Raw genomic sequence first — 72,089 nt, 5'->3', positions numbered from 1 at the left:
ACAAAAAAGAGCCATAAGGATAATAACAAATAGCAACAACAGGGCCCACTGTCTAGAATTATTTAGAAAGCTAGGAATTCTAACTGTTTCTTGTGAGTATATCTTTCAGAACATAATGTTCATTAAGAAAAATCTTAACATGTACAACACAAACAGCCTAATACATGACCATGAAACAAGAGCTTGTCACCACATCCATCTAGATAGAAAGAACAAGGCAAAGACACAAAAAAGTATATTTTACAATGGGATAAAACTGTACAACAAATTACCACAAGAAATTAAAGAAATAAATGAGCCCCTCACTTTCAGACAAAAGCTTAAAACCTTTTTAGTAAGTAAAAGTTTTTATACTGTAAAAGAATATTTAACATAGATGTAGATTATTAGCAACATATGACATTATCACCAAAATATTATGTAATTATAAATATGTGTATGACTAGTTATAAAAACTACACAAAATATGAGAAACCTGTTTAATTGTAAATGTAAATGTGTGCTCATGTGTTGTAATCTGACGACACCCATACAATATTTATTGTTCCACGGATGAATAAATAAATAAATAAATAAATAAAAAATCTTTCATAGGCAATTTATAGGTTGCTACAGGCAATGTATTACATATATTAATTGTTGACTGTAAATTCACCATAAAAAGGATTGGTCCTATTCTGTTCATATATTTTCTTTTAATAATTTTATATGGATAACTGTATTCGTCTTTTAATGTATCACAATTGGTTTCTGTGATAGTTGTCAATTTTAAAAGTCTGCTACATGTATTTTACATAATGTGTTTTTACCAGATTATGTTTTTTGCGTAAATGATGACTACATCTAAGCCCACAGTAGTGACATCTAGGAAAAATGTAGGCAAACAAATTTCTGGTAGCTACTGTATTTCAGTAACCAGTTGCAATAATGACTGTGTGGACGATGTGGCCTATTCCACACCTTATTTTAAATATATGTGACAATGCTGTGCTGATTATATGTTTTGACAATGCCATTATGGCCTTATCACTTTAGGACATGATGTAAAAAAGGTATGTTTTATCATATTTTATCTGTACATTTCCCTGGTTGTATGACAGTTCATGTGATACGTATTGCTGTATTATGCTGAAAGACACACTGCTCACTAGGTATATATATTTGTATATTATAGATCTGAGAATGGTCATTATGGACTGAAATTGGTCATTGTCTAAAGAATTGATATTGTGATCAAAGACTGGAATAAAAAATTTTTGACAGTATTGGATCACTGTTGGTATATGCAACCATGTCACAGTTGGTGAAATAATTTGACGGTTCAGAGGCTTCCTTTACTAGGATACAGATTAGCTGGCTGTTTTTCAAGAAGTTCCTTATGGAGTGGGGGACTGGCCATGTATGTAAAAAACAGTATTCTGTTCAAGTCCATGGATCTATCACAGCACTGCACTGAACAGATATTTGAATGTTGTGCAGAGGCAGTTGAAATTAGTGAAACCAAACTTCTAATTGTTGTTGTTTATAGGTCCCCCAACTCTGACTTCTGAGCATTTCGGCTCAAGCTGAAAAGGGTTCTGGGTTCACTTTATGGGGAGCACCAAAAATTAATATATGTGGTGACTTCAGTATTAATTTTGTATATGATTATGTGAGAAAAAAGGATGTTGGTTGAACTCCTAAACTCATACGATTTGACACAGACTGTGTTTTTCCAATTATGGTGCAGGGGAAAAGCAGCATAGTAATAGACAATATTTTAATCGTTCTTCATTACTAGATGGGCATTCTGTTAGTAAAAGGGTGAATGGCCTTTCTGAGCATGATGCTCAAATTTTAACACTAAAAGGCTTTTGTACTCAAGCAAATGTCACATATAATTACAAACTATGTAGTAAAGCTAATCCAATGGCAACAGAGAGCTTTCTAAACTTTGTTAGGAAACAAGAGTGGCAGGATGTTTATATTGCCGATAATATAGATGACAAATATAATGCTTTCCTTAACATATTTCTCATGCTCTTAGAGAGCTGCTTTCCGTTAGAACATTCTAAATGTGGTGCAAGCAGTGAAAGGCAGCCTGGTGGCTGACTAGTGGGATAAGAATGTCAAGTAGAACAAAGCAGGAATTATATGAAAATCTTAGAAGTAGTCACAATCGAGCTTCAGTAGCCCATTACAAACAGTACTGCAAGGTGCTTAAAATGTCATTAGGAAGGCAAAGAGTATGTGGTATGCAAATAGAATAGCTAATTCACAGGATAAAATTAAAACCATATGATCAGTTGTGAAGGGAGTGTCTGGTCAGCAGCACAAGCTCAATGATATAAAGTCAGTTCGTGGTAAAAATATTTCTGTTACTGATAAGTCAGCTGTATGTACTTCCTGAGAATTGCTGGTGAATTAAATAAAATTTAGTTTCTGCACCGAATCATATAACTCTCTTGGAAAATGCCTTTCTGATACTCGATTTCTGAAATACTTCTCTATGATACTGACAAGGGGGAGTCTGAGTCAGTAATTAAATCACTGAAGACTAAGGACTCTTATGGAAATGATGGAGCGCCTAGCAAAATATTAAAATACTGTGCTCACATGTTAGCCCTGTACTTAACCATATTTGTGATTCTTCCTTTAATAATAGTAAGTTTCCTGAATGATTCAAGTACTAAGTAGTGAAGCTGCTTTACAAAAAGGGAGAAAGGGGTAATGTAGACAATTTTAGACTCATTTCTATGCGATTAGTGTTTGCTAAAGTTATTGAAAAGGCTGTGTATGTAAAGAAAATTGATCATTTTATATGTCATAATTTGCTATGAAATATACAATTTTGCTTTAGAAGTCTTTTAACAACTGAAAATGCTATTTTCTCTTTTCTCTGTGAGGTACTGGATGGATTAAACTCACAATTGTTTCACTTCTTACTTTAACAACAGGCAGCACAAGGTCATCATTCAACGTGCTGAGAATGGCTGTGCTGTGGGGTCTGAGTGGGGTACGGTCAAATGGGGGCTGCCCCAGGGATCAGTGTTGGTGCTACTCCTGTTCCTTATTTATATAAATGATATGCCCTCTAGTATTTTGGATAACTCTGAAATATTTCGTTTGCTGATGACAACAGCTTGGTAGCAAAGGATGTTGTGTGCAACTTTGACTCTGTTTCAAATAGTGCAGTTCATGACATAAGTTCATGGCTTTTAGAAAATAAACTAATGCTAACTTACAGTAAGACTCAGTTTTTATTGTTTCTAACACAACTAAAAAAAACAAAACAAAAAAAAACATTTCAGTTTCACAAAATGGGCAGATGACTAGTGAAACTGAACAGTTCAAATTTCTAGAAGGTGTTCAGGTAGATAACAAACTGTCATGGAAAGCTTACATTCAAGATCTTTCTCTGAAGTAAGTGACCATTTGACATGAAAATTAGTCTACTTTACTTCTTTTCATTTGCTTGCATCATTTGGTATTATATTTTGGTGTAACTCTTCCCATTCTAAAAGGATATTTTTGGCTCAGAAACGGGCAGTTTGGGTAGTAAGTGATGTAAGTTCATGAACCTCTTGTCAACCCCTGTACACTAGTCCGCATATCTGGACATTAACCTCTCAATATATATATATTTTCTACTGCCGTTTGTTGTTAACTATATCAGCTTATTCCCAAGATTTAGCAGCTTTCACTCAATTAATACTTGGCAAAAATCCAATCTCCATTTCCCTGATTCTTGTGCAGAAAGGTGTGAATTATACTGATGCATCCATGTTCAATAATCTAGCACAAGAATTCAAAAATCATAGCAGTAATCCATGTGCTTTCAAATCGAAACTGAAAAGTTTCCTCAGGGGTCACTCCTTCTATTCTGTTAAGGAGTTACTTGAAAAGTTAAGCTGATTCTTATGTTATATTGTTGACTGCTTTTACTTAAACTTAAGGCTTGACTTTTTTTTTTTTGGGTTCATAAACATTTTATTTTACCTGTCATTACTTCTATGTTGTAATTTCAAGTACTGACACGTTCCATGACCTTGGAGATTTTCTGCTCAATTTGGTCCTACAGAACTAGATCTGTAAATAAAATAAATAAATAAATAATGGGGTTTTACAACGTTTTGTCAGCAAGAAAAGCCATATTTGTAATAGGAACAGTGGAAGTTGACAATTATTTGCTTCTGTTAAGCTTTCAGAAGGGTAATACAGATTTTAATTAATGTACATGAATGTTAATTTTTTGTGTTTATACTCTTTTTATATTCTGTATTTAATAAAACAGCTGTTTACTATTAACCTTTTTGCTTTGCTGGTAAAATTTTGTTATACTTTCAAAAGTATCCATGAACAAAGGCTCAGAACAGTTGTTAATTTTAACAAGATCTGGTATATTATTGAAATAAATGATGTGTTTGTCCAATCTGTTCTATTTCAAATTCATGTTTGATCTCAGTGGAATTCTTTGCCTGATCCTCTCTGGACTGCTAAGATGTACACTCCATTCAAATGTCTGTTTTATATATATATATATATATATATATATATATATATATATATATATATATATATATGATTAGAAAACGCAGACTACAATTCTATGGACACCTATACAGAATGCCATCACACAGGCTGACCAAACAGATCTTTGACTGGGTAACCACTAGAAACAACAAATGGGTGGCAGAGGTAGAAAACGACCTGAACCAGCTCAACATAACAGCAGACTCAATAAACGACAGAATAAAGTTCAGAAACATCATTAAGAAAAGTAAACTACATGAGATACAATGCGACAAACGAACAGGCATAAAATTGACCGAAGAACGCAAGCAAGATCACAGCCAGAAGATGAAAGAAATATGGGCAACCAAAAAGGCAATCAAGATGAAGCCGAAGACACAAAGCCGACAAGAAGCATGGACAGAGGACCGGAAACAGAAACATAGCGAGCGAATGAGGGAAGTTTGGGCAGCAAGGAAGGCAGCAAAAGGAACTGACCATGTAGTTCAGTCCAAATGCGCTCTTTAAGGGCAAAACACCAATAATAATAATAATTATATATATATATATATATATATATATATATATATATATATATATATATATATATATATATATATCAGAGACATACTAGAAAACAACTTGATATTAATGAAGTAACTTGATCCTGTATCTCTGGAGACATGCATTTGTCCTTAGACTATTGATTTAGACTATTGATTTTGTTTGTCAGGTTGTACATATGCTGCTGTTCATTAAAATTTCAACATTGGTAAGGATATGTAATAATGTACTTTTACTTATAGTGCATATAAAGTACAGAAGGAGGAATACATGATTAAATTTTTGTGTGATTTGAGGAATACAGAGTACAAAATTCAGTGCCCAGAATGGCCACCTCTGGCAGCAATAATGGCTCTAACCCCGCTGACATCCAGTCAAACTGAGCCGGAATGACAGACAGGAGGACATCATTCCATCCTGCTTCAATTCTGTGCCAGAGCTCATCAGTGGTAATCAAGGACACATATACAGGAGGAAGGGGGAGGGGGCACCACCCCTCCCCCTGGAACGTTTTTATGACTACTTGCTAGTCATTATTTGTCTTTCAAAATATTAAAAATACTCCATACCCCCCACTCTCGACATCTGCCCTCCCCCCGCAAGAAACTATTGTAAGGGTGCCCTTGATTGTACTGGCTGGAGAGTGCTGACAAGCCAGTCTCCTGAGAACCCACACCCAGCTGTTTACAATCAGGGAGAGATATGGAGAAAGCAAACATCTGCTGTATAGAGATAGGTCATGACAAAGCAGGTGACATGGAGCCTTGTGACATATTCTTAAAAGATAATAGCACAAATTATGACTGTATAAGGAGCATTCCAAAAGAAATGAGCCATAAGCATAGTTTCAGAAACCAGTACCTGTATGTTAGAAGTATTGACCCTGGCTGTTGAGACACTTGTCCCACTGTGACACAAGATAGTGAATGGCTGTCATAAAATTCCCGGGGCTGCCATGTGAACCAGTTCCACATGCACAGCTGGACGTTGTCATCCACACAAGTGCAGGAAAGGTGATGCTGATGTTCTTCTTTGAGGCTCAGGACAACAGTGAATGCCCAGCATTACTTGCAAACCTTGAACACCCTTTGCCAAGTGATCAAATCAAAATGACCAGGCAATCTCACCCACAAAATCATTCTCCTCCAAAACAATGCAAAGCCTCATATGACCAACACAGTCGCAGCACTCCTGCACAAATTAAAATGGGAGGTTATAAGACACCCTCTGTACCGTCTGGATCTCTCTCCCTGTGATTACGACATTTTTGGTCTCCTTAAAAAGGCTCTGAGGGGAAAACGATTCAGCTTCGACAATGACGTCCAGCTGTATGTGCAGAACTGGTTCATCACAGCCCCAGGAATTTTATGAGGCAGCCATTCACCACCTTGTGTCACAGAGGGACAATTGTCTCAACAGGCAGGGTCAATACTTCTAACATACAGGTATTGGTTTCTGAAAGTATGCCTCCGTCTCAGTTCTTTTCGTACATCCCTTATATTTTGTACCTAATGGCACCACATATTGTTATGTCAGGCCCTGGGCCTGTATGTTGGTGATGTATGTAATCTGGCAATATTCGTTCTTCTCAGAGACTCCACTTGTGGGTACAGCCATTATGATGCCATATACAGAACCAAAACTTACATGAAAAGAGGGTGTGGCATCACTCCAGTGTTCAGTGTTGTTATTGTTGGGAGCCCCTCTGTTGGTGTGACTATCTGCTGACTCACTGAGGGAAATCATAACAAAGGTCACCATACTGACAGTGTATGGCCTTCCAGATGCCATCACACTGAGTAGATATTTGTCTTGCTGCAAATAAGTGTATTTTCTGACTCGGAATATGTAACAAGGCTGTGTGATCCTCCATGGCTAAGAGACCAGTATCTCTGTCACCTATGTCCTCTGTCCAGGTTAAATAAATCAATAAACAAAAAATTCACTTGGAGACATTCAGATACTACATAGTGATGATTACGATCCTTCTGGACATATGAATTCAATATTCATGTGACAGTCCGAGGATCATAACCAACAAGTGCAGCCATGTCACTGAATTACAAACTGCAGTCTCAATAGACCACAATTCTACTGAGTTCCACTATATGATGGTAAAAATTTCTCCTACTAACACAGGAAATAACATTATCTTCTCACAAACAACTAACATTGAAATGATTTCTGAATGAGAAAAACACTGCATAAGCTTTCATTTCTTACAGAATGTCAGTGATGATATTCCTATATACTTTGTGCAGTGGCACTAAGTTGCTGAGTAATGAATATTCAAGCATGTAGTGCACTTCATTCCAGGTTGATGTTTGATGAATACTCCCTTCACAGTGTTGCAATTTTCATGGCAGCAGTGCAATTTGTACCCTGCATCAGCTGATTACATATGTTATCACAATATTTATACAATAAACTAATTGACGAACAGAGTCTATCTGATGTGCATTAGGTTGTGGCTACAACTGTCAAGGCTTCTGAATCTCCCACAAATGATATCCTTCCATGCTGGAGTGTAAATAAGATACAGAATTGTTATCAATGTATTAGTCTCACAATTGTATTTAGCATCAGCTATGATTATTATTTGTCTTCTGTGACTATAATGCTGATGAAGGAACTCTTACAGAAATCAATCCATGTTCACAGTGAACTTTTTTACAAACTGAATTGCAGTTTTATTCATTCACTAAATTTAGATCTGGATTATTTCTAGATATTGGAGATTTCATTGATGGAACGCAGAAGTATGTGACTAACTACAATCACACACAATTCATAGAGAGAATGGCTCCAATGAATCCAAAATCAGAAAATGTATACAACACTGTACAAGAAATGTGCATGTGATTATTATTTCAGAAAGGAGGCATACATTTAAGACCATTTGTTCTGTGCTTGTGTTCCCAAAAGGTCCGTATTATATGAAGATGAGGTAGTGCAGAGCTTTTAAATGTAGTGGAGAAGTGAAAGCATTTACAAGGTGCCTCATTGATGTTAATGAGTGAAACATTGAGTTGGGATTGGACAGAATAATTAGTCTGTTGGTTACAGGTTTGTAAAAAATGGCATTTGGACTCATAATGGGCATTTTTCAGTGACATGGGTCTGTTTGTAGAGCCAATGGATAGAACAGGGTTGCATACAGTGATTCTCAATGTGATCACAATAGAGGGTGACTGCCATCTTATGTATATGGCCTATAATACAGTAGAAGAAGAATGGGTAGCTTTTCTTGTAATTGAGTGGAAACCATGAAGTGAATACAGTGTTGGATCAATACTGGAACACTGTAACAGGTGTGGACATTTCTATGCGGAAGGACCGATGCAATCTACTGAGGGCTGGACTGCTGGAAAACGTGCAGCTGTGTTGGCTCTCGCAGTCCAGAAATAAAAAATGCGTCAGACCGTAATGCCCATATAAATATCATCAATAACAAGCAGAGTGGCAAAATATAGAGTCCTTGATTTGACGAGCTGCAGTGATGAACACATACGCTTTATATGCTACCGTGAAGGTTGCAATCTGGCAGTTTGCATTGTTGAGTGATGCAACAGACTGACAGCAACTGTAAGGGTTGATGTGTACCCAAGTCCTACATCATGAGGGTAACTTAAGTAGCAATGGCTAGAAATGGAGGTTCTGGAGTCTGACGTGAGCTGCTTAGCCATGCAATGTCACATACCATATTTTAGCTGGCCTGTTTTTGGCAATGTGAGATGAGAGGTGGATGAGTCTTCTTCAAAGAATGATGAGTAGTACTGCTTCACTAGCCTGTACATTTCCCTGATTAATCATCCATCATAGATGTCTGGAATACAATTGCTCAGCAGTTTGTTCATTATGGTTCTCTGGTGATTAATATTCCTTTGCGTACACATGTACAGAGTTTTTCGGGGGATAATACACCAGAAATTTATCTAAACCGTCTTTGATTCCATGCCACAACATTTAGAGGCTCTGACTGCAGCATGAGTTCCCACTCTGGCATAGCAGGTGGATTCTTCCCTTCTCCCATCTGTTATGTTTTTCTTTTCCCATAAATAACTATTTTTTTGTTAAATCTTATTTTCAATATATTCAAAAAACAAAGAAGATGTGACTTACCAAACGAAAGTGCTGGCAGGTCGATAGACACACAAACAAACACAAACATACACACAAAATTCTAGCTTTCACAACCAATGGTTGCTTCGTCAGGAAAGAGGGAAAGAGAGGGAAAGACGAAAGGATGTGGGTTTTAAGGGAGAGGGTAAGGAGTCATTCAAATCCAGAGAGTGGAAAGACCTACCTTAGGGGGAAAAAAGGACAGGTATACACTCGCACACACACACATATCCATCCACACATATACAGACACAAGCAGACATATTCAAAGACTTTTATAAAAATCAAAATCATATTAATTTTTTTTGTTCATCAAAAACAATAAATTCCAACCTAGCCATTTTTCAATGTACAATGTAGTTTTCAAAATAACAGTTTATCTTATGCATGTCAGTAGTCAGGCATCACACAAATTGTCAGTTCCCAATTTGAATTCTGATGAGTACAACCTCTGTTTGAGTGTGCTCTCAATGATGGCTCCCACCCCAAATATATTTTCTTCTGTATGTGAAAATTTGTGCACTGGTCACTGTAAAACTCAAGAATACTAATTCTTAACAACTTTCAAGATAACTATTTAACTTAAATTAATGAATGTTTAAAATTGTTTGTGTGGAAGCTAATTCTCAATGAAGTGAACTATTGTTGGATCCAGCTAATTAACGTAGCTTTTCTTGTAATTGAGTGGAAACCATGAAGTGATGTTTTGTTGCCAAAGAATGATACTATAAATAGCCAGACATGAGCCAGAAATGGGGAGCCAGACTGTGAATTCTCAAGAGCAAGGACTATGTTAATAATTATCGTGGAAGTCCCAATGAATGTTAGTACTATCAGAACTTTAGGTCAGTGTAATTATAATGATAGATGAGCAGTTTAAGCACTGAAATTTCAAATGTGCACTGATGTGCAAACAAACCATGAACAATAATTATGGTGTATATATTTTGAGATTGTGCTAGTGATTAGTATCTGGCACAATGAAAATTATAATGTTGTGATGATAAACTGCTCATAAATTACAATGTTGTATGTCTGGTTTTTTTTTATTTTATTAAATGAAGATACATACAAATTCATATTACAATGCAACTTCATTATAGAGATTTTAGCTTTACTATTCACAGTGACAAATGGATGATGGAGAAGCTTGACTGGGTGAGGGATGGGCAACAAAAACATTTCAGTTGGTGCATTGGCCAGGACATGACTAATAAACATTTGCTCATTTATTATAATATGGATTGGGGCTAAGAAATGAAAGAGGAAGGCACCTGGTAGAATTTTGCACAGAGCATAACTTAATCATAGCTAACACTTGGTTTAAGAATCATGAAAGAAGGTTGTATACGTGGAAGAACCCTGGAGATACTAAAGGGTATCAGACAGATTATATAATGGTAAGACAGAGATTTAGGAACCAGGTCTTAAACTGTAAGACATTTCCAGGGGCAGATGTGGACTCTGACCACAATATATTGATTATGAACTGTAGATTAAAACTAAAGAAACTACAAAAATGTGGGAATTTAAGGAGATTGAACCTGGATAAACCAGAGGTTGTACAGAGCTTCAGGGAGAGCATAAGGTAACAATTGACGGGAATGGGAGAAAGAAATACAGTAGAAGAAGAATGGGTAGCTTTGACGGATGAAGTAGTGAAGGCAGCAGAGGCTCAAGTAGGTAAAAAGACGAGGGCTAGTAGAAACCCTTGGGAAACAGAAGAAATATTGAATTTAATTGATGAAAGGAGAAAATATAAAAATGCAGTAAATGAAGCAGGCAAAAAGGAATACAAACATCTCAAAAATGATAACGACAGGCAGTGCAAAATGGCTAAGCAGGGATGGCTAGAGGAAAAATGTAAGGATGTAGAGGCTTATCTCACTAGGGGTAAGATAGATACTGCCTACAGGAAAATTAAAGAGACCTTTGGAGAAAGGAGAACCACTTGCATGAATATCAAGAGCTCAGATGGAAACCCAGTTCTAAGCAAAGAAGGGAAAGCAGAAAGGTTGAAGGAGTATATAGAGGGTCTATACAAGGTCGATATACTTGAGGACAATACTATGGAAATGGAAGAGGATGTAGATGAAGATGAAATGGGAGATACGATACTGCGTGAAGAGTTTGACAGACCACTGAAAGACCTGAGTCAAAACACGGCCCCCCGGGTAGACAACATTTCATTAGAACTACTGACAGCCTTGGGAGAGCCAGTCCTGACAAAACTCTACCATCTGGTGAGCAAGATGTAGGAAACAGGCGAAATACACTCAGACTTCAAGAAGAATACAATAATTCCAATCCCAAAGAAAGCAGGTATTGACAGATGTGAAAATTACCGAACTATCAGTTTTATAAGTCACAGCTGCAAAATACTAATGCGAATTCTTTACAGACGAATGGAAAAACTGATAGAAGCTGTCCTCGAGGAAGATCAGTTTGGATTCCATAGAAATGTTGGAACACGTGAGGCAATACTGACCCTACGACTTATCTTAGAAGAAAGATTAAGGAAAGGCAAAACTATGTTTCTAGCATTTTTAGACTTAGACAATGTTGATTGGAATACTCTCTTTCAAATTCTGAAGGTGGTAGGGGTAAAACACAGGGAGCAAAAGGCTATTTACAATTTGTGCAGAAAGCAGTTGGCAGTTATAAGAGTCGAGGGGTATGAAAGGCAAACAATGGTTGGGAAGGGAGTGAGACAGGGTTGTAGCCTATCCCCGATGTTATTCAATCTGTATATTGAGCAAGCAATAAAGGAAACAAAAGAAAAGTTCGGAGTAGGTATTAAAATCCATGGAGAAGAAACAAAAACTTTAAGGTTCGCCAATGACATTGTAATTCTGTCAGAGACAGCAAAGGACTTGGAAGAGCAGTTGAATGGAATGGACAGTGTCTTGAAAGGAGGGTATAAGATGAACATCAACAAAAGCAAAATGAGGGTAATGGAATGTAGTCGAGTTAAGTCGGTTGATGCTGAGGGAATTAGATTAGGGAATGAGACACTTAAAGTAGTAAAGGAGTTTTGCTATTTGGGGAGCAAAATAACTGATGATGGTCGAAGTAAAGAGAATATAAAATGTGGACTGGCAACGGCAAGGAAAGTGTTTCTGAAGAAGAAAAATTTGTTGACATCAAGTATAGATTTAAGTGTCAGGAAGTCGTTTCTTGAAGTATTTGTATGGAAGTGAAACATGGACGGTAAATAGTTTAGACAAGAAGAGAATAGAAGCTTTCGAAATGTGCTGCTGCGGAAAGATGTTGAAGATTAGATGGGTAGATCACATAACTAATGAGGAGGTATTGAATAGAATTGGGGAGAAGAGGAGCTTGTGGCACAACTTGACTAGAAGAAGGGATCGGTTGGTAGGACATGTTCTGAGACATCGAGGGATCACCAATATAGTATTGGAGGGCAGTGTAGAGGGTAAAAATGGTAGAGGGAGACTAAGAGATGAATGCACTAAGCAGATTCAGAAGGATCTAGGCTGCTGTAGGTACTGGGAGATGAAGAAGCTTGCACAGGATAGAGTAGCATGGAGAGCTGCATCAAACCAGTCTCAGGACTGAAGACCACAACAACAACAACATTATAAACTTTGTTAGTCAAATGCAGTGAAAAGTGTCAAGTGAATAAGTGAATGATGATTAACAGTGGGATACACGTAACACAGAGTGCAGGGTGGCCAAACAATGAACTGGGGAACATGTTGTGAATATCAGTGAAGATCAGTGCCACCACAGGGCAGTGTGGACAAAAGGCAGAAGATGCGATGAAACACTGGAGAATCATCATGCATATCCACTAGCTGATAGTCATGAGCAGCACCTGCACAGCATGATAGCATCACAGTATGATAAGTTGACAACAAGGTCGTATACTACATTGCTTAATTTTCTGAGATTTTTTTTTCATGAACCATGGCCGATGTATGTGATGAAGTGGGTAACATAGTTTACTCATTTATGGAAAAGCCAATAAATGACTTGAGCTGTGGGTTGATAGTTTGGATCTGACTTTAGTGTTGGAACGAGCATAAATATGTAGTAAACCAAGGGTTAGATGAGAGTTAGCTCAACTATAACTAGTAACCTGGTTGAAGGAAAGAATTCTCAAGTGCTTAAGATGATGGTGAGAAGCCAGTAGTGAAGTGAGAAGTATTCTACTAACACAGATATACTTTAACAGTTATTTTAAAGTAATGTTAACTTGAGGACTGATATAATGAGCAAAATGGATCAATAAAGACTGATCTGAGTTCTGACTTAATTAGTATAATAAGTAGTATTAGACATTAGAAGTTCAAGGAAAAAATTTATGTGTTGAGAGGTAATCCTGAAAGTAAACTGGAAGAAAATACTTTAAATTTAAAACATGAAATAATAAATGTTGATAAAAAGTATTATATTAAGGTTCAAGAAATGAGCAATCAGTCTAAAGAAAGGAGTAATGCTACTGTTAATTGTTGCCAGGAAAATTTTCATGAAACAAAGAAAAGTAAGGAATATACGGAGAATTTTGTTGATCTGTAAACTTTTGACACTGTGCCTCATTGCAGGCTGTTAAAGGAGGTATGAACATGTGGAATAGATATGTGAATGGCTTGAAGACTTCTTAAGTTATGGGATCCAGTATGTTGTACTTGACAATGATTGTTCATCAGAGACAAGAGTATCATCAGAAGTGCCCTGGGGAAGTGTCATAGGGCTACTGTTATCCTCTGTATATATTAATGATTTGGCAGACTGGGTGGGCAGCAATCTGTGTTTTTTTTTTTTTTTTTTTTTTTGCAAATGATGCTGTCGTGTAAGATAAAATGTCAAAGTTGAGTTACTGTAGGAGGACTCAAGATGACTTCGACAGAATTTGTAGTTGGTGTGATAAATGGCAACAAGCTCTTAATGTAGAAAAATGTAAGTTAATGCAAATTAGTAGGAAAAACAAACCCACAATATTTGGTTGCAGGAGTACTAGTGTTCTGCTTGACACAGTCACATAGTTTAAATATTTCATTGTAATGTTGCAAGGCAATACAAAATGGAATGAACATGTGAGTATTGTGGGTGAATGGTCAACTTCAGTTTATTGGGCGAATTCTAGGAAAGTGTGGTTCCTCGGTAAAGGAAACTGCTTAAGGATGCTAATGTGACCTGTTCTTGAGTTCTACTAGAGTGTTTGGGATCCATAGAAGGTCAGATTAAAGGAAAGCACTGAAACAATTCAGAAATGGGCTGCTATATTTATTACTTGTAGGTTTGAACACTGAACAACTCACAAGCGTTACAGAGATGCTTCGAGAAACCAAATGGGAATCCAGGGAGTGAAGGCAATGTTCTTTTTGAGGAACACTATTGAAAAAATTTATAGAACCAGCATTTGAAGCTGACTGCAGAATGATACTCTTCACTCCAACATACATACTGCGTAATGACCATGGAGATAAGATACAAGAAATTAGGACTCATATAGAGGCATATAGGCAGTCATTTTCCCCCATTCTAGTTGCAAGTGGAACAGGAAAGGAAATGACCAAAGGAGAGAACACAGCCATCGAAAATTGTAGGCCCATCATAACACTATGTGCATTTTCAAAAATTTTTGAATACTGTGTTTCCTTAAGATTAGAAAGCTTTTTAAACTCCAACAATATTATAACATCTTCTCAATATAGCTTTACAAAAATAGGTCAACCATAAATATACTGTATAAGTTTTTACAGAAGTGCTGAAGTCTAATTGATCATAAAGAGCCTGCTGTTGGTATATTCCTTGACCAATCCAAAGCCTTTGATATGGTCAGCCATAAGGTGCTCTGCACAGAACTTGAGATGTTTGGAATCAGTGGCACTGCCCACAGCTGGTTCAGTAGCTACCCAAGTGAAAGGAGGAAACTCCTAGAATTCTATCTATTGCTGGTCAGATACCGTAAATATAACTTGTGGTGTCCCACAGGGGTCTGTTACTGGCCCAGTCCTTTTCATGTTGTTCATCAGTGACCTCCCAGAGAATATCCCTAATGCTGATTCTTTTTTTGTGTGAGGATGATACAAATATTTTAATTTCCAACAGAGAAGATGCACTTCAAGAAGCAGTCAGTCATACTGCCTGTCACATAAAATCTTGTTTCAGACAAAGAGACTGCTAATAAACAGTCAGAAAACTGTTATTTGCTTATATGTTTCTTTCTCTTAAATATGTGAACTTATGGAGAAATACTGCACAGTTCTGAATTTTTCACAAGGTATCCAACTATACTCCTTTCTGTTTTTTGGCATTACATATGCATTATACAAACATTTTTATCATTATGATATCACTATCGTAATCATTTTCACCATGTATCATCTCATCTTCACTGTTGACTTGTTCTATATCATCATGTGCTTCTCTGCACAAAACATATGATCTACAGGACAGTTAAAATAATTAAAATTAAAATTAATTAATAACTTGGATAAGGAGGTGAGCTTTTTTATTTATTTTTTATTTATTTACTTAGCATCCTTGTATCTCATCATTATAAAAATGATATATGATTTGTCATAGATTGCCTTACAAAGAAAATAGAACATGAAAAGATTTACAATTATACGTCCATATAACATGAAACCATACACATGACAACTTCCATAATATACTAAATTAGAATAATAAATTAATACAATTTGGTTTACAATGAGAATTTTGGGTCATTATGATGAAGGAAATAAACTACTATATATTGAATGCTGGTGATTCAAGTCTTCCTTGACACTATAAAAACTCTTGCTAATTAGCATTTTTAAGTTATTTTTTGAATATGTGGAATTTTGGTATACTTTTAATTTCCTTTGGTAGTGCAATAAATAAAATTGTTGGCTGATAAACAACATTTTTTTGATACATAACTTTTGTGTGACTTTCTCTCTGAAAGTCATCTCTATTTCTCATTTTGTAGTTATGCACTTGACTGTTAACAAAGAATGTTCCTGGTGTGCCTTCGTAAAATATATACTTTCATAAGAACAGATACATGGTAGAGTTTTGATTTGTAGTTCCTTGAAAACGTTTTTACATGATTCTCTGTGTCATACCTCTGATTATCCTTATTGCCCTCTTTTGAAGCACAAACGAGTGTTTGGCCAAACTGGTATTCCCCCAAAATATGATACCATATCTTAGTGTGCTATGTATGAGTGCAAAGTATGAACATAACACTGTATCAACACTACGGGATTTTTTTAGTATTCTAAGAACATAATACTGACTTAATTTTTTGTTTAACATTTTTATGTTTCTCCCACATTAAATTTTCATCTAGCCATAATCCTAAAAATTTAGTGTGAGGGGTTTGCTCTATCTTACTTTGCCCAAGATCTGCAGTCAGGTCAGATTTTACTTCGTTTGTTATATGTTTGAAGTTCATCCAAACTGGATTTTTGTCATTCACAATGAATTTGTTGTTTGTAAACTACATGTTTGCTTCTTCTGTGGCTACTATGACTCTCTCCATTAAGCCAGTTTCATTCATAGCTTTGACAAATATGCTGGTGTCATCGGCAAACAATATTGTATCTGCTGCTGATATATGGCTTGGCATACCATTTATAAATATTAAGAACAGCAATTGCCCCAGTATACAGCCCTGTGGCATGCCATACCTGACTCTTTGTTATGCCGAAGAGTAGACTTTACCCGCATGCTGTATCTCTACCTTCTGATACCTGTTAGAAAGATAAGGTTTGAACCAATCATGTGTTACTCCACAGACCCCATAGCAACATACTTTCCTGAGCAGTAAATTATGGTCAATGACATCAAATGCTTTAGACAGGTCCAAAAACAGGCCAGAATTTATGATCAGTTTTAAAAAATTGTAAATTGCTGTGTCAGTTGACCTATTTTCCTAAAACCGTTTTGCCTGTTAACTAGAATTTGATTTTTATTAAGAAAATGAGAAAGTCTTTCACGCATTACTCTTTCAATTACTTTTGAAAATACAGCTAACAATGATACAGGCTGGTTGGTTCAAACGGCTCTGAGCACTAGGGGACTTAACATCTGAGGTCATCAGTCCTCTAGAACTTAGAACTACTTAAACCTAACTAACCTACGGACATCACACACATTGATGCCCAAGGCAGGATTTGAACCTGCGACCATAGCAGTCGCGCAGTTCCGGACTGAAGCCCTATAACCACTCAGCCACAGTGGCTGGCGATACAGGTTTGTAATTGATAACATCACACTGGTCACCCTTCTTGTAAATAGGCATGACAATCGATTTCTTTAGTTTTTCTGGGAAGACTCTGGTGCTAAATGACATGTTAATCATGTCAGCTAGTGGGGAATCTATGTATGTTGCACTGTTTTTTATTACTTTGTCTGGAATCCAATCACAGCCACATGCCATTTTATTTTTTAACTGATTTAGGGCATTTTTGTATCTCTAATGCAGTAACAGGGTATAGAAACATGGTTTTGTCCTTCATTGGTAGTGGCACTGTGGTGCTGAAATCACATCTTCCTTGAATTAGTTTTGTTGTGATATTTGTGTAATGCGTGTTGAATATGTTGGCTATCTGTAGTGGGTCCTCAACTTCTTTTCCTTCCCTTTTAGTTACAAGAATGCTGTTTTTGCTTTTTTGTTTCAGTTCATAATGTGTCTTCTGGATGTTTCACACTGTATCTGCTACAGCTACTTTTATTAATTATAAGTAATTTACTAGTTTTAAGCCATATACAAATGGGTATGCTATTGATTTTATAAGAGAATTTAGCATTCTTTGATATAGTAGGACAGAATAAGATAAAATATCATTCACCAGTGAATACCTAATAAGAGATGCCTATAGGTCAGCATCTGAAGCAGTTCCAGTTGGAAGGAATTTAAACAGTCACTTTTACATGGCTAGTGGTCTAAAGATGATCAACATGGAACCCCCAGTAAATTTTGGTGTGAAGAAAAATATGACTCAATAAAGGCATTTTGCCAGTTCTGGGTAAACAAAGTAATGTATTTAAACAATTCTTTGATTGTAAAAAGCTGCCCAATAAGGATCCATCCTTCCTGACTTTTATAGCACTGGTATGTATTGCATAATTTGTCTTTTTTTCTGCAGTGTAGGATTGGTGTGTAGTATGATAGAATTAAGGGATAACATATTTATTTTGGTGGGAACAATGTTTGCCAATAATGCAGTTTGTTTGGTTTTTATGAACAGATAGAAGTCAAACAAATAAATAAAAAAAACTTTGTGGTACAGTGTGTGGTAACAAAGAACATGAATAACAAAACTAATTGTCACCTGTAATAAAAAAGAAAGGTAGAGCATTGGTAAATAAGAATAAGTAACATGAAATAGCTGATGTTGTTTGAGTTATAGTTCCTTTAAGGAAAGGCTTAAAGTGGTAACATTGACATGGGTAGATGCCTTCAAATAACTTATTTTTTGATATTAAGGGCGCATTATGAGATGTAATGAGGCATTATGAAAAGGCTGCAAGGCTATACGAAGCTGTTGTAGTGGTACTGCAGAAACGTGTGAATGCCAGAAGTGTAGTCACAGCCAACACATACATACAGTGCCCAGCATTCACTGGCCCATGTACATAGATTTATTGTTATGCCAAAATTTGGCAGTGGTGTGACGTGTGGTGACCTGCATGAGGCAAAGCAGGTAGTCAGTGCAAGCTGGACAATGCAATATGACACACACCTCTAATCTTTCTCACTGAGGACCATGTGGGTTGAGTTAACTTGACTCCTCACAAAAATGTACAAGAAGTTTTGCACATTCATTCATTTCACAGTATTTTTCATCCATTTGCAAAAAACACAATGCTTCATGGGTTGTACCGGAAACTGACCATTTGGAGACACGACCTTTGTTTTGCTTGGTTCACATGGTCATGCAGTGTGTTTATCACCAGAGTGTGTAGCTTCCAGGATCTGTGATCAAGCCACAACATCATTGCTATGTGACAGTATGGGCAGTGGAGATAAAAGTTTCTTTATAAAATCTAGTGAGGTATGGCAAAGTAAATGTATCACTGCTAAAACAACTCTCAACAGTTCTTGTCCTGTTCTTATCACAAATGCTCTCCTGGTCTTACTGCATGGGTGAGGCCATAAAACCAGTTCACTGCATATCTAGGAACATAAGTGGCAATAACATGACCCCACATCACTGGTGACTTCGATGTGATCTGAGGCTAACACGTGGTGACAAACATTCGCCAGTATGAGTGACGTGGAACTGTCATTGGAGGGGTGCATGTGTTCCCATGCCCAAATAGTGCTTTGTAGAGAGAAACTATCAATTTTTTTGGTTGAACTTATGAATAATTTTTTCTTTCTTTGTGTGTGTGCTTCTCTCACAAATCTTCTAGTATTTTTTAAGTGTTTTCGTTGTTATTTTTGTGTTTTGTGTTATTTCCACTACATGCTCTCCCTTGTACAAGGACTTGGCTCAAAGCCAAGATGGCAAATTTAGAAGAACTACAAAAGATTGGCCTGCTCAAGTTAGTTCACAACATGCCCGCACACATGGCAGCTCTCACCTTGCACATTGACCAGTTGGCACATTCATGGGCAGAGGGGAGTAGGCACCATAGTGTCAGCAGATCCAGCCACTATGAACCAGCTCGTGCAACTTGCAGCATAGTTCCAGCTGTTCTAATCATACTCCACTGACAGCAGAGCAGCTGCTCAATGATGCCTGCAGGTACCATGCACACTTTGGCAATGAAGTGACAAAGTGTTGTCCTCCCTGCAAACACCCGATCACCAGCTGCAAGCAAGCCTAGATCCAACTGGCTGCAGTTCAGTATCAAGGTATCTCTTCATAGCAGAATGGGTGGGCAGCATGAGTTAGCTTGTTGACATGGGTTTAGACCTCTTGATATTCCCCTGTTCTATGCTAAGGGACTGCAGGGAGGCCAAGGCACTCTATCTCACTGTGGCAAACAATTCAGCCATTAAAACATATGAAACACACAACTGCAATTTAAATGTTGGACTATGCTGCACATTCTCATGGACATTTACATTGGCTGATGTCAGTGAGTCCATCCTATATGTGGACTTTCTTGGCCCCTACAGGCTGCTAGCTGACAATCACAAATGGCCAGCTCATTGATGTAACAACAGATTTAAAGATAGTGGTACAATGCTGGCAGGTCACACTGTACAGTGTAAAATCTGTGAAGTACTCAGGATATTATGCCAACATTCTGAAAAAATTTCCTGAACTTACCTACACTTCACCAAAGGATATCAAGCATTCAACATTGCGCCACATAATAATTATGCCCCACCCACCCACAGTATGAAACACATGTCGATTCATCGTAACAAAGGCAAAGTTTGAGGCCATGCTGTGGCAAGGCATCATTCAGCCACTGAGCAGCCCATGGTTGTCTGCGTTGCATTCAGTTCTAAAACCATACAGTTCATGGCACTTGTGTTGGGACTAGCACACCCTTAATTCATTAACAGTGCCAGATCAATATCCAGTACTGCATCTTCAAGATTTTAGCCATGCCTTGGTGAGCTGCATTGCATTTAGCAAGACTGATTGCTCAAGGGCATACACACAAATTCAAGTGGTGCCTGAAAACATTCAGAAAATGGCTATCATCTAGCCCTTTGGGCTTTTCAAAAGTCTGTTTATAGCATTAGGTCTTTGGAATGCCCAGACATGGAAATGTTTCTGGACAGCATCTTGCAAGGCATACCATGTTGTTTTGCATACCTTGATGATGTCCTGGTGTTCTTGAAGTCACCCAAGCTCCACAGCCACCAACTAATGACTGTCTTTCAGCACCTGAATGAAGCCATCATCATTGTCATCCCTGTGAAGTGTGCATTTTATGTCACAGAAACTGAGCTCTTGGCCATTTAATCACCCTCACCACATTAGTGCCACTGCTGGAGAAGGTACAAGCAACAATTCTGGACATGCTGCATCCACAGATGCCATTACCTGAGCATGTCGAACTTTTAGTACTGCCATCTGCCCAATGCTCCTTTCATACACAAACCTATGACTAAGGTACTGTACTGTCACAACTTAAAAGTAAAGACGCCTGTGAAATGCATGGATGCACTAGAGAAGAGCTTCACAGAGTCAAAACAGAATCTTACAGAAGTGACACTGTTCACACAATTGTTACATGACACTGACTTAACCATACTGATAGATGTTAGTCAGATCACCATCGAATTGATGCTACAGCAACATGTTGGTGGAAGCTTGCAGCAGCTCGTTTTTTCACAAAGCAGCTATCAGAATCAGTTAGTTGGTTGGTTGAGGGGAATGTTGGTTGGGTTGTTTGGGGGAAGAGACCAAACAGCGAGGTCATCGGTCTCATCGGATTAGGGAAGGATGGGGAAGGAATTCGGTTGTGCCCTTTCATAGGAACCATCCTGGCATTTGCCTGGAGCGATTTAGGGAAATCACAGAAAACCTAAATCAGGATGGCTGGATGTGGGGTTGAACCGTCGTCCTCCCGAATGCGAGTCCAGTGTGCTAACCACTGTGCCACCTCGCTTGTTATGACCAGGTGTTGCTTGTGGTACATGCATTAGTGAAATACTTCCACCCATCAGTAGAAGCCTGACAATTTGTCATTTTAACTGACCATAAACAAATAACTCAAGCATTTTGGAACAATCACTCCAGCGATTAGAACGTGTGTCACAATTCATGACAGACATGCACCATATTACCAAGACAGACAATATAGTTGCTGATTGCTTGTCCCAAGCATGTGCCATTATCTTGTCCCCTGTGAAATTTAAGAACATCATCCAGGTACAGGAGAGTAATGAAGAATTGCACAGTTTGTGTCACAACACTTCCAGTGGCCTGCAGCTGAAGCTAGTGCCTGTTCCTGGGTCTACACAGAAGATTTTGCACAACATTTCCACTGGCACACACTGACTGTTCCTTGCAGAGAAATTGGGTGCAGTGCCTTTGACTGAGTCCATGGATGATCACTGCCCTGGCACCAATACCACTGTCATGTTTATAGCTGTGCATTTCATCTAAGTTTTAGAAGGACTACCATAAATGGGCATGCACTTGCACCACATGCCAGTGTGTTAATATCAGAACGTCCACCCACACTCACTTATGTGTTCTCTTTGGTGTCAAAATAAATACCCAGTAATTTTACAGAAGTTTTGCAATGATAGTCATTTAGGGAGAACATTACACTTTTAGTTTATTGTTGTTTAGCATTAAATTATTTGCATGAAACTATGAGGACACATCAGTTCATTTCTTGGGTCATAATGAACACATCATGTACACAATACCTACATACAACATACATAAAAAACATTAAAATCCTGTTAGTTGAGCTGCTACAAGAACGTCAAAATACTCGTCTTTCATCCATGATTTTGTTGACAGGAAATCTGGATTTTTAAACCTTTCAGATCAACTGGCTACAGTTGTGTACATTAATGATCGCTGTGTATTAGCTGAAACACAAATACTGTTCCGCAATGGAAACCTCACGTATACTTTTGTGACTGTTCAATATTTTCACCATGCTGCCACCTGTAGGGCATAACTATAAAAATATCAGCAAAGTGAACAACAGTATGCAGCAGCTTGTGGCTGCCATATTAGACATTAATGGTTGTTCAGTTTCATTCTACTGTATAACTGAATATTATTATTAATATAATAGAGGGAAACATTCCACGTGGGAAAAATTATATATAAAAACAAAGATGAGGTGACTTACCGAACGAAAGTGCTGGCAGGTCAATAGACACACAAACAAACACAAACATACACACAAAATTCAAGCTTTCGCAACAAACTGTTGCCTCATCAGGAAAGAGGGAAGGAGAGGGGAAGACGAAAGGAAGTGGGTTTTAAGGGAGAGGGTAAGGAGTCATTCCATTCCCGGGAGCGGAAAGACTTACCTTAGGGGGAAAAAAGGACAAGTATACACTCGCACTCACACACATATCTATCCACACATACAGACACAACAGACTCATATCTCACCTGTCATTCAACATCATCTTTGCCTCTGCACTTCCGCCTCGACTGACATCTCTGCCCAAACTCTTTGCCTTCGTGTCTGCTTGTGTCTGAATATGTGTGGATGGATATGTGTGTGTGTGCGAGTGTATACCCATCCTTTTTTCCCCCTGAGGTAAGTCTTTCCGCTCCCGGGAATGGAATGACTCCTTACCCTCTCCCTTAAAACCCACTTCCTTTCGTCTTCCCCTCTCCTTCCCTCTTTCCTGATGAGGCAACAGTTTGTTGCGAAAGCTTGAATTTTGTGTGTATGTTTGTGTTTGTTTGTGTGTCTATTGACCTGCCAGCACTTTCGTTCGGTAAGTCACCTCATCTTTGTTTTTATATATGAATATTATTATTGTTATTTTGCATGGTAATTATTAAATGATGAGTTTCTTCATTAAAGCAGTGAATAGTTCTGAACAAATTAGTTTAGACCTAAAAAATAAACCAAATGAAGAAAGTATATTTTGAAAATGGTTGCATGTATGTGTATAAATATAACATCTAAAATCAACAAAAAATCACTTATGATGTGTGACATTCTGTTGTCAACTGCACAGAGTCTTGCACTCAACCTGTGATGTATCACTGCCAGTTGACAAGAACGCAGCACCAAAGCTTACAGGAGGAAAGTGTAAGTGGAGATAGTTATGGACAGGTACGGGATGTAATGGTTTACAACCAAGCAGACTGCAGTGCTTTGTTGATACTGAGTTCACAGCAGGCATGAGATGGTGTGGTGTCAAAGCACAGTTTAAAACTTGTGGTAGCAGTGTGACATGTTGTTAAGCCATTTGGTATGGGCCTACATGTGGAGGCGGCACTCAGCATGTAGGAAGTTCCTAATACCAGCAGATTTGTTGGCCATTGTAACCATACTGGGCAGCGGCACTTTTGTGAGTCACTTATGTGGAGTAAGATAGGTGTCAAGTTACTGTCACACTGGGACAGTGGTGTGCACTGATGGAAAGGTTATTTTATGTGGGTGAACAGAAATGAGCTTTGCTTTGGCATGATGTTGGTGAACATCTGCAAGCAGGTAAAGCTTTATTCATTGCCTTTGTTTAATTGTTTATGGAGTTTTTTTCCCTTCCCCTAGTGGCACTAAGCTTTATTAGTTTTATGTGAATTTGGTACATTGGCGTCCTGGTTGGTTTTCAAAAATAGTGGTTTTATTTTCATATGAGTGTTAAAGTTCCTTTTAAAGCTTTTGTGTAGTTTCCATTTTACTAAGTTATCTTAAGTGGACCAAATTTATTGAAACACAGTCTTGCTAGGTAACATTAAATCTGCAATCATTGGCTCATTAGCTTATCACTGCAGCTGTTCACTAATTGCTTGTTATTGCATTGCATGGTGGTCACTATTCGCATAATGTGGGGTCTGGGGCATGTTGTGCCTGTTTGTAACAGCCTTTCTAAATAACAATGTTTTTTGGTTACAGCTATTAATTTGATGCAAGAGATTGTAATAAAGTGTTCTGAAAAAAAAGAAAAAAAAAAAATAGAGGGAAACATTCCACGCGGGAAAAATATATTTAAAAACAAAGATGATGTGACTTACCATACGAAAGTGCTGGCAGGTCGATAGAAACACAAACAGACACATACATACACACAAAATTCAAGCTTTCGCAACAAGCTGTTGCCTCATCAGGAAAGAGGGAAGGAGAGGGAAAAACAAAAGGATGTGGGTTTTAAGGGAGAGGGTAATGAGTCATTCCAAACCTGGGAGCGGAAAGACTTACCTTAGGGGGAAAAAAGGACGGGTATACACTCGCACACACACACACACATATCCATCCACACACATACAGACACAAGCAGACATATTTAAAGACAAAGATTTTGGACAGAGATGTCAATCAAGGCAAAAGTGCAAAGGCAAAGATGTTGTTGAAAGACAGGTGAGGTATGAGTGGCGGCAACTTGAAATTAGCGGAGGTTGAGGCCTGGCAGATAATGAGAAGAGAGGATATACTGAAGGGCAAGTTCCCATCTCCGGAGTTCTGACAGGTTGGTGTTAGTGGGAAGTATCCAGATAACCCGGATGGTGTAACACTGTGCCAAGATGTGCTGGCCGTGCACCAAGGCATGTTTAGCCACAGGGTGATCCTCATTACCAACAAACACTGTCTGCCTGTGTCCATTCATGAGAATTGACAGTTTGTTGCTGGTCATTCCCACATAGAAAGCTTCACAGTGTAGGCAGGTCAGTTGGTAAATCACGTGGGTGCTTTCACACGTGGCTCTGCCTTTGATCGTGTACACCTTCCGGGTTACAGGACTGGAGTAGGTGGTGGTGGGAGGGTGCATGGGACAGGTTTTACACCGGGGGCGGTTACAGGGTAGGAGCCAGAGGGTAGGGAACGTGGTTTGGGGATTTCATAGGGATGAACTAAGAGTTTATGAAGGTTAGGTGGACGGCGGAAAGACACTCTTGGTGGAGTGGGGAGGATTTCATGAAGGATAGATCTCATTTCAGGGCAGGATTTGAGGAAGTTGTATCCCTGCTGGAGAGCCACATTCAGAATTTGATCCAGTCCCGGAAACTATCCTGTCACAAGTCGGGCACTTTTGTGGTTCTTCTGTGGGAGGTTCTGGGTTTGAGAGGATGAGGAAGTGGCTCTGGTTATTTGCTTCTGTACCAGGTCAGGAGGGTAGTTGTGGGATGCGAAAGCTGTTGTCAGGTTGTTGGTGTAATGGTTCAGGGATTCCGGACTGGAGCAAATTCGTTTGCCACGAAGACCTAGGCTGTAGGGAAGGGACCGTTTGATGTGGAATGGGTGGCAGCTGTCGTAATGGAGGTACTGTTGCTTGTTGGTGGGTTTGATGTGGACGGACGTGTGAACCCGGCCATTGGACAGGTGGAGGTCAACATCAAGGAAAGTGGCATGGGATTTGGAGTAGGACCAGGTGAATCTGATGGAACCAAAGGAGTTGAGATTGGAGAGGAAATTCTGGAGTTCTTCTTAACTGTGAGTCCAGATCATGAAGATGTCATCAATAAATCTGTACCAAACTTTGGTTTGGCAGGCCTGGGTAACCAAGAAGGCTTCCTCTAAGCGACCCATGAGTAGGTTGGCGTACGAAGGGGCCATCCTGGTACCCACGGCTGTTCTCTTTAATTGTTGGTATGTCTGGCCTTCAAAAGTGAAGAAGTTGTGGGTCAGGATGAAGCTGGCTAAGGTAATGAGGAAAGAGGTTTTAGGTAGTGTGGCAGGTGATCAGTGTAAAAGGAAGTGCTCCATCGCAGCGAGGCCCTGGAGGTGCGGGATATTTGTGTATAAGGAAGTGGCATCAATGGTTACAAGGATGGTTTCTGGGGGTAACGGATTGGGTAAGTATTCCAGGCGTTTGAGAAAGTGGTTGGTGTCTTTGGTTAAGGATGGGAGACTGCACGTAATGGGTTGAAGGTGTTGATCTACGTAGGCAGAGATACGTTCTGTGGGGCCTTTTTTAACCAGCTACAATGGGGCGGACGGGATGATTGGGTTTGTGAATTTTAGGAAGAAGGTAGAAGGTAGGGGTGCGGGGTGTTGGTGGGATCAGGAGGTTGATGGAGTCAGGTGAAAGGTTTTGTGGGGGGCCTAAGGTTCTGAGGATTCCTTGAAGCTCCGCCTGGACATCAGGAATGGGATTACCTTGGCAAACTTTGTATGTGGTGTTGTCTGTCTGAAAGCTGACGCAGTCCCTCAGCCACATAATCCCGACGATCAAGTGTATATATATATATATATATATATATATATATATATATATATATATATATATATATATATATAAAAACAAAGATGATGTGACTTACCAAATGAAAGTGCTGGCAGGTCGACAGACACACAAACAAACACAAACATACACACAAAATTCAAGCTTTCGCAACAAACTGTTGCCTCATCAGGAAAGAGGGAAGGAGAGGGAAAGACGAAAGGATGTGGGTTTTAAGGGAGAGGGTAAGGAGTCATTCCAATCCCGGGAGCGGAATGACTTACCTTAGGGGGAAAAAAGGACGGGTATACACTCGCGCACACACACACATATCCATCCACACATATACAGACACAAGCAGACATATTATATATATATATATATATATATATATATATATATATATATATATATATAAAATAGAAATAAACATTCCACATGGGAAAAATATATTAAAAACAAAGATTCAATGACTTAACAAACGGGAAAGTGCTGGTAGATAGGCAAAATAAAAATACACACAAACACACACACAAAATTTCAAGCATTCGCAACCCACGGTTGCTTCATTAGGAAAGAGGGAAGGATGTGGGTTTTAAGAGAGAGGGAAAGGCGTCATTCCAATCCCGGGAGTGGAAAGACTTACCTTAGGGGGAAAAAAGGACAGGTATACACTCGCACACACACACATATCCATCCACACATATACAGACACAAGCAGACATGTTTAAAGGCAAAGAGTTTGGGCAGAGATGTCAGTTGAGGCAGAAGTGCAGAGGCAAAGATGATGTTGAATGACAGGTGAGATATGAGTGGTGGCAACCTGAAATTAGTGGAGATTGAGGCCTGGTGGATAATGGGACGAGAGGATATATTGAAGGGCAAGTTCCCATCTCTGAAGTTCTGACAGGTTGGTGTTAGTGGGAAGTATCCAGATAACCCGGACGGTGTAACACTGGGCCAAGATGTGCTGGCCGTGCACCAAGGCATGTTTGGCCACAGGGTGATCCTCATTACCAACAAACACTGTCTGCCTGTGTCCATTCATGAGAATTGACAGTTTGTTGCTGGTCATTCCCACATAGAAAGCTTCACAGTGTAGGCAGGTCAGTTGGTAAATCACGTGGGTGCTTTCACACGTGGCTCTGCCTTTGATCGTGTACACCTTCCGGGTTACAGGACTGGAGTAGGTGGTGGTGGGAGGGTGCATGGGACAGGTTTTACACCGGGGGCGGTTACAGGGTAGGAGCCAGAGGGTAGGGAACGTGGTTTGGGGATTTCATAGGGATGAACTAAGAGTTTATTAAGGTTAGGTGGACGGCGGAAAGACACTCTTGGTGGAGTGGGGAGGATTTCATGAAGGATAGATCTCATTTCAGGGCAGGATTTGAGGAAGTTGTATCCCTGCTGGAGAGCCACATTCAGAATTTGATCCAGTCCCGGAAACTATCCTGTCACAAGTCGGGCACTTTTGTGGTTCTTCTGTGGGAGGTTCTGGGTTTGAGAGGATGAGGAAGTGGCTCTGGTTATTTGCTTCTGTACCAGGTCAGGAGGGTAGTTGTGGGATGCGAAAGCTGTTGTCAGGTTGTTGGTGTAATGGTTCAGGGATTCCGGACTGGAGCAAATTCGTTTGCCACGAAGACCTAGGCTGTAGGGAAGGGACCGTTTGATGTGGAATGGGTGGCAGCTGTCGTAATGGAGGTACTGTTGCTTGTTGGTGGGTTTGATGTGGACGGACGTGTGAACCTGGCCATTGGACAGGTGGAGGTCAACATCAAGGAAAGTGGCATGGGATTTGGAGTAGGACCAGGTGAATCTGATGGAACCAAAGGAGTTGAGATTGGAGAGGAAATTCTGGAGTTCTTCTTAACTGTGAGTCCAGATCATGAAGATGTCATCAATAAATCTGTACCAAACTTTGGTTTGGCAGGCCTGGGTAACCAAGAAGGCTTCCTCTAAGCGACCCATGAGTAGGTTGGCGTACGAAGGGGCCATCCTGGTACCCATGGCTGTTCTCTTTAATTGTTGGTATGTCTGGCCTTCAAAAGTGAAGAAGTTGTGGGTCAGGATGAAGCTGGCTAAGGTAATGAGGAAAGAGGTTTTAGGTAGTGTGGCAGGTGATCGGTGTAAAAGGAAGTGCTCCATCGCAGCGAGGCCCTGGAGGTGCGGGATATTTGTGTATAAGGAAGTGGCATCAATGGTTACAAGGATGGTTTCTGGGGGTAACGGATTGGGTAAGTATTCCAGGCGTTTGAGAAAGTGGTTGGTGTCTTTGGTTAAGGATGGGAGACTGCACGTAATGGGTTGAAGGATCTACGTACGCAGAGATACGTTCTGTGGGGCCTTTTTTAACCAGCTACAATGGGGCGGACGGGATGATTGGGTTTGTGAATTTTAGGAAGAAGGTAGAAGGTAGGGGTGCGGGGTGTTGGTGGGATCAGGAGGTTGATGGAGTTAGGTGAAAGGTTTTGTGGGGGGCCTAAGGTTCTGAGGATTCCTTGAAGCTCCGCCTGGACATCAGGAATGGGATTACCTTGGCAAACTTTGTATGTGGTGTTGTCTGAAAGCATACGCAGTCCATCAGCCACATAATCCCGACGATCAAGTGTATATATATATATATATATATATATATATATATATATATATATATAAAATAGAAATAAACATTCCACATGGGAAAAATATATTAAAAACAAAGATTCAATGACTTACCAAACGGGAAAGTGCTGGTAGATAGGCAAAATAAAAATACACACAAACACACACACAAAATTTCAAGCATTCGCAACCCACGGTTGCTTCATTAGGAAAGAGGGAAGGATGTGGGTTTTAAGAGAGAGGGAAAGGCGTCATTCCAATCCCGGGAGTGGAAAGACTTACCTTAGGGGGAAAAAAGGACAGGTATACACTCGCACTCACACACATATCCATCCACACATATACAGACACAAGCAGACATGTTTAAAGGCAAAGAGTTTGGGCAGAGATGTCAGTTGAGGCAGAAGTGCAGAGGCAAAGATGATGTTGAATGACAGGTGAGATATGAGTGGTGGCAACCTGAAATTAGTGGAGATTGAGGCCTGGTGGATAATGGGACGAGAGGATATATTGAAGGGCAAGTTCCCATCTCTGAAGTTCTGACAGGTTGGTGTTAGTGGGAAGTATCCAGATAACCCGGACGGTGTAACACTGGGCCAAGATGTGCTGGCCGTGCACCAAGGCATGTTTGGCCACAGGGTGATCCTCATTACCAACAAACACTGTCTGCCTGTGTCCATTCATGCGAATGGACAGTTTGTTGCTGGTCATTCCCACATAGAAAGCGTCACAGTGTAGGCAGGTCAGTTGGGTGCTTTCACATGTGGCTCTGCCTTTGATCGTGTACACCTTCCGGGTTACAGGACTGGAGTAGGTGGTGGTGGGAGGGTGCATGGGACAGGTTTTATACCGGGGGCAGTTACAAGGGTAGGAGCCAGAGGGTAGGGAAGGTGGTTTGGGGATTTCATAGGGATGAACCAAGAGATTACGAAGGTTAGGTGGGCGGCGGAAAGACACTCTTGGTGGAGTGGGGAGGATTTCATGAAGGATGGATCTCAATTGAGGGCAGGATTTGAGGAAGTTGTATCCACTTTGCCATGAAGAAAAATCATCCTGATCCCACTCCTAATGATCCAACTCCCCAAGACACTATCCAAATTGAGGCCTGCCTGGAACAGTTCCGTCCTCCATCATAGCGGGACCCACTTCCTCTTCCTCAAAATCACCCTGTCCAAACCTTCCAGGAATTTCTCATTTCTAGCCTTGCCTCTCAATCTTTCTTGAAAAACCTTAATCCTACTCCCAACATCACCACTGCTGAAGCTCAGGGTATCCGTGATCTGAAAGCTGACCGATACATCATCATTCTTCCGGCTGACGAGGGTTCCACGACCGTGGTACTTGATCATCAGGAGTATGTGGCTGAGGGACTGCGTCACCTTTCAGACAACACTACGTACAAAGTTTGCCAAGGTAATCCCATTCCTGATGTCCAGGTGGAGCATCAGGGAATCCTCAGAACCTTAGGCCCCCTATAAAACCTTTCACCTGACTCCATCAATTCCTGACCCCACCGACTCCTCGCACTCCTACCTTCTACCTACATCCTAAAATTCACAAACCCAAACATCCCTGCCACCCCATTGTAACTGGTTACCAAGCCCCCACAGAATGTATCTCTGCCTACGTAGATCAACACCTTCAACCCATTACATACAGTCTCCCATCCTTCATCAAAGACATCAACCACTTTCTCAAACGCCTGGAATCCTTACCCAGTCTGTTACCCCCGGAAACCATCCTTGTAACCATTGATGCCACTTCCCTATACATAAATATCCCTCACGTCCAGGGCCTCACTGCAATGGAGCAGAGCAGAGGAAGACAGTATTACCATCAAATTGAATGAAAACTTTATGAACAAAAAGTCAGAAGTTGAAAATATTTTTAATAATCATTTTCTAAATGTTATGGATATAGTAGGATCCAGGTGTTCATTAGAAGATGCTAGGCTGTTAATGGAAGAGGCCATACCTATGCAATTTGATACAATTGAAATCTCACCCACTTCTCCCTCTGAAATTAGGAAAATAATAAACTTGCTTAAAAGCAAAAACTCACATGGAATTGATGGCATTTCCAGCAAAATACTAAAAGCTTGTTCTCAACAGATAAGTAAGATTCTCAGCCACCTGTGTAATAGCTCTCTGGAACAGGGCATTTTCCCTGATAGACTGAAATATGCTATTGTTATACCTTTGCATAAAAAGGGGGATAGATCTGATGTCAACAATTACCGTCCAATCTCCCTTCTAACAGCTTTATCCAAAATTTTTGGGAAAGTAATGTATTCAAGAGTAGCTTCACATATCTGTAAAAATGAAATACTAACAAAATGTCAGTTTGGTTTCCAGAAAGGTTTTTCAACAGAAAATGCCATATATGCTTTCACCAGTCAAATTTTGAATGATCTGAATAACCGAACACCTCCCATTGGGATTTTTTGTGATCTCTCAAAGGCTTTTGATTGTGTAAATCATGAAATTCTGCTAGACAAGCTCAAGTATTGTGGCATGAGTGGGACAGTGCACAAATGGTTTAATTCGTACCTAACTGGAAGAGTGCAGAAAGTTGAAATAAGTAGTTCTCGTAACATGCAAAGATCAGCACATTCCTCAAACTGGGGAACTATCAAGAATGGGGTTCCACAAGGGTCAGTCTTGGGTCCTTTGTTGTTCTTATTATATATTAATGACTTGCCATTCTATATTCATGAAGAGGCAAAGTTAGCTCTCTTTGCTGATGATACAAGTATAGTAATCACACCTGAGAAACAAGAATTAACTCATGAAATTGTCAATACTGTCTTTCAGAAAATTACTAAGTGGTTCCTTGTAAACGGACTCTCACTGAATTTTGATAAGACACGGTACATACAGTTCTGTACAGTGAATGGTATGACGCCATTAATAAATATAGACCTTAATCAGAAGCATATAGCTAAGGTAGAATATTCCAAATTTTTAGGTATGTCCATTGATGAGAGATTAAATTAGAAGAAACACATTGATGATCTGCTGAAACGTTTGAGTTCAGCTACTTATGCAATAAGGGTCATTGCAAATTTTGGTGATAAACATCTTAGTAAATTAGCTTACTACGCATATTTTCACTCATTGCTTTCATATGGCATCATATTTTGGGGTAATTCATCACTGAGGAATAAAGTATTTATTGCACAGAAGCGTGTAATCAGAATAATAGCTGGAGTCCACCCAAGATCATCCTGCAGACATTTATTTAAGGATCTAGGGATATTCACAGTAGCTTCTCAGTATATATACTCTCTTATGAAATTTGTTATTAACAACCAAACCCAATTCAAAAGTAATAGCAGTGTGCATAACTACAATACTAGGAGAAAGGACGATCTTCACTATTCAAGATTAAATCTAACTTTGGCACAGAAAGGGGTAAATTATACTGGCACTAAAGTCTTTGGTCACTTACCAAATAGTATCAAAAGTCTGACAGATAACCAACAAGTATTTAAGAAGAAATTAAAAGAATTTCTGAATGACAACTCCTTCTACTCCATAGAGGAATTTTTAGATATAAATTAAGAAAAAAAATATTAAAAAAATAAAAAAAAATAAAATAAAAATAAAAAACACAAAAAAAGTAGTTATATTAACTTAAGTATGTTGTTAAATTACCCTAATTATGTCATGTATTGGAAAATTCGACTCGTTCCACATCATTACGAAATATGGTATTCATGATCCATGGAACTAGTATTAATCCAATCTAATCTAATCTAATCTACTTCCTTTCATGCTGATCACCTGCCACCTTACCTAAAGCCTCTTTCCTCATCACCTTATCCAGCTTCATCCTGACTCACAACTTCTTCACCTTTGAAGGCCAGACATACCAACAATTAAAGAGAACAGCCATGGGTACCAGGATGGTTCCCTCGTATGCCAACCTATTTATGGGTCGCTTAGTGGAAGCCTTCTTGGTTACCCAAGCCTGCCAACCCAAAGTTTGGTACAGATTTATTGATGACATCTTCATGATCTGAACTCACAGTGAAGAAGAACTCCACAATTTCCTCTCCAACCTCAACTCCTTTGGTTCCATCAGATTCACCTGTTCCTACTCCAAATCCCATGCCACTTTCTTTGACCAATGGCCAGCTTCACACATCTGTCCACATCAAACCCACCAACAAGCAACAGTATCTCCATTATAACAGCTGCCACCCATTCCACATCAAATGGTCCCTTCCCTAAGGCCGAGGTCTTCGTGGCAAACGAATCTGCTCCAGTCCGGAATCCCTGAACCATTACACCAACAATCTGAAAACAGCTTTCGCATCCCGCAACAACCCTCCCGACCTGGTACAGAAGCAAATAACCAGAGCCACTTCCTCATCCCCTCAAACCCAGAACCTCCCACAGGAGAACCACAAAAGTGCCCCACTTGTGACAGGATACTTTCTGGGACTGGATCAGACTCTGAATGTGGCTCTCCAGCAGGGATACAACTTCCTCAAATCCTGCCCTGAATTGAGATCCATCCTTCATGAAATCCTCCCCACTCCACCAAGAGTGTCTTTCCGCCGTCCACCTAACCTTCGTAATCTCTTGGTTCATCCCTATGAAATCCCCAAACCACCTTCCCTACCCTCTGGCTCCTACCCTTGTAACTGCCCCCGGTATAAAACCTGTCCCATGCACCCTCCCACCACCACCTACTCCAGTCCTGTAACCCGGAAGGTGTACACGATCAAAGGCAGAGCCACGTGTGAAAGCACCCATGTGATTTACCAACTGATCTACCTACACTGTGAAGCTTTCTATGTGGGATTGACCAGCAACAAACTGTCAATTCGCATGAATGAACACAGGCAGACAGTGTATGTTGGTAACGAGGATCACCCTGTGGCTAAACATGCCTTGGTGCACGGCCAGCACATCCTGGCACAGTGTTACACCGTCCAGGTTATCTGGACACTTCCCACTAACACCAACCTGTCAGAACTCCAGAGATGGGAACTTGCCCTTCAATATATCCTCTCTTCCCGTTATCCACCAGGCCTCAATCTCCACTAATTTCAGGTTGCCGCCACTCATATCTCACCTGTCATTCAACATCATCTTTGCCTCTGCACTTCCGCCTCGACTGACATCTCTGCCCAAACTCTTTGCCTTCGTGTCTGCTTGTGTCTGAATATGTGTGGATGGATATGTGTGTGTGTGCGAGTGTATACCCATCCTTTTTTCCCCCTGAGGTAAGTCTTTCCGCTTCCGGGATTGGAATGACTCCTTACCCTCTCCCTTAAAACCCACTTCCTTTCGTCTTTCCCTCTCCTTCCCTCTTTCGTGATGAGGCAACAGTTTGTTGCGAAAGCTTGAATTTTGTGTGTATGTATGTGTCTGTTTGTGTTTCTATCGATTTGCCAGCGCTTTCGTATGGTAAGTCACATCATCTTTGTTTTTAAATATCTATATATATATATATATATATATATATATATATATATATATATATATATATATATATATATATATATATATATATGTATATATATATATATGTATGTATGTATGGTAACCAACGTTCCATAAGTCAGAGAGTGGAGTGTCAGAAGTTGGAATGTAGTAGGAAATACAAAGGTAGTTGTTAGCATCAGACCTATCCCCACTTTTATGCAATGGTTTGGCAATAGCAATAGCATATTTCAGTCTATCTGGAAAAATCCCCTGTTTCAGTGAGCTGCTCCATATGTGGCTGACAATCTCACTTATCTGCTGGAAAAAAAGCTTTTAGCACTCTGTTGGAAATGCCATCACTCCCACGTGAGCTTTTACTTTTGAGTGAATTTATTATATTCCTAATTTCAGTAGGAGAGGTGGGTTGAAATTAGGTTTTATCAAACTGCATAGGTATTGCCTCTTCCAGATACTGCTTTCCATTTTGTAATAAATATCTGGATCCTATTTGCTCTAAAATACTTAAAAATGATTATTAAAGATATTTTCTACTTCTGACATTCTGTTGACATACTTTTAATTGAGTTTGATGGAAATACAGCCTTCCTGTGCTTTTGGTTGCCCTGTTTTCCCTTTTAACAACATTTCAAGTTGTTTTAATTTTAATATAGGAGGTGCTAACCTAAGACATAATGTAGATACTTCTTGACGTTTTAATAACTTTCTTGATACAGTGAAGTAGTTTTAATAATGTTTCCCTGTTTTTTAATCATTACTCCTTCTAGCTATAAGATACATTTCCCTTTTCTCTTTACAAGACATTTTTATCCCTTCAGAAGTCATGGATTCTTACATGCTTTCTCAGAATTATGTTTCACTGTTTTCTTAGGAAAACTGTTTTCAAATATACTCACAAAAGTATCGTGAAATAGATTAAATTTTAAATTAGCATCGGGTGCCCTGTACACCTCATCCCAGTCTAACTGTTGCAAGCTTTACCTAAAATTGCAATTGTTAAATTGTTAAGTAAATGCACTATTTTGGAGGAGAGTTTTGTGTTAATGTTTGGAGCTATGTCATATACTGAAACTAGCTGTGCATCATGATCAGACAGATCATTCTTAACACGAAAAGTTTTTTGTTGATTGAATTTATCTTGGCGTATGAAAACATTATCTGTAAGTTTGCTGCTTTTCTGTACCACCTAGAGAAGGAAAATCAGTAACTGACATCAGATTGAAAGAATCAAGTAACATTTCAAGGTCAAGCTTTCTATCAAACTCTTTCAGAAAGTCTACAGTGAAATCTCCACAAACAATAATTTGCTTCCCTCTGTCTGACAAATAGCACGACAAAGAATCCAAATTTTTCAAAAATAGCTGAAAACTTCATGATGGGGACCTATACACAGTTACAGTTATAAAAGAACCTTTATTTAGTTTAAGTTCACATGCACAAGTTTCTATGTCTTGCTCTCCACAAAAATTTTTAGTTCCTAAATTTATCACACTGTCTCCATAGTGTCTCTACTTACATGTGCATAAAGTTTACATTACCCACATTTATCTTTTTGATATCTATGACTAGTATATGATATTCAGACAGGCATAGTAGGCCACACCTATTCCATTCTCAGTTTCTAAATCTTCTAAATAAACAAGAAGCTCATCTATTTTATTTTTTTAATCCCCTGATATTCTCATGCAATATACTAACATTATTTCTCACTGTGCTTTTATGAGAATCTTGTGACATACTAACATTATTTTTCACTTACTTTTATGAGTATCTATTGATATTTTAACGTCTCTTTTAGCTGCCTGTCTGAGCTTCTCATTAAGCTTAATTTCATTCAACAGTGAATCATTGGACACTGATCTTAGCTTAAAGAAGAGGTACTCCTTGAGTTTAAGTGCCCCGTCCCCCTTAAAGATTATGCTACAATTCCATTCCTATTTAGATGCAGGCCATGTCTTGCACGCCACACCACACCACAGACGTGGTGCAATAGAAGAATGCTGAAAATCAGGTGGACTAATAAGATAAGTACTGAAGGGGTTTTCTGCAGAATCGGTGAAGAAAGAAACATATGGAAAACAGTAATGAGAAGAAGGGTCAGGATGAATCCTTTTCTGATTATCACTCTCTCTAGGGACTGGGTGATTTTTGATACCGTTCATCACAAGTGGCTTATAATCAAATTGCGTAACTACGGAAAACCGCCTCAGTTGTGCGACTGGATTCGTAATTTAGTGTCGGAAAGATCACAGTTGATAGTAATTGACGGAAAGTCATCAAATAAAACAGTGGTGATGTCTGACGTACCCCAAGGAAATGTTATACAGGTAGCTCCTCTGCTGTTCCCACTCTTCGTAAACGACTTAGATGACAGCCTAAGCAGACCTCTTAGATTGTTTGTAGATGATGTTGTCATTTACCCTCTAGTGAAGTCCGTAGAAGGTCAAAACCACTTGAAAAATGATTTTGACAAGATATCTGTATGGTATGAAAAGTGTAAATAGCCCATAAAATAAAAGTAATGAAAAGTCTGATGAAATCAACACGAGTACTAAAAACAATTAGTTAAATTTCTGTTGCGTGATAAATCACTTAAATCTAAAGGCTGTCAGTTCAGATAAATGCCAAGGAATTACAGTTATGAAGAACTTAAATTGGAACGATCACACAGATAATGTTGCAGGGAAGGCAAACGAAATACGTTTTATCGGCAGAATATTTATAAGATACATCTGGTCTACTAAAGAAACTGCCTACACTACGCTTGTCCGTCCGCTACTTGAGAATTGGTGTGGAGTATGGGATCCTTACCAGATTGTACTGACGGAGGATATCGAACGAGGTCAAAGAACGACAGCTCGTTTTCTGATATCATGAGACTTGGGGGATAGTGCCACGGATATGACTGGCTACGTGGTTAACTTCTGAGAGTTAATGATTTATTTCCACATTTTACATTACATTAATACTCGCATGTATAGGTAGGTCAGATTCCCCAATAGTCTACATGAAGCACGGAGTATGAAACTAGTTGACAATCAAAGACTAACACAACACACAAAATTGTACTCGTACACGTCACAGAGAATTTACACACACTGCCATTGTGCTAGTCGTCGTGGTGTGATGCTCTACATAACTCCACTACCACCCCCCCTCCCCACCCGCCCCCCCGCCCTTTCGCCATCCCCTGCACCCCAGAGTGTCAAAGGTATCTGAGGCTGAATCGGACATGACGTCCTGCACGCGTTGTCACTGTTTTCTGGAAATCAGGTATTTTATTACTAAATGGGTGACACTGACTTCGTTACAGCGCCAGTTGGCTGTCACATCTTGTCGGTATCCTGTTGGGTCTGTGTAATTTCAGGTACTGCATCTTTATCTTTGGCGTCTCGGGGCCGGCCGTCTTCGTTGCATCTTGTGTATCATAGAGGGCAGGTTTGAATGTTTCAATGGGTACGTTGGTAGACATACCTCTGACGTCTGTCTTAAAAATGTTTCTGCTTCTGCAAAGCACTTTGTGTGACCCTCCTTACGGCGGTTGCAATGGTTTACGCACTGTGTCATTTCGTACGAATACATGTTTGCATCTGGAGAGGTCTTTAGGTACGAAGAGGTGTCATCCACTTCGCTCTCTAGATGTCACTGGCCGGAGTTGTCGGAAGTGCGATCGTAATTTGGTGACAAACTCTGACACGTCAAACGCATCATCCGTCACATTATGCACGAACTCCCCTGGTAGACCCACTGTTTGTGCATGCACTAATTCAGCCGTCGTAGCCTTCAGGTCGCTCTTAAATGATGTAAGGAAACCATGGAGCAAAGTGGGTAATGTCTTTATCCAATTTTGTGTTGTGTGACACCAAACAGCTGGCTTCAGTTGGCTATGTAGGCGTTCTACTATCACATCCGCTGCCGGATGATAAACAGTAGTACGAATGCGCTTAGTTCCCAAGAAAGTGAACAATGTTTTGAATATGTAAGTCTCAAATTGGCGTCCTCGATCTTTTGTAATGCGTACCGGTACCCTAAACCGTCCACGGAAAAACGTTTGTGCTGCCGTCTCGGCTGTAATATCTTTCATAAGGAAAGCTCCAGGCCATTTTGAAAATCGATCCACGACCGTGAATCAGTATCTATAGCCTTCCGATACGCGAGGGGACCCACAATGTCTTTATGAAAATGTTCAGAGTGTTGACTTGCAGACACAAATGTGCCTAATGGTGCCTTGACATGACTAGTATCTTATTTTCTGGCACTCCATGCAGTCTCGGACAAATGTCTTACAGTCTGCATACAATCCTGGTCAGACAAAACTCGCACTGATTTCGCCGTGCTGCGGACCCCCCGGGTGAGCCACGTTGAGCACTGACTCAATTGCTCGTGATCGAAATTGGTGGGGAATGAACGGTCGTCGCAGAGCAATACAGCGTTGGTTCTGGTGTTGTAATTTCAATCCCTCTGGGTTATCCAATACGGTATGTAGCTTATCATCGTGTTACTGGGACTGAGCTAGGACGTTGTACTCAACTGCAGTGGTTATAGCTTCAACAGGCATGAGAGCGTCTGCTGGCAAATTTGACTTCCCTTGCACATGGCGTAAGTGAGTCGTAAACTGGTTAATATAGTCCAAATGCTGAAGTTGTCTCGGTGATGTTTTCCCTGGTTTCATGATGAAAGCATATGTCAGTGGTTTATGGTCCGTGTATATGGTAGAGCGTCGGCCTTCTAATGAATACCGGAACTTCTTAACAGAGGCATATGCAGCCTACAGTTCTCGATCGTAAGTTACCCTGTGTTGCTGTGACGGTGACAGCTTGCGACTGAAAAATACGGTTGGCTACCGACTATCTTCCACTTCTTGCTGAAGTGAGACGTCAGTGACAGTAGCTGATGCAGCTACCATGAACACAGGTGGTGCGTGTCATACTGGATGAGCAAATTGTGTAGTTTTTACAGCTTGGGAAGAAGCACCCGTTTCGTCTGCCCATTGCATCTTACTATCAGTATTCGGTGCACCCTTCAGAAGTTCATTCAATGGAGCTGTTATTAGTACACGATTGCGTACAAATCGATAATAGAAATTACTCATACCGAGAAAACTACGTAGGTCCTAATGGTTTCAGGACACAAATACTTGACTATGGCTTCCACCTTATCTATAGGAGGTCAGATGCCATGGGCGTTGATTGTATATCCCAGAAAGTAGACCTCTGTTGCCCCAAATGTACACTTTGCAGAATTAATAATATTCCTTGCATATATAAACGGTCAAATATCTTATTTATATGTTCTAGAGGTTCATCTTCTGACTCAGAAATCACTAAAATGTCGTCTATGTAGACATAACAGAAATCCAGATCTGTTGTGATTTCGTCGATAAAGCGTTGAAATGTCTGCGTTGCGTTACACGGTTCCAAAGGCATTCTCATAAACTGAAAAAGACAAGGGCGCTGTTACAGCCGTCTTGTGTATGTCTTCTACTGCAGCAGAATTTGATAGTACACTCGAACTAACTCATAGTAGAGAATATTGTCTTAACGTGTATGTTGAAAACGAAATCTTCTGTGCGTAGTACCGGATATCGGTAAGGAGTGGTCATTGCGTTGAGGTGGCGATAATCGCTACAAGGGCACCATCCATTATTCTTCTTTGGCACCACGTGTAATGGGGCTGCCCAACTCATACTGGAATCTTAACAGATGCGTTGTGTCTGCATGCTATGGAATTCCTGCTTCACGACTTTTAATTTTTCCAGCGTTAGGCGCCAAGGGCGTACTAGATTGATGATCCTGGTGTGGTAAAGATATGGTGTTCTGTGGTGTGCTTGCCGGCCGCTGTGACCCAGCGGTTCTAGGCGTTCCAGTCCGGAACCGCGCTGCTGCTACGGTTGCAGGTTAAAATCCTTCCTCGGGCATGGACGTGTGTGTTGTCCTTAGATTAGTTAGGTTTAAGTAGTTCTAGGTCTAGGGGACTGATGACCTCCGATGTTAAATCTCATAGTGGTTAGAGCCATTTGAACCATTTTTTGTGGTGTGCTTGACTGGTGCTAGGGTGCGCGATTGCTTTGTGATCTCGGGGAACTTTCGTAACAGGTTTATGTATGAAGTATCCCCAGAAATCGTGTCTACTATCGTCTGAGTGACACAGCTTACATTTTCTCGGCTATCCAGATTGGTAGTGGAGTATATGCGTATCATTCGCTGGTGTCGTAGGTCGGGGACCAGGCCATAAAACGATACGAAATCAGCTCCCAGAATAGGCTGCGACACATCTTCAACTGTAAACCGCCATCCGAATCTCTAGTGTAATTCGAGATTAAGTACTAGTGTCACAGACTCATATGTTCTGATCTTGGCGCGAATAGGCAGTAATCATGGCAGTTTCGACCTGGTAGTCTGGTTCCCGGGTACACTGACACTTCCGACCCTGTGTGTACCAAATATATTTTTATGTCACGATCCGCGACGAAAAGATGACGGCTGCTATTGCTAGGAGTAGCTGCTGCAGATATGCATTCTGTGTCATGTTACCATTTGATTGGTGGCGTACATATCCAGGTGTCGCTGCCGGATTTCTCATGATACCAACAAATGTTCGGTGTGGCAGGCGATCGATTGCGGCTTCGCGGTGACAGATGAATTAGCAGACGACAAGTATGAGTCGTTTGCAGTTGCGATTTGTGTACTCATTTCCGCTAACTGCGTCTGCACGATGAAAGAGTCACTGCGGGCATGTTATCTTGCGACACTGATGTTGACACACTCGCAGACGGATACATTTCCCCTAATCTGTATGCTGTCTGTGGCAGCGCGTTCGAATCACCGGCGCAAAACGTTAAAATTTTCCGTGTATCGGAAAGCGTCCGTAGACGCAGAAGCTGCGATGGGCTACGATGGCTGAGTTATTCCGTTCGCAGAAGTTTTTTCAATTGTTTCGCCTCTGGTTGGCATAGCCGTGTCAGTAAAGTGTTTTTAACATACGTTTGGTGTTCGGTGGTGCAGCGAGGATGTGTTACACTTCCGCAGCTACATCTTCATTTAGTCTGCGACGATATAGCTGTATTTGGTCTCATCTGACGATATCTGTGCTAACACGAACAGGTTTTCCAATTGCGCGAATCATAATACAATGTTATGTCGCCAGAAGTTATGTTTCCTGAAGTGTGAGGGGTTTGATCGCGACTCTTCTGATCCAGCTGCTTGCAGCTGGTTCCGCATTTGTTGTTGAGTCTGTCATTTCAAGCGTGTAAATAAACGCTACGCGGCTGGCGCGGGGGAAAGTATCCTGTGTGTTGTGACGCGATACGGCGCGTTGGAGCTGGAGTGGTTGTACTGACGTAATATCATGTCGGCGTCATCAAAATATTTGGCTAACTTCTGAGAATTTATGATTTATACCCATGTATTACATTACAATCAGTGGTTCCCAACATGTGGTCCGCGGACCCCCAGGGGTCCGCGTGCTATGCCAGAGGGGTCCGCAAGATGCTGTTAGAATAAAAAATATATTAAATATATTCCGTATGATAACAGATTTATCGTTTTGGCCGCTTCCTGTATGAGCAGAGCTTTAGCGAACGCTAACTTCTGCGTCTAGCTTCTTCCTAGAGTGTAAAGAGATCGGCAGTGGCCTCGTGATGACTGGGTGTTGTGTGATGAACAGGTAGCTACGCCTACAACAAGCCGAGAGCTCGCTATACTTGGTGAATCACCTAAAACATGCACTGCAAATATCGCGGAAATGGGAAGAGCTATTGATGTGCGGTCTTCACAGAATAGCTTGGTGGTTAAGGGCTCATATTATTAGCCAGTCAACAAATTATAGTAATATTTAGAAAGTGTATTTTTGAGCAAACCTACACTTTCTAGCATTGGACAATGCGTATTGACATTAATGAACTGGAAGCTGGGTAAATTAGAATTCCAGAGGTGTTTGTTGCACGATTCTAGTGTGATATGTTTACGAGATATCGTATTTTGAAGAGTTCCCACACCGACACTTGAACAATACCTGTGGGAGCACACACTAAAGAACAATACAAGTGTATACACCAGTTATGTGTATTTTGACCAGTAAAGAGACAATTTCCCATCACAGACTGTGTTCAGAATGACTACCGGCAGCGGCAGTACAGGGTTACAGTGTGGTATGGAACGACTGCTGCACATGTGCTAGCATTTCAGCAGAGATGTCCGAGCAGGCCTGTCAACGGAAGTAGTTGGTATGTCCTTGTAGACAGCTTCTTTCAGCTGTCCCCAAAAGGCTACAAGCATCAAACCCGGAGAAGGGGTCGGACAAGATACTAGTCCTCTGCGTCCGATCCAACGATTTGGAAACAATTTGTGAAGACACGCTGTAGCACTTCGTACACCATGGGCCTGAACGCCATCATGTTGGTACGACAGGTTCCTCCTAGCCCGCAAAGGGACGACTTCTAGCATCCGTGGAAGATGGTCTGTTAGGAGTCTGCGATACTTGTGCGCGTTCGTGTTCCGTCTATGAAAAACTGGCTTATGGGCTGATGATTCACTGTTCTACACCACACGTTTATACTCCATGGACGCTGACGTTCCACCTGACGAAACCAACGGGGATTGTTAACAGACCAATAGTTCACGTTACAGAGGTTTACGTGGCCATGATCGGTAAATGTGGTTTCATCGCTAAGCAAGGTACATGATACATCTGTAGTATCCTGTCTTAATACCTATGTACAGAAGTTAACGCGATTCTCATAATCTTTCCCAAGCAGCTCTGGAAGCAGAGAGATGTGACAGGAATAGAACCTATACCGATGGAGAATGCGCGAAATGCTTCTCTGACCCATACCACTTCCTCTTGCGATTGCGCGAGGGATTACCTGCGTATCAACTGCGACAGCAGCAACAGCAATAATTTCCCTCTCTTCTGCCAACATTTGTTTCCTTCTGTTACGATGTTACTCTACTACTTTCACATAACTGATTGAGGAGATTGATAAATAGTTGCCAAGATGGTTGATGTCTATTGAGATATCTTGCCGCGAGCACTGCAACAAAGCTGGTACCATTCCAATGCCGGTTCCACTCCAAGTACCGTTATCCAAGATGGCGGACATGACGTCAGAGAGACAAATCACCCGCCTACATACACGCACTAGGCATAGCCTTCCGTAAATATTTTCATAACACCGCCACCATTCCAAAGCACAGTTATTCAACAACAACAAGGCCGCACCCAGTCTATCGACCACATCGTGCATGTCTAGTTCCTATCACCGTGGCGCGGTGCGAGAGAGAGAAAGATAGCGTCATCTCTCTATGTCACTGCCCCCCCCCCCGCCCCCCCCCCCCCCCCGCCTACATACATGCGCTAGGCAGGACCTATATAAATCAGTGCACTGTCCACCTCACTCTCACACTGCTTGCATACTTCGTTCGTCCAGTACTTGTCCCGTCTTACTAATTAAACGTGCAAAAGTGAAGCGTTCAGGATCCGCCAGTGGCAGCAGCAGCAGCAGCAGTAAACGGGCTCATGTGGACGAAGTTCCATTCCCTGGTAAGTATATTTTCACTATTCCGGTATCTGTACCCTTTAACTCTGTGTATGAGTGCTACATATCTTTTATAATGCTCTCTATAAAGATCGCTCGTCCACGTGTTGTGTGTTCCGGCTTACGACTTTTACACCTTTTGTAACTCTCTCTCTATAAAAATTGTTTGTCCACGTCTTCTTTCCCTCTACCTTGCGTGTCTGAATATTTTACGTGTTGTATTTGTTTTGTACTCTCTCTGTAGATATTGTTCGTCCACGTGTTGTGCGTTACGTGTTACGTGTTATACCCGTTTTGGACCTCTCTTTGTAAATTTTCCTATCTCTTTTAACGGATTCTATGTTTGTGTGTGTGCCTCAATGTTATAACTCTGTATGTTATGTGTCCTGTGTGTTACGTCCTACATCAAAAAATGGTTCAAATGGCTCTGAACACTATGGGACTTAACATCTATGGTCATCAGTCCCCTAGAACTTAGAACTACTTAAACCTAACTAACCTAAGGACAGCACACAACACCCATCCATCACGAGGCAGAGAAAATCCCTGACCCCGCCGGGAATCGAACCCGGGAACCCGGGCGTGGGAAGCGAGAACGCTACCGCACGACCACGAGATGCGGGCGTCCCACATCCGTTTTGGATCTCTCTCTGTAAAGAATGACCTTCCACGTGATATGTGTTACGTGTTATAATTATTTTATAGTGCCCGCTATAAACATAGAGCTTCCACGTGTTGTGTGTCTGATACATCTGTTCTTGTTCAGTGCTCTGTACAAATATTTCATTTCTTTCCTTTTTGTCTATGTCTGTTGGTCTGCTTATTTCTCTGTCATTTAAGTGAATGCACACTTTCCTTTCCATACGCGATATTATATTCAGTCTTCTCCATCTTTCTAGATTTCTTCCATCAAATATTGTCTGATCTAGGCAAACAGCTCGAGATGGAGAGGGCCCAAGCGCAGCTCGAATGTAAGTACATTTCTAATAAAAACGTACTTTCCAAACTTAAATAATTTCATCTAATAGATACCCGTTTTCCGATTGTATACATATAGTCTTCGTAATCTTTTCTTTGTAGATGTTCCTAATTCAGCACACAGGGAGGGGTGTACCGCCCAAAGCGTTCAAGGACGCGGCGTTCAAAAGGCGGCCGCCCCACAGGACACTAAGTCTTTAGAGGAGGAGGAAAAGAACAATCTGCCTGACTGGATTGAGGACCTACTTGATTTTGGCAATGAGTTGCTCACACAAATTGCTCAGCAGTACCATGGACCAACGAACTCAACGAGACTCAAACAAGACGCAAGACGCAAACGAAAATTATATCAAAGGGCGATAGCAGATAGGGACAGACGAATAAGACTTGAAACATATAGGCATGCACAGAACTTATATAGACAGACCCTATACAACACGCGCAGACAGCAATGGGAGCTGTTTGTAACAACACAAACAGAGCAAAATACATGGGGGGAACCATACAAAATACTGACAGAGTAGATAAAAACCCCACTAGTTCTGGGAACGCTAAGGCAGGATGATGGCACGATGACGAGGGGATGGAGGAATACAGCGGAGTTTCTGCTGAATAAACTGCTCCCTGACGACGTTATCGATACAGACACACAATATGATGCAACACTAAGAGGAAACCTACACACACCATACAACACTGCAACTGTCACCTGTCGTTTTGCGCAAGAAGAGGTTGCGCTAGTAATCTCAGAGCTCAAAAACAAAAAAGCACCTGGACCAGATGGTATCCACTCGGAAACACTGAAAACACTTGCACCGCAAATCACCCAGTTCCTAACAACGTTACTGAACGATGCCTTACGGCTGGGCAAGGTACCTACTGTATGGAAAACCTCCAAAGCAGTCATTATTAAGAAATCAGCAGGCAGGGATCCTTCAGATCCAAAGACTTGCACGCCAATATGCCCAATAAACACCCTAGCAAAAATTCAGGATAAGCTGCTGTGTAAGCGCCTGCAAACACACAGAGCTCTCAGGGGTATGAGCCAACACCAGTTCGGCTTCAGATCTGGCAGATCAATAGATGATGCCATCAACCAGGCCCTGCACATAGTTAACACCACAAAACAGAAATAAGCCATGGCAATAATGATTAACATTGCCGAAGCATTTGATAATCTTTGGTGGCCCGCACTGTTTCAGAGGCTAAGACATCTGGAGGTACCGCAATCACTGTACAACAGTTTTAGAGACTACTGTAAAGACAGAGTAGTCGAATGGCAGATGGACAGCCGGAAAGTAATTAAAAGAATTACCAAGGCTATCCTCAAGGGTCGATCTGCGGCCCCATCTTCTGGGACATAACAATCGAACCCCTCCTACAACTTCTGGATGGGGATGACAGGTGAGACGGAATTGTCGCCTACGCCGATGACCTATTAGTTATAGTCACTGCAAACAACAGAGCCCAGTTAGAAGAGAAAGCCAGTGGAATACTACAAACAATTACTCAGTGGTGTCACAACAACAAACTCAGGACAGCCGAAAACAAAACAACATACACTTTACTGAAATTATCACTCCAAAGGAATCCTTCGGTTAAAATTGGGGACACAAACATCAAAGAGCACGCATTACGTGCTATCATGGGGTACACATAGATGAAAAATTGAATTTCGACGAACACATAAGGCTAACAACAGACAAAGCAGAAAAAATACTATACAAACTGGTGCGGCTAAATTCAAAACAGTACAGACTACCTCTACCAGTCATTCGTACATACCACTGTGCGCTCTTCGAATCAGTACTCAGCTTCGCAGCTAGCACGTGGGCACATAGACTGAGCGTGGTCATCAACAAAGCATTCGTCAGATGAGGGCAGAGAAGTGTCCTACTTGGGCTATCTGGAGCCTTCGGTACCACCTCAGCGGATGCACTGTGTGTGGTGCTCGGAATATGCCCATAGATATCACGATCAAATACAGAGCTGCAAGGTACTCGTTAATGGTGGGGAGACTAGATAAGGTACACACAATAACTGGTGTGCCCATAGAGACGATACGCCACGTTAAAAGTTGGCGTTTGGACACATGGCAAGGTGTGGGATGTTAGTGATGAGGGACATAGACTGCACGACCTCCTTCCTGACATAAGGGAGCAGTTGAGAATGAGACATATCGATCCCAGCCGCGGTATGGTACATTTCTTAACCGGACACGGACCTTATCCCACGCACTTAAACCGCGTGAGTCTGAGGCAGACACCTACATGCACATGCGGGGAAGAAGGTTCCACAGTACACACTGTCTTTTTCTGCGGCCAATACGCGAACAATAGACATACACTTCACTTAGATTACACAGATACAGACAAAGATATATACACAGCAATAAGAGACGAAGAACAATGGGCACAATTAAACGCACTGACAAACAGTATTTCAAAAACAACACATGAAGAGTATATGTGGACACGACATTACAGACATGCCTATGTGCAGCGTAACAGAAATCTCCAGAGGATGGACAGCGATACCCACCGTGACAGCGAAAACAGCGACAATGAGGAGGAACAGGAGGAGGAAGCCTAGATGTCACAGTAAATAAGCAAACGTGCTGGCAATCTAGCCAAGAAAACACCAAATGTTGTACATGGATGGGCACCTAAAGTAGTTAATACATAGGATTAGTAATAAATAGGATAAGCAACATTATTTCTCCACTAATAACCATTTGCGTGTGTGTGTGTGTGTGTGTGTGTGTGTTTGTGTGTGTGTGTGTGTGTGTGACTGGCGGTCAACGGCTCGAAGAAACCATTCTGAGGTATTCACCGTCAGTCACATTCGTGATGGTACTAACAAATCTCTCATCTATCCTATCTTCTTTTTATATTCTTCTTAAAAAAAACAACAAAATTTTATTTGTATTTCAACCTCAAAATTATTGTTATTTTGAAAAGTATCATTCTTTGTAAATGCTGTAGATAAAACAAAAGGAAAGAAAACTGTAAAAAGATGAAAAACAAAAATTGTAAGATTTACGATCTGTTTTAAACATCAGGTAATAGGTCTGACTGCATGAGTCAGAGCGGGGAAGGTGAATAATTTTGAACATTAACATTCCTTCAAATAATTACCATTATTTACTCTTATTATTATTTATCCCTCTTTTAAATATAAATCATTAAATTAATTTTTTTTCTTATTTATCTTACAGGTGTATCACACGGTGTAGGCCGTGTACCTAGAGCGGGGGCGGGACTCGATCGAACCGAACGGCACCACCCGGTAGATGAATGGGCTGGTGATGGGGCGTCGCGATCATCATTTGCGGGGACAGGTATACGTCTCCGAACGCATACCTTGCGTGGGCGGCGGCGGCGAGCTGCTTCCGGTGGAGGAGGAGGGGGGGACAGCCGGCTTGAAGGGCCAGGCTGTGGCGACGGCGGACGGGCTGCGCGGCTGCTGCCTCTACCTGCCGGTGGCGCGGGGACCCGGTGTTGTTGTTCGCGGCCAAGTGGTTGAGTTGCGCCAGAGCGGTTGCGGCAGCGCTGGGGGCGGAGCTGCAGTCGCCTCCCGCGAAGCCCTCGCAGGAGCTATGCAAGGCCCGGCGTGTCTTTGCGGTTCGGTGCGCCCGAGTCCCGCCCCCGCTCTAGGTACACGGCCTACACCGTGTGATATACCTGTAAGATAAATAAAAAAAATTAATTTAATGATTTATATTTAAAGGAGGGATAAATAATAATAAGAGTAAATAATGGTAATTATTTGAAGGAGTATAAATGTTCAAAATTATTCACCTCCCCCGCTCTGACTGCGTGGTTTGAGCAACTCATTGCCACAATCAAATAGGTTCTCAAACCAGTCAGGCAGATTGATCTGTTCCTCCTTCTCTAAAGACTGAGTGTCCAGTGGAACTGACGCCGTTTGAACGCCGCCTCCCTGAACGCTTTGGGTGGTACACCGCTGCCTGTGTGCTGAATTAGGGGCATCTACAAAGAAACGACAAGATTATGAAGACTAAATGTATACAATCGGAAAACGGGTATATATATTAGATGAAATTATTTAAGTTAGGAAGTATGTTTTTATTAGAAATGTACTTACATTCGAGCTGCGCTTGGGCCCTCTCCATCTCGAGCTGCTTGTCTAGATCAGACAGGATTTGATGGAAGAAATCTAGAAAGATGGAGAAGTCTGAATATAATATCGCGTATGGAAAGGAAAGTGTGCATTCACTTAAATGGCTCTGAGCACTATGGGACGTAACTGCTGAGGTCATCAGTCCCCTAGAACTTAGAACTACTTAAACCTAACTAACCTAAGGACAGCATACACATCCATGCCCGAGGCAGGATTCGAACCTGCGACCGTAGCGGTCGTGCCGTTCCAGACTGTAGCGCCTAGAACCGCTCGGCCACTCTGGCCGGCTTCACTTAAATGATAGAGAAATAAGCAGACCAGCAAATACAGACAAAAAGGAAAGAAACGTAATATTTATACAGAGCACTGAACAACAACAAATATAACAGACACACATTACGTGGAAGCTCTATGTTTATAGCGGGCACTGTAAAATAATTATAACACGTAACACACATCACGTGGAAGGTCATTCTTTACAGAGAGAGATCCAAAACGGATATAAGACGTAACACACAGAACACATAACATACAGAGATATAACAGTGAGACACACACACAAACATAGAATCCGTTAAAAGAGATAGGAAAATTTACAAAGAGAGGTCAAAAACGGGTATAACACGTTACACAGAACAAACACACAACACGTGGACGAACAATATTTATAGAGAGCAGTACAAAACAAATATAACACGTAAAATAAAAGATTCAGACACGCAAAATAGAGGGAAAGAAGACGTGGACAAACAATTTTTATAGAGAGAGAGATCCAAGGAAAGATACTATAAACTCCGCCACGAAACGCAAAGAACCCTAAGACCAGAGAAAAGGGAATACTATAACAATATGATCAGAGAAGCAGAGGATGATTTCCAACATCACAGGACAAGACAGATGTATCAAAATATATAAAAAAAAAAAAAAATCATTTGGTAAATTCAATAAAAGGGAACAGTTTATAAAGGATCAGTATGGGAAAATATTGACCAACAAAAGTGACGTACAAAACGGATGGAAGACATACTTTTCACAACTTCGCAACTGAAATGACCCACACTCTTACTTTAAATTGGAAGAACCTAATACAATTAATACAGCTGATACAGTTACTACCCCATTAGTAAATGAAATACAGCAAGCAATAAAGAAATTAAAGAATAACAAGGCTTGTGGCGAGGACAAGATATACGCTGAGTTATTAAAGAATGGAGGCCCACAACTGGAATTAGAAATACAGGCGGTAATAAAAAGATTTTGGGAGACGGAAACCATTCCTGCAGATTGGAAAACTGCAGTTGTGTGCCCCATATTTAAGAAGAGTGATCCACTAGTATGTGATAACTACACAGGAATTGCCTTACTGGATGTCACCTACAAAATCTTATCAAACTGCCTATTAAACAGGCTGATACCAATAACAGAAGAACTGATTGGGGACTACCAGTGCGGTTTCCACAGAAACAGGTCCACATTAGATCACTTCTTCACCCTAAGACAAGTAACTGAGAAGGCGTGGGAATTCAATGTAGATGTCCACATATTATTCATAGATTTTAAAAAGGCCTATGATAGCATACACCGACAGACACTCCTGAATATAATGAAGGAATTTAAAATACCATCAAAATTAATCAGATTAGTTAAACTGTGTATCGATGAAACTTTGTCGCATAAAGACACGGGTAGGAAAAACTGAAGATTTTTAGGTGTACACTGCACTGAGACAAGGGGATGCCATTTCACCTATTTTACTTAACCTTGTCCTAGAGAAGATTGATAGAGAATTTTCTAAAACCAGTCCACAAGGGATCCAGCTACAGGAATTGAACATTACAAGAGTTACCTATGCAGATGATGTAGCACTAATAAGTAGTTCCAAAAGACAATTAATCAGAATGATGCAAAGTTACTACAAAATTACTGAAAAAACAGGATTACATGTTAATGAGAAAAAGACAGAATACCTGCCGATAAATAAGAAAACCAGAAAAGATGCACCTCTGACTGTAGATGGATTCAATTTCAAGACTGTTGATCACTTCAAGTACCTAGGAAGTATTTTTAGTAATAACGACAGAAGAAATATAGAAATAGATACCCGTTTATCAACAGCAAACAAGACACTTTTTAGTTTCATCAAAATTCTAAGAAAAGGATCACTTAGCAGTAACTTCAAAATCCGCTTATATCATTATACCTGTGATGTTATATGGATGTGAAACATTAATATTTAGAAAGAAAGTTGAAGAAAAACTGTTAATATTCGAAAGAAAAGTACTAAGGACAATTTTTTGATCTGTATACGATGAAAATAACATGGAATGGAGAATAAGAAGAAATGAAGAATTAAGAGGACTGTACAAACACTGTAACATCGTCGAAGCGCTCAAGAGGAGAAGGTTGAATTGGGCAGGCCATATAGCAAGAATGATAGAGAATAGACTACCTAGCATGGCATTCAGCAGAACAATAGAAGGAACGAGAAAAAGGAGACCCAGAATCAGATGGCGGGATAACATTCGGGGGGACACAATGAGGATGAACAGCAGCAGCAACTGGACAAACAGCGCATTGGGCAGGCAGAAGTGGAAGAGGCTCATAGAGCAGGCGTATGGTCGACAAGGCCCTTGCCACATGTGAAGTAAAGTAAAAAAGAGAGGTCCAAAAGGGGTAAAAGCCGGAACACACAACACGTGGACGAGCGATCTTTATAGAGAGGATTATAAAAGACATGTAGCACTCATACACAGAGTTAAAGGGTACAGATATCGGAATAGTGAAAATGTACTTACCAGAGAATGGAACTTCGTCCACATGAGCCCGTTTGCTGCTGCTACTGCTGCGACTGGCGGATCCTGAACGCTTCATTTTTGCGCGTTTAATTACGAAGACGTGACAAGTACTGGACGAACAAAGTATACGAGCAGAGTGAGTGTGAGGTGGACCGTGCACTGATTTATATAGGTCCTGCCTAGCGCGTGTAGGCAGGCGGGGGCGGGGGGGGGGGGGGGAGGGGGGGATTGACATAGAGAGATGACGATATCTCTTTCTCTTTCTCTCTCTCTCGCACCGCGCCACGGCGGTAGGAACTAGACATGCACGACATGGTGGATACGCTGGGTGCGGCCTTGAAGTTGTTGAATAACGGTGCTTTGGAATGGTGGCGGTGTTATGAAAATATTTACGAAAGGCTATGCCTAGCGCGTGTATGTAGGCGGCCATATTGGAAAACGGTACTTTGGAATGGTACCGGCATTGGAATGGTACCGGCTTTGTTCCAAATCTGCCGCATACACCGTACGACAACGAACCGCATTCTTCCTTCCCTTCTATACACCATGAGCATGTCGGGTTTTTCTGCGTCGGTAAATCCCATTGTCCATTAACGACCTACTGTTTGGACTGTCACACACTAACTGACTAGCGGATCGAAATGCACTCAGAGAAAACACAAACGCACTGTAAGAAAACATAACAATATTGCACCTAGCAACTACACAGTTTGAAAGTCGCAAACGAGTGTCGATGTGGAAACTGCTCAGTACCACATGTCGTAAACGACTCGCACTAGACTACTGCAGCAAACAGCACTGACATTCAAGTTTATCCTGCTTTTAGTTTCTTAATCTTAATAGGCATTATTCCATTTAAAGAAGCGTATGTTTGCACAGAAAATAGACTTTCCAAGTATTATTTCAGTCTGTGCTTTGGCTAGTAATCTCTGCCCCTGACTATTAATCCCTTCTGTGAAAACTGCGCTGCACTAGGGATTTTCAATTTCCGCAATATTTGCGGTGCAAATTTTAGGTGATTCACCATGTATAGCCAAGAATTGTGGGATGGATAAATCACATTCTTTGTGACAAGACTGCTTCGCATTTGTTTTATACAGAATGGATTTGCTTTGATTACCGTCCTGCGTCTGATACCAGTCTGTTGTTCTCTCCTCGTTCCCTTAATTATTTTTCGAGCGGCTACTCCCGTCGCGGAGGTTCGAGTCCTCCCTCGGGCATGGGTGTGTGTGTTGTCCTTAGCGTAAGTTAGTTTGAGTTACATTAAGTAGTGTGTAAGCCTAGGGATCGATGACCATAGTAGTTTGGTCCCATAGGATCTTACCACAAATTTTTCCTTCATTATTTAAGTCATTTATCTCCACAAAAGAATTACCTGCTGTAGGTAATGTACTCTGATGTCTCCACAGTCCAGGGAACAGAAGATTAACAGGTGAGATCGTTTGTATCTGGTGGTAGAGGAAACGGTGGCAGGCATTTCCTCCTTTACATTCCTCCAAGCATCTGAGACTTAGCGAACCATCTACAAGTGTTTCACCTCAACAGCCATCCACTGCATCGCCACGTAGCACACCTTACCTATTTTTTTAAAACAGGGATTTGTACCATCCTCGCTATCCGGAAAGTTAAGGCAAGAGCCTCGTTTACTGTGGCACAAAATACTCTACCGCCGCGCCGCACTGAGCTCACTGAAGCATTATCCTCATGATTGGTTACGCTTGCGAGGTTACTGAGTAAAGTTTTGAAGTTAACCTGCTGTTCGTTGCCCAATGTAAGCCGTCTAAACGGCATCAGTGGTTTCTACAAGGTAAAGGAAACAACTTCGGAGAACAGGTGCTTAATTAATTAATAACAAAGCACTACTACGTAATGATATGCAGGATGTCCACAAAAATCACGGAAAAACTTAAGGGACACGTTCGTTATACCAAAACAAGAAAAAATGCCTAATAAATAAGGGCTCTAAAGCACTTACCTTGAGATATACAGGCACTTGCTCATTTTCGATGCTGTGGAAACATCTCTTCTCCTACAAGATCATTGCTTTTCGTATTTTGGGAGGAGGTAGTATAGCCCAAAACAAGGGATAAAAGACTAGTAAACATGGGCTCTAAAATGCATACCCTAGGAGCTATGAGCACTTCTTCAGTAGGAGAGATGTGTACTAGGAAAGATGAACATGTGCTCTTAGCTTTAAAAGCTATGCGTTTTAGACTCCATGTTTACTAGACATTCTTTTCTTGTCTTGTTCAATACTTCCTCCTCCCAAAATAAGGAAGGTTAAGACCTTACAATGGATGACATCCCATTTCATAGTATCGAAGATGAACAAGTGCTTACCCTTGTTAAGGTACGCACTTTAGAACCCACGTTCACTAGACTTTTTTAACTTATTTCTATGTAAGGAACCTGCCCCTAAAGTTTGTCGGTGTTTTTTTGAGACACCCTGTATATCGCAGACGTTCTGTTGGTCAACTTAATCATCCGAATGTAATTAATATTTTATTCATTTATTCTCTTAGAACCGACAATGCAATAAAATATTGTAGACGACATCAGAAGTATTGCTTTTAATCTTTCGTATTGTTCTGGATTATTTACGACTTAAGTAGAAAAAAAGATTGACTCACATTTCTCGCCATTTCGTGGAATAACTAAAATTAATCGATAAATGTGTTTGTGTGTGAAATCTTATGGGACTTAACTGCTAAGGTCATCAGTCCCTAAGCTTACACACTACTTAACCTAAATTATCCTAAGGACAAACACACACACCCATGCCCGAGGGAGGACTCGAACCTCCGCTGGGACCAGCCGTACAGTGCATGATTGCAGCGCCCTAGACCGCAATCGATAAATAAATTAATATTACAGCAGCTTTTGGTGTTTTCGTGAAGTCATTGGTTAAATACTAAAATCAATATTAACATTTGTAAAATCAAGAAAAAAGTAGATTTGACATAGGTATGAATTAGTTTAAGTCCGTATGTGCGGATGTCGTCTGCCTTACGGCAATTATCGGCCGATATGCTGAACTGCGTATCATTTTTACCCCTCAGACTTGACATCGGAATGAAAAATCGTTCCTCCAGTTGAAGAAGTGAATTGTAAAACTCTTGACGAAAGTTTTTGTACTTGCTTCACGCCAAAACAAATTGGTTAGAATTAGCAGACGGTGCATTATCGCAGTCGCAGTAAGATGTGCCCAAGTTCATTCAGTGGAGGTGGAAAGGAAGATCTGTCACTAAATTTCCGGCATGTTTTTGTTCTACTGATATCTGTTGATTTCGCTGTGGTTTTTGTCTCATTAGACCATCGTCAGGAAAGAACTGACTAGCGCTCTAAGGAGCACCAGTTTGTAGAAAGCCAAATGTTACATGCAATGGTACTTTCAACACATATAGAACCATCGATCGCGACATTAGGCGAGAAAAGTCAAATCGATCGCTCATCGCTGATCTTAAGCATCAAGAATATTGAAGTACAGCATTAAAATTAGGAACATGGCTAGTATCATAAACAGTACATAACAAAAACACACAATATTAATGTACAGAAGTGGTATGAATCTACATTAAACGGCTAACCCGGTTTATGGTGCACAATATCAGTTGAAGGTTGCCGGTCTAACGGCTTCAGAGGCAACGAAAGTATGATTTTTCAATATTTAATGTAGTTACTGGCCGACTTTAAAAATATTAAATGGTTTCGTAATCTACTCATTAAGAGGCAAGATTTTATGTTAAAGGTTTAATACACTAACAAGGGGAGACCGCCAATTGTGAAATTCAGATTCGATTCATACGGCGCATAATAAAAGCTCATGGCCAGAGGTGTAATGTGGCAAAGCACCAAGATACACTTCTCAGCCGTTGTCGAGAAAATCGACAGTTAAAAGAAACCGTTGCCGTGAAATACTCTCTACGATTATTAACTTTCCACAGCGTCGTGGCGCAGCGGTAAGCGCTCGGGTTTATAATCCGAAGGTCGCCGGATCGAATCTCGCCCACGCAAATTTTTTTTTAGGATTTGTTTTTTGTAATTCAGATGTGTAATATATATATAAATTCCCGGCAATCAGTTGCAACAATTATGCATATAATAAGTTGTTGAAAGTCGTTTGTCGTGGAAAAACTCGCGACTTCGAACATCATTATGTTTTCCGCAAACAAGGTTGTATTTCACAAATGTTATTAATTGTCTTCATAATGTCAACCACGTATAGTTAACGGAAGACGTAGAAACGATATTCCGAAACGAATACGTATAGCGTAAGTCAAACGTTCGAATTAGAATAGAGACCCCACGAACACAAATTCGCTGTGGCAGGTTTGAAATATAAACTCCGTTACTCGCTCGTTACACTTGAAGGACAGATGTTGAATGGGTCGAAACGAGCCGCCGCATAACAGCTTAGTTGCCTGCTAACTTCGAAAGAAGGTAGATGCGGTCCCTAGCGCAACTTACAACATCGTCGAGAATCGGCGCGGACGGGAGAGCTTTGGTACACCCTGTTAAAAAAACGGCAAAATGGAGGCAGTACAATTGGAGAGCGATCTGCCTTCACCAACATGCATAAGCAATTCATTAATAGTTTATATATATATATATATATATATATATATATATATATATATATATATATATATTTGAATTACGAAAAACTAATAAAAAAAATTGCATGGCGCGAGATTCGATCCGCCGACCTTCGGATTACGAACCCGAGCGCTTACCGCTGCGCCACGACGCTGTAGAAAACTATTAATCGTACAGAATATTTCACCGCAACGGTTTCTTTTAACAGTCGATTTTCTCGACAGCGGCTGAGAAGTGCATCTTGGTGCTTTGCCACATTACACCTCTGGCCATGAGCTTTTATTATGCGCAGTATGAATTGAATCTGAATTTCACAATTGGCGGCCTCCCCTTGTAAGATATTAAGGTTAGAAACTGTATATGTCTTCAGGGAGCATAACTCACGGCACGCAAATTACACAGGCTACATTCATCCAGTATTTGAGAATGAGAGCACTTATTGACTTCCAACAAATTTTACACAGAATTTCAAAATTTTATGAAACTTTTTCTCGCCGACACCCGTCACAAAATGATAAAGGGAAAAAATGTTACTACATTTTCGCTGTTCATGCAGCAAAACTTCAGCATCATGCAAGTTGTTTTAATTTATTGCTTCTTATTGCTCTATTCGAAACGTATTTTTCAGACAGTACCCATACACCCCTGAATGTACCTGCACAATTTTTCGGTTGGTGCATAAGTTCGTAGCGTCTTTGTTTTGTATATTGATATTCCGGTTGCTATGGGTTTATTTATCGATTGTTATTTTTACACTACTGGCCATTAAAATTGCTACACCACGAAGATGACGTGCTACAGATGCGAAATTTAACCGACAGGATGAAGATGCTGTGATATGCAAATGATTAGCTTTTCAGAGCATTCACACAAGGTTGGCGCCGGTGGCGATACCTCCAACGTGCTGACATGAGGAAAGTTTCCAACCGATTTCTCATACACAAACTGCAGTTGACCGGCGTTGCCTGGTGAAACGTTGTTGTGATGCCTCGTGTAAGGAGGAGAAATGCATACCACCACGTTTCCGACTTTGATAAAGGTCGGATTGTAGCCTATCGCTATTGCGGTTTATCGTATCGCGACATTGCTGCTCCCGTTGGTCGAGATCCAATGACTGTAAACAGAATATGGAATCGGTGGGTTCAGGAGGGTAATACGGAATGCCTAATTGGTTCCCAACGGCCTCGTACCACTAGCAGTCGAGATGACAGGCATCTTATCCGCATGTCTGTAACGGATCGTGCAGCCACATCTCGATCCCTGAGTCAACAGATGGGGACGTTTGCAAGACAGCAACCATCTGCACGAACAGTTCGACGACGTTTACAGCAACGTTGACTATCAGCTCGGAGACCATGGCTGGGGTTACCCTTGACGTTGTATCAAAGACAGGAACGCCTGCGATGGTGTACCCAACGACGAACCTGGGTGCACGAATGGCAAAACGTCATTTTTTCGGATGAATCCAGGTTCTGTTTACAGCATCATGTTGGTCGCATCCGTGTTTGGCGACATAGTGGTGAACGCACTTTGGAAGCGTGTATTCGTCATCGCCATACTGGCGTATCACCCGGCGTGATGGTATGGGGTGCCATTGGTTACGCGTCTCGGTCACCTCTTGTTCGCATTGACGGCACTCTGAACAGTGGACGTTACATTTCAGATGTGTTACGACCCGTGGCTCTACCCTTCGTTCGATCCCAGCGAAACCCTTCATTTCAGCAGGATAATGCACGACAGCATGTTACAGGTCCTGTACGGGCATTTCTGGATACAGAAAATGTTCGACTGCTGCCCTGGCCAGCACATTCGCCAGATCTCTCACCAGTTGAAAACGTCTGGTCACTGGTGGCCGAGCAACTGGCTCGTCACAATATGTCAGTCACTACTCTCGATGAACTGTGGTATCGTGCTGAAGCTGGATGGGGAGCTGTGCCTGTACACGCCATCCAAGCTCTGTTTGACTCAATGCCCAGGCCTATCAAGGCCGTTATTACGACCAGAGGTGGTTGTTCTGGGTACTGATTTCTCAGGATCTATGCACCCAAATCGGGTGAAGATGTAATCACATGTCAGTTTTAGTATAATATATTTGTCCAATGAGTAGCCGTTTATCATCTGCGTTTCTTCTTCGTGTAGCAATTTTAATGACCAGTAGTGTATACGCATCGCCGCTTGCTCGTCATCAATGGGCTAGAAGACAACACCGGCCATTAATACCATGTATCGTTACTGGTGACTTGAAACTGAGTCTTTATGCTATCATAAGGAAAGAAAGGAATGGATGAACCCAAGCAAAGCAGCAAACCCCGTACAAAAACCTGCTCGCAACGAAAGATAATTTTATGCACGGGGTGAAACAGCGATGGTCTGATGTACTACCAATTGCTTCCCAGAGGTGTAGCCATCACTGCTGACATTTTTTGTCAACAACTGAGACATCTTTTAGACGCAATCCAAGACCAACGACGAACACTGGTGAAGTGATGCTACTACACGATTCTGCCCACCCGCATTCTGCTAGACTGACGCGAAACGCCACACAGGAGTTGGACTGGGAAGTTATTCCGCCGCCACCATATTCACGTGTTCTTCCGCTCTCAGATTTTCGCCTTTTTGCGCTCTTCAGAACAGCCTTCAAGCAACTTCCTTTCGGGATGAAAACCCGCTCCGAAAATAGCTCGACGAGTTATTCGCTTCAAAATCATGTGATTTCTACATTCGCAGAGTAAACAAGTTACCGCAGCACTGGAAAGCTGTTGTAAATAGTGAAGGAAATATATTACTGATGAGTAAAGTATCTGTCACGTCAATCTGTTGTTTATTAAACTTATGGAAAAATGCGAAGAACTTATGCACCAACCCAATATATAATTTTACGAGACGTGGTTCAGGTGACAGGACGTCCTAAACATGGAAATTCGTGAAAAAACTAGTTTTTGCTTTAAAGGAGCTCAAATTACCCAGCCTATACTTACCCAGTGTTTGATAATGAGAGCACTTAGCAACCCCCAACAAACTTTAAACATAATTTCAAACCAATTCGAAATTTTTCCTCGTTTACGTTCATAACGTCAAATATTTAACACACTAAGTCGCATTTAAAGTAATCAGGCGTGTGAAACTGTTTTGTAAGCGACTAGAGGTGTGTCTCCACTCCATAGATGCTCTCTTTATTGCAAGAGTGGAATGATGGACCCATGTATCATCGCCTGTAACAGCGGTGCTTAGGAATAACGCTCGAGGAACTCCAGAGACACCCTAAATCTTACTCCTTTGTGTGCAGGTGACAATGATCTTGGAATCCAGGGTGGGCACGAATTTCTGATACTGCAGACGATCTCAGGCGGGCGGAATGGGGACTGCCTATTGAGATGTGCACCTGCTGTGCAATGTTCAGAATAGACGCTCTGCATTTGCTGCATATGAGTTCCTCGATTGTCTTGACATTGTGGTCTGTGGTCTATGTCGATGGCTTTCCCTAGTCTCTTAGTGTATCGTGAATTAAGTTTGCAATGGATAAATTTCTTACCAAAAAGGCGCCCTTGGAAGTTGATGGTACTGCAAGTCAACCTCCAACATTTATTGTGTCGTCAATTGGTTCAAATGGCTCTGACCCCGCCGGGAATCGAACCCGGGAACCCGGGCGTGGGAAGCGAGAACGCTACCGCACGACCACGAGATGCGAGCTGTCGTCAATTGCTTTGTTGTCTTCAGACGAGAACCGTTCACAGCTGAAACCTGGACAATCCCGTAAGGGAAGACCATTTCTGTAGTCTTGGTTGATCACATATACATGTCTGGATATGAAGCATCTACAGAAAAAGTGTTTTGCAAAACCTGCAGAGAGGCAGATGCTAAAAATCTATTACAATTTTTTTCAAAAAAAGAAAATGCATTTACTTCCATATGGTTTTCTAGCTGGAAGAAGGCTTTGGAAAAATTCCGTCTTCATGAAAATACTTTTACGCATAAAGAAGGTGTTCTGAAACTAAATTCTATCACTAACCAAAGTGAGGCCTCCCATCTGAATGAAAAGTTATACGAAGAAAGGCCATTTAGCTCTGGAGACAATTTTTACTACCGTGCAATTTCTAAACCGACAAGGACTAGCAAGTAGAGGGCACGAAGAGGTAAACTCAAATTATTTTTTCAGTTGTTGGAACTCTGAAAGAATGACATACATGAGTTTAAAGATTGGTTAGGGCGTTCGGGATATAAATGGACGTCCCACGATATTCAAAACGAGATCGTTGATCTACTAGGAAAGTCTGTGTTGAGAAAGGTACTGGCTTCAATTAAGAAGACTGAACATTTTTCTGTTATGGTTGACGAAACAAGTGAGTCCTCTATTCACGAACAAGTGTCATTTTGTATTCGTGCTGTCGATGAAGACTTTATTGGCTTATGCGAGACCCCTAACACTGAATCACAAACTCTGTTTATTATTTTAAAAGACTTTTTATTCGTCTTGATTTGTCAATGGATAACTTAAGAGGACAGTGCTTCGGTGGTGCCACGAATATGAGAGGTAAGTTCAAAGGACTAAAAAAGTTAGTTCTGCATCTACAAACAAAAGCACGTTACGTGCAGTGCACTGCTCACAGTTTAAACTTGGCAGTTGTAGACTGGCTCCACCATCTTAGATCTATGAGGGATATTATGGCTTTAGCCAAGAACTTAATAAACACCGTAAGGGAGTCCAACAAAAGGATGGAAATTTTCAGAAGTATACGCTGTGAGAGTGCCAACGACCAAGCTGACTCGATGGACTATGAGAGCTTCTAGTATCTTGAGAATATTGAAAAACTTTGAAGAACTTCTAGAGTTTTTTTGAAACGTTTTCTGCAGAGGACAAAACGGAGTCAGGTTACAAATGTGCAGACTACCTTGAGTCAATGTTACAATTCAATATTTATTTCATTTTACATCTTTATTGCCTTGGCAATAAACCCGTAGAGGATGTCTATGAAAAAATTCAATGCCCTCATCTAAGTGTTGCTGAGCTGGAGAACATATGATTATTTCTGTAAATTAAATTAGCTTTTTACGAAAATGCTGTGCGTGTTTACGTTTCGTTTCTTTTTTCAAAGCCGAAAGGTATGGTCAGGCTTGTCTTGTTTTCCGGAGTGTCGAGATACCGAGAGTCCAGTTTTCGGGGTTCTAATGTGATCATACGACATTAAAATGCTTAAAAAACTTTAAAACTCACTATTTTTCATCTAAAATATACAAAATTTCCTAGGGCAAGGTCCCCCCACATGGCCCCTCCAACAATCATTTAAGTCGGTGCCTCTACCAGCATGCATGCGGCTTTATCCAAATTATTGGCGCAGGGTTACCGCGGTTCAGCTCGGCGGAGTATAGCGGCAAATTTCAAGGCAGTTTGGGCGTTTTACCCACAGAAACCGTACTGTCCTTCGCTTACGATTGCTGCACCGTGATATCCGTATACGGTGATGCACGTATTATCCGCACCGCAGCAGAATTTCGTCTGCGGGAGAATGCGAACACATACCCTCTTCTGACGATGTGTCACAGTAGTTGCACAATGGTCATAGCGTGGGACGACATGTGTAACTTAACTTTCTTATGTCCCCAATTAATTGTTTGTGCAGATCTCCTTGGCATTGGAAGTAATTTTGTCGCAAGCTTTTCTGGGCGGCCAGCCTTATGTTTTTCTATTTGTACAGGACTGATATTATGTCTGTACACCATCTGTCCATAAAGTTCCATGAGTGTTTTTGTTGCTGACGTATGAGCGACTTCAGTGCTCAAACTACAGTGGTATCTTGAACTAAATTCTGCAAAGAACAGAGGTGCATTAGAACAATCAGTTGTGAGAAGGCAGTGTTAAGCGGTGGACGTATGACCGTAGTGTGTCAACACTATGTGTCAAAAATCGCAGTGGAGCAACATCTCTAAATCATCAAACATCTCTAAAACATCTAATGTTCGGGACGTACTCCAGAATGTTTTTAAGAAGAGAAAATCATATGTGAAGTTTGTCCCAGACACACGGACTTCCGAACAAAAACAAAGACATGTGGATGCCTCTCGAAGCTTCATTGAAATGCAGTAAGAAATCGTCACGGGTGATGAGAGCTATTGTTATTAGTACGAACCTTCCACAAAACAACAAAGAGCAAAAATTTACATGACGTTGCAACGTGTTGGTGACTTAACAGAAATTTAGACTAATATAATGCACAAGTTGAACAACATTCCAAAGAAGAACATTTCTGAGTTCCACACGGTTGTATGAAAGTTCTGTATTTGTTCTTGATTGGGGGAGATTATGTAGAACACGTGAAGGAAACCACCTGAAGCAGGCCATCATCTTAACTTCCTTCTATTTTTTATTAATGCAATATCGAAACTTTTTGTATTGATGTGGCAAAGTACTTGTAGTTCTATCACAACAGTGAGACACTCTTTAACTGGTACATTTGAAAATAAACTTCTAACATCAAAGATAACAGCTTTTCACTGAGTGGACTGGGAAGGTCTTTAGTTTATTGTTAACGAGGTCTACTGAACTTTTAGTCCCAAACTTTTCGGAACGAGTAAATATATATCTGAAACAAATCTTTCCACAAAGGTATTGGCAGTACCAGGAAAAGGTTTCAAATGTTCCCCTTTTCAAAACCTTCCAGAAAAAAGAAAAATCGTTTTATGCATTAAAATGGGTGTAGAATACAGTTTAAATAATGTCATTGCAGCCAACACATAACAGGTCGTGAAACACAAAAATATTTTGATTATCATTCTTGCGTCGCATTCTATGTACCAGAACATATCGAAGAACTTAAAGAAAAAAATAACTCAGAACAACGCAAGCCTCATGAAAGCTGATAATGGCAGTAGGCCTTGAGCTGTTCATATGGACAAAAGTGATTACGTTGATAAAGTGAAACAAACTGTAAATCAAATGTTCAAGACGTACTCCACAATGCTTTTAAGAAGAGAAATTCACATATACCAATTAATGACGTCTCACTATTCCGACGGAAGTACAAGTGCTATAGAGAACTGGTGTGCCGCGCACAGATAAAACACATAAAGCTCGCCACCCAGACATACTTGCAAGGAAGACTAACTCTGTACTGACAATTAGATGGCTTTGGCAATGGAATCTCCTCTCAAGCTTCCTTTAGTAAATATCTTCATGGACCATTTCGAAAAGAAGCTCGTAGACAGAGAACCTCTCAGAGTTAAAATTAAATATTGCATTAAGTAAGTCGAAGATGTAGTGTATTTGTGGACTAGCAACATCATACACCTCAACACATTACTGAAACTTCTAAACTCACAACAGAAGAACGTATGGTTCACTGTTGTTGTTGTTGTCTTCAATCCTGAGACTGGTTTGATGCAGCTCTCCATGCTACTCTATCCTGTGCAAGCTTCTTCATCTCCCAGTACTTACTGCAACCTACATCCTTCTGAATCTGCTTAGTGTATTCATCTCTTGGTCTCCCTCTACGATTTTTATTCTCCACGCTGCCCTCCAATACTAAATTAGTGATCACTTGATGCCTCAGAACATGTCCTACCAACCGATTCCTTCTTCTAGTCAAGTTGTGTCACAAACTCCTCTTCTCCCCAATTCTATTCAATACCTCCTCATTAGTTATGTGATCTACCCATCTAATCTTCAGCATTCTTCTGTAACACCACATTTCGAAAGCTTCTATTCTCTTCTTGTCCAAACTACACCCCTGGAAATGGAAAGAAGAACACATTGACACCGGTGTGTCAGACCCACCATACTTGCTCCGGACACTGCGAGAGGGCTGTACAAGCAATGATCACACGCACGGCACAGCGGACACACCAGGAACCGCGGTGTTGGCCGTCGAATGGCGCTAGCTGCGCAGCATTTGTGCACCGCCGCCGTCAGTGTCAACCAGTTTGCCGTGGCATACGGAGCTCCATCGCAGTCTTTAACACTGGTAGCATGCCGCGACAGCGTGGACGTGAACCGTATGTGCAGTTGACGGACTTTGAGCGAGGGCGTATAGTGGGCATGCGGGAGGCCGGGTGGACGTACCGCCGAATTGCTCAACACGTGGGGCGTGAGGTCTCCACAGTACATCGATGTTGTCGCCAGTGGTCGGCGGAAGGTGCACGTGCCCGTCGACCTGGGACCGGACCGCAGCGACGCACGGATGCACGCCAAGACCGTAGGATCCTACGCAGTGCCGTAGGGGACCGCACCGCCACTTCCCAGCAAATTAGGGACACTGTTGCTCCTGGGGTATCGGCGAGGACCATTCGCAACCGTCTCCATGAAGCTGGGCTACGGTCCCGCACACCGTCAGGCCGTCTTCCGCTCACGCCCCAACATCGTGCAGCCCGCCTCCAGTGGTGTCACGACAGGCATGAATGGAGGGACGAATGGAGACGTGTCGTCTTCAGCGATGAGAGTCGCTTCTGCCTTGGTGCCAATGATGGTCGTATGCGTGTTTGGCGCCGTGCAGGTGAGCGCCACAATCAGGACTGCATACGACCGAGGCACACAGGGCCAACACCCGGCATCATGGTGTGGGGAGCGATCTCTTACACTGGCCGTACACCACTGGTGATCGTCGAGGGGACACTGAATAGTGCACGGTACATCCAAACCGTCATCGAACCCATCGTTCTACCATTCCTAGACCGGTAAGGGAACTTGCTGTTCCAACAGGAAAATGCACGTCCGCATGTATCCCGTGCCACCCAACGTGCTCTAGAAGGTGTAAGTCAACTACCCTGGCCAGCAAGATCTCCGGATCTGTCCCCCATTGAGCATGTTTGGGACTGGATGAAGCGTCGTCTCACGCGGTCTGCACGTCCAGCACGAACGCTGGTCCAACTGAGGCGCCAGGTGGAAATGGCATGGCAAGCCGTTCCACAGGACTACATCCAGCATCTCTACGATCGTCTCCATGGGAGAATAGCAGCCTGCATTGCTGCGAAAGGTGGATATACACTGTACTAGTGCCGACATTGTGCATGCTCTGTTGCCTGTGTCTATGTGCCTGTGGTTCTGTCAGTGTGATCATGTGATGTATCTGACCCCAGGAATGTGTCAATAAAGTTTCCCCTTCCTGGGACAATGAATTCAAGGTGTTCTTATTTCAATTTCCAGGAGTGTATTTATCGTCCATGTTTCACTTCCATACATGGCTACACTCCATACAAATACTTTCAGAAACGACTTCCTGACACTGAATTCTATACTCGATGTTAACAAATTTCTCTTCTTCAGAAACGCTTTCCTTGCCATTGCCAGTCTACATTTTATATCCTCTCTACTTCGACCATCATCAATTATTTTGCTCCCCAAACAGCAAAACTCCTTTACTACTTTAAGTGTCTCATTTCCTAATCTAATTCCCTCAGCATCACCCAAGTTAATTCGACTACATTCCATTATCCTCGTTTTGCTTTTGTTGATGTTCACCTTATATCCTCCTTTCAACTGCTCTTCCAAGTCCTTTGCTGTCTCTGACAGAATTACAATGATTCACTATGAAACTTAAAAATCCATTAACTTCTTACATATTAATGCTGACAGTGTAAAAAAATACACTTTGTTTCAAAATTTATAGTAAACTTAGAACAGACACAGCAATATCTTCTTGTTCAGAACACTCAGTGACATACAAACATGCTGCCTTCCATTACATGGAGGTCGTTTCTTATCTATATGATGTCAAAAGTGAATTTCCAAAGAGAACTAGTCACATTAAAATTTAGTACAACTAGCAATGGCTATAGGTCTGGGCTAGTTCACTACATTCTACACATGAAACAAGCAAGATCTTTCCTTACCTTTATACCATTTCTGCAGCAACGGTCATTAATGTAATCAACCGGTGCACATCCCGTATTAAAAAAAAAAAATCAGATAAATAAGCCAAAGCTCTCAAATCTTACAACTTCCAAATTAATTTTGTGTGTCATCACAGATCATGCCTTATCCAACAGCGAAGATAAAACATTGACTGTAAAAACTACATATTGGTCAAACAGCAGCCAGACTAACTGAACATGAACGTGGCTGCAGATTACATAAAAAATAGACGCCACTTTTGCTGAAGATGTGGCGTAGGAAGCTCTTAGATACAGAGTCTCCATTGGAGTACTACACTTAACCGACGAGGAGAATAAACTTAGCTTGTTAGAACCTATTTGTGAGCGACCAGTTACAGCTGAACGCATTCCAAATTACATTCCCAGTCTTGGGCTTCATATGGTCCAGTCTGCTAGCCAGACACTCCCAGACCTCAGTCTCAGTGATCACACTCACAGCCACGAACTTCTACCACAACAGAGTTGTCATATATCTTGCTTTTTTACTCCCAAAACCTTTAATGTTATATTCATACAACATGTAAACATTAAGTCATCGACAGATGGAGCTTTGGGTGTACCCTAGGGAAGTGTACTGGGTCTCTTCCCGTTCATGTCGTTTATTAATGACCTTGCGGACAATATTAAAGGTAACACCACAGATGATGCAATTATTTGCCATGAAGTACAGTCTGAAAGAAGCTGAACACATACTTAGGCAGATCTTGACAAGTTTTCAAAGTGGTGCACAGACTGGCAACTTGCTTTCAATGTTCGGAAATGTAAAATTGAGCACGTCACAAACTGATAAAACATAGTATCCCATGACCACAGTATCAGGGAGTCACTGTTGGAATCCATAAACTCATACAAATACTTGGGTGTAACACATTGTAGGGACATAAAATGTGGGCACAACAGGTAGTAGACTTCGGTTTCTTGGCAGAATACTGGGCCAATGCAAGCATTCTACATAGGGGATTGTTTACAGATCACTCTTTTGACCCATCCTTGACTGCTGCTCAAGTGTATGGGATCCGTACACACTAAGGGTAACAGGGGATATTGAACGTAAACAGAGAAGGGCAGCACGAACGGTCACAGGTTTGTTTGACCCGCTGGAGAGTGTCACAGAGATTTTGAAAGAGCTGAACTGGCAGACACTTGAAGACAGACGTTAAATATTCGGAGAAGGCCTATTTACGTACTTTCAAGAAGCATCTTTAAATGATGAGCCTAGGAATATATTAGAACCCCCTATATATCGTTCCCTTAGGCAACGTGAGGACGAGATAACGTTAACTGCAGTATGGACAGAGGAATTTAAAAAGTCATTCTTCCCGCACTCTAGAAGCGAATGGAACTGTAGAAACGCTTGTAACTGGCTGAATGGGAGTACCGTCTGCCAAGCACTTCACAGCGGTTTGTGCAGTGCAGATGTAGATGTAGATGAAGATATTGTGTGTTTTCGCTATGTGCTGCACTTGTTGCTATTCAGATTGTTAATTGTAATTTAATATTGTAATTCAAAATGATTGTTGCATAATACTAGTATGCATGACGAGCGCTCGACCTATGTCACGACCAATTGTTACGTGGATGTTGAATGTGCCTTCGTTTTTTACAGAAACGTTTCTTTTTCCACACACAAGAGTCTGTTGTGGACATTAGTCAGTTACTTCCTAACAATGGCCCAATAAGCCAAAAACCGGTTCCAAATAAACATTTTTTAAAGTCTTCTGACTGGTTTGATGCGCACGCCACGAATTCATGTCCTACACCAATCTATTCATCTCAGGGTAACAGTTGAAACCTACTATCTCAATTATTTGCTGAAAGTATTCCAATATTTATCTTCATCTGCGGCTGTTACCCTCTACAGCTCGCTCTAGTACTATGGAAGTTAGACCCTGATGTCTTAACAGATGTCCTGTAACCCGTCCGTTCTTCTTGTGAATATTTGTCATAAATTTCTTTCCTCGCCGATTATAGGGAAAACCTCCTCATGCCTTTCCTTTTCAGTCCACTAATTTTCAACATTCGTCTGTAGCACCACATCTCAAATGCTTCGATTCTCTACGGTTTCGGCTTTCCCACAGTCCATGCTTCACTACGATACAATGCTGTGCTCCAAATGTCTACCCTCAGTAATTTTTTCATCACATTAAGGACTATGTTTGACAGTAGCAGACTTCTCTTGGCCAGGAATGCCCTTTTTGCCAGTGCTAGCCCGCTTTCTATGTCGTCCTTGAGCTGTGCAGCTAGAGTTATTTTGCTTTCTTAACTTTGTCTACTTTGTGATTCCCGATTCTGATTTTAAGTTTCTTGCTGGTCTCATTGCTGCTACTTCTCATTAATTTTGTCTTTCTTCAGTTTACTCTCAATCCACATTGTGTAATTAATTTTATTCATTCCATTCACAGATCATGTAATCATTTTGCACTTCCACGGACTATAGCAATGTCATCAGCGAGTCTTAGAACTCCCTACATATCGCTCCCATAGGCAACGTGAGGACGAGATAACGTTAACTGCAGCATGGACAGAGGAATTTAAATTGAATTGTTAATTGTAATTTAATATTGTAATTCAAAATGATTGTTGCATAATACTAGTATGCATGACGGCGCTCGACCTAATGTCACGACCAATTATTATTGAGCCTTTCTTTTATTTTCTTAGTTGCCTTTTCGATGTATAGAGTGAACAGGAAAGGCTACATCTTGGTCTTACACCCTTTTTAATTCTAGCACTTCGTTCTTTGTCTTCCAGTCTTATTGGCCCTTTTGATCTGGTGCTTATATTAGTAGAACAGAAACACTGCTTATTTTACAGCGTTAAGTATGAAATTTTTCCATTAAGAGGTTAATGAAAAATTCATAAATACGAAATCTCAGATCATTGATGATTGTACTGAAATTCCTAATTGCTCTAACTTAATGAATCTGCAACATCTAATTTTGACATTTGCTTAACGTTTGCCTTTCTGGATTTTTGTAGAATTACAGTCACTTTACTAAGTTTCTGTGGCCTGTTTTCTCGTTTGAGCGTGCAAGTCTAAGTTTCTTTACTATTTCCCGTGACTAAAAATGTAATTACATCACTTTCTAATTCGACTATGATTTCATTAAAGGATATTCCCATCCACGAGTAATAAATCTTCGTGGGTTCACTTCTTCTGTGGCCCCAAACAAGCAGACACACTTATAGAGTACTGAAGCTGTATTCGCAGAATCATTAGCAAACAATGTTAAAGCAAGTTTAATGAATTGGACACTTCTATTTTAACGTAAGCTTTCTTTCTCTGCTATCAGTATTATCAACATATGTCTTAAAAATCATGTTGAATATATGGGGAATTTTTTGTATCTTACGAACGACGTGATACTTGAATAATACACGGACTTTGATGTTCCACAAGCCAAATATGAAAGGTTAGGAAAATAAAAGTCCAATGCAATTAATTTATTAGATACATATGCAGTTAAAAATGTCTTTACTAATTGCAGCATTTACAGACGATGTAACCAGTGGAAAATTTCGATTCCATTTGCTTTCTGTGCTGGAGGAGCAGCCAATTTAGCACAGTTTGACGTAGTTGCTCAACCGTAATTCAGTTATAAACGTATGCTTTTAAAATAGTGTTTGGGATTAATTACTATCAATAACATGTAAATATTTTTACATATAATGAAATATTTACAATAACAACAAGATCATTACGTGATACTAATATTACCATAACGCAGTCATAAAAGGAATGTCTCGTCAGAGAAAGGGCCGTTATCACAAAATTTGCTTTTACAGATAAATATTTTGCAGTATTTTTTTTCTCAGCAATTATGCTGTATGTATTTATATAACACCTTAGAAGGTGTATTATAATGGTCATTGGTAACGAATATATAATAGACTGCAAAATAGAGTCGTGGCTTTACATTCCAGAGAAGTAAGCGGTGGAGGAAAAAATGATCCAAGATTTGCTTGTGTTACACTTTTGTGATTCACAGCGTCTTCTACAGAACCATGAGAGTCAGAATTTGTGACTAATAGTAAACATAATATGATTTCGATAACAGCGCTATTGTAGTTACTTGATTCATTGCTTACAGTTTTTTTGTAAGTAGATAAATGATTTTCGCAATAAAACTCCATGCCTAACTGTCAAAACATGTAATATAAACTGTCTGTAAACTTCCGATTTCATATTGATCTGAATCTTTGAAAAGTATAGAAAGGTGATTTTTTCCACCGTGTACAAACTCAAGGGATTGATCGATGAGAATATACGGAACAAGAAAGGTCTAATGAACTTAGGTGCGGAAGTGAATGGTTTCCATGCTAGAGACCATTTATTCAGTCATACCTTGTTACAGAGACTGCGGTCTAATATGCGCAGTTCGATGCAGCCACAGTTAGAGTATGCATGGTTTCCTCCTAGACGATGCTTCTCTTCCTCATAGTCATGTCCTAGTGCTCTCTCCTGCCATAGTAGTTGGTAATGTTGTGTCCGATTCACTTCTCTTGTTCACTCACCTCGTAGTGGATGTGATAACAGCGTTGTACACAGTGGTTCCGCATTCGAATCGAGAGCTTGCCGATTTGTGTCAGCCATCCCATTCACTAATAAGACCGTCTTTACGTGGAGTGCTATCTTCAACTTTCATAACAGTTATCTGTGGGATAGTGTACAGAACGCTCATGGTATGGTGACAGCGAATCATGGGAATCGGTTCAGTTGGAATGTGTGGGCCGGTATGGTTGGCGACGATGTTTTCAGACCAGTCTTCCTTCCACGCCGCCCAACAGACCGGAACTACCGGCGTTTCCTGCGGGTGACTTTGTCTCCTCTGCTGGAAGAAGTGCCATTGATGATTCGAAAGGCTATGTGGCTGCTGCATGATGGTGCTCCAGCCCAGTTCACCGTTAACGTATGGACGAATCTCAATCGTGTCTTCCCTGCTCGATAGATCGGACAACGGCGTCCAGTTGCATGACCTGCACGTTCACCAGAGCTCAACCGAGCGTTTTATGGTTATGGGGCCATCTCAGAAGTATTGTATACAGAGCCCATTCCAGATGTGGAGACACTGGAGCACCGAATTCATGCTGCCTTTGACACTGTTGGGATACAGCCTGGCCGATGTGAACGTGTGAGACAGAACATGCTACGGCGTGTACACGCATGCGTTTAGGCACATGCAAATCATTTTCAACCCGTA

This window comes from Schistocerca americana, chromosome 5, assembly GCF_021461395.2.
Source record: "Schistocerca americana isolate TAMUIC-IGC-003095 chromosome 5, iqSchAmer2.1, whole genome shotgun sequence".
In the NCBI taxonomy this organism is placed as follows: domain Eukaryota; kingdom Metazoa; phylum Arthropoda; class Insecta; order Orthoptera; family Acrididae; genus Schistocerca; species Schistocerca americana.
Note: the sequence above shows the minus strand (reverse complement) of the source record.